This window comes from Lepidochelys olivacea, assembly GCF_965140295.1.
Source record: "Lepidochelys olivacea isolate rLepOli2 genome assembly, chromosome: 6".
In the NCBI taxonomy this organism is placed as follows: domain Eukaryota; kingdom Metazoa; phylum Chordata; order Testudines; family Cheloniidae; genus Lepidochelys; species Lepidochelys olivacea.
The window spans coordinates 12,327,314-12,399,402 of NC_140416.1; the positions used below are offsets into that span (position 1 = coordinate 12,327,314).

The 72,089-nt window shown below is 47.0% G+C and overlaps 1 protein-coding gene across 1 annotated transcript; it reads left to right on the plus strand.

Moving 5' to 3' along the window:
• Positions 1-13,656: 13,656 nt before the first annotated feature.
• Positions 13,657-52,494, plus strand: LOC311521627 (acyl-CoA 6-desaturase-like). Its single transcript, XM_084630011.1, has 12 exons — positions 13,657-13,878; positions 26,108-26,218; positions 27,752-27,949; positions 28,371-28,472; positions 31,541-31,666; positions 37,603-37,663; positions 38,177-38,253; positions 38,447-38,544; positions 41,726-41,822; positions 44,216-44,295; positions 45,772-45,897; positions 47,294-52,494. Exons 1-12 carry the CDS (start codon positions 13,672-13,674, stop codon positions 47,343-47,345), a joined length of 1,335 nt encoding a protein of 444 aa, XP_084486137.1. The 5' UTR covers positions 13,657-13,671; the 3' UTR covers positions 47,346-52,494.
• The last annotated feature ends 19,595 nt before the right edge of the window (positions 52,495-72,089 follow it).

Below are 72,089 nucleotides of genomic sequence, written 5' to 3' on the forward strand. Positions count from 1 at the left end.
AATCGCCAGCCTGGGGAAGCCGGTCCGGTCCGGCACGGCGTACCAGCTCTTGCCGGTATGCCGGACCGGACCGGCTTACTTTCACCTCTGGTTCTCTCAATCTTTCTCCCCACTCACATCCCTGGCCTTGGCCCCCACACACTCATTCCCCAGCTCCTTATTCCCCCCACAACCCTCTGCCTGTTCCCCACTCCAGCTGCCAAGCCCAATGGCCACGGAATCATCCGGCCCCAACCTTCTGCCCCATCCTCAGCTAACAGGGCATCACCCAGAACATGCTGCCACCTGTTTGAGCAGCTGGAGGGCGGGGACGTCTCACGCCTTCACACGCTCATACCAGCTACTCACATACTGTGTGGGATTTCACCTTGGTGTAACGGACTGTGAGGAATGTGATTTAACAAAGCCAGTAACCATGGATACACTCATAGGCTATGTGCATGGTTTCTCCCCTAGTCCAGTTTTTCTGGAGCTGTGCAGTTTATTTCACAGCACTGTAGGAAACACCAGTTGGTCCAATTATAGCTCATGCCACGCACCTGGTGACCCCTAGCCATGCTGCTTGGGCACAGCACACTTTACATTCTCCAGGGCAGCAGGAGGAGCATTAGGAATATTGCACTCCAGGACATTAGGACTATGTTTGATGCACTTCCTTGACATTCCCTAGTTTAATTTACACCTGCTTACTTCCTCCTGTCAGTTGTGTTTTTGCCACACTCTTCTGACCCCTCGGCATGTGTAATACACCAATTTAGACTTCTCTAGACTCATTGAGCCATATTCACAGGTGATGTGTAAGGTTGCATAAGTGACACCTGCTTACTGATGAGTATGAGTGAATCTAAGAATCTGACATGCTGAATGAGGAATTATAGAAGGTGTAAGCTTGAACTCCATAGAATCAACTCTGAATCTTCCTCATGCTCATTTTCACATATCTGAAAAAGTTTTATCAAATTTCATAGGAATAACATCAATAGGATTTTATTGCCATTTAATAGGATTCTGCAGAAATTACCCTACAGATCTTAATAGAGAGTGAAATCCTTCCTGTTATTTTTTAAAACAATCCTAGCAAATGCTAAAGCAGGAATATAAAATTCCATAGAAGGGATAAAAAAAAAAACCTATAGGAAGGTGATAGTTTTCTATTAAATTTGACAGGACTTTTCCATCGGGATCTCTCTCTCTGTCACACACACACACACACACACACACACCTGCTTTGTCTATCCATCGCATAGCCTCTTCACCTGTCTCTTTCTCCTACTCTACCCTGCCTCTTTCACCTATCCCCCTCTTTCTTCCTTTTTTCTCTCTCCCTCCTTCCTGCTTATGTCTTCCCTCCTCCCCCATCTCTATGTCTTTCTCCTGCCCTCCATTACACAGGATCTTTTGTGTAATTAAAGCTACTCTGTGCCCAGCTCCCAAGCTTCAGCAACAATAGGAGCAGCCTTTCACCTAGTTAGCTGCTGAAACCGTTGTCAGAATAAATAGTTCATTTCCACCTCTCCACTGACCGCTTTATGCTGGTTGAACCAAACCAATTCATGTCCCAGCCTTGATGGTGGAGAGGGATGCAAATAGTTCCTGACAGTGCCAGAGGGCTGAGTTGTATAACGGTGATAATGCTGTTCCTTTGGCACCTTTCAGTCACTTCTGATTAAATTAAACAGCTAATACAGTGGTAAACACTGTAAACCATCCAGCATGACAAATGGACAGGTATGTGCACAGGTGCTCCAGCTACTATACCTGCAGGAAATGGCCAATGGCTTTCCAAACCCATCTGCTTTCTCATCAGTGTGTTTACTTGAAAGGGGATCTGCTCATGCAGAAGAGGCCTGAGGCTCAGAGTTTAAATATGTAACCAGTCCTGCTTGGGCTGTCAGCAGGTCTGAACTATGGACTTTCACCACTAGAAAGGTGATCCCCCCAGACCAAATCCACTAGCTGGAAGAAATAACACTCAAACTATTTAAGCAGATCACCCACTAGAGGGGGACAAAGTTGTGGGATTGGCCATCCCTTCCTGCTTAGCCTGTCCCTACAGAGAGAAAGAGAACTTGATCTGCATATCTTAGAACAGAGAGACTTCTGTGGCATTGTGGGAAGGTGGTGCAGAGCACAGCTCCCTCACTCCCATGCACCGTGGGAGAGAGGCACTGGATCTGGGTTCTCAATACTAACAGAAGCTGAGGAGGTGATCCAGCTCTAAATAGCCTTGAATGAGATATCTGACAGTGTCCATACAAGTCCTCCAAAACATCATCAGAGAAAAGGAAATACAAAAACTGAAATACTGCAAACCAGAAAGGTAGGAAGAGAGATCATGGATTCAGCTCTGTAAGCTACAGGAACACAGGGATTGCCATACTGGATCAGAACCAAGGTGCATCTAGTCTAATATCCTGTCTCCAACAATGGCCAGAACCAGATGCTGCAGAGAATAGTGTGAGAATGCAACAGTAGGCAGATGTGGGATAATCTGCCCTCCACATAGGTCTCTTCCTGATCTCAAATAGTTAGAGATTGTCTTAACCCTGAAGTACAAAGTTCATGCATTTTTATTGTCATTCATTATGATAACTTGGGATATTCTAGAGGCCCAACACTGCCCTGACCCCCCAGGCTTCTCAAATGCAACATGCTCAAAAATCCAACCTGAGCAAATTTTTTTGCAACAGGTAAGCTATTAAGATGCATCTGAATAAATTTACCAATGACAAGGAGGCTATACAAATGCATATATATTTCCCTTGTGTTTGAATCTCTATTTGCATAGAATTGATATGTAAGTTTTAGCTGGCAAAGCCAGAATATCTTGTTTATAGTTTATGCCTGGTTGTCTGCGATGAGATGGCTCCACCACCCCACCAAAGAGGCTTCCTCTGCAGATACTCAGCCATGCTCTTCAACCGGCCATCTTGGAGATGTATAGGACCTGTGAAGGGTTGGCTGATGTGCCAAGACTACTTTTGCCCCTGCTTTCCTGCCCTGGCAGCCTGGAACTTCAGTGCCCTGCCTGGTTTGAGCCAGACCCACTAGCCTGCTGCAAACCCAGACTCAGGTCTGAACTATGTCCCCCAACAGCTGTAGGCTTAATTGAAAGCAGCTTAAGACGTGTTCCTGTCTTTAACACTCAGTTGCCCAACTCCCAATGGGGTCCAAACCCCAAATAAATCCGTTTTACCCTGTATAAAGCTTATACAGGGTAAACTCATAAATTGTTCGCCCTCTATAACACTGATAGAGAGATATGCACAGCTGTTTGCACCCCCCCCCCAGGTATTAATACATCCTGTGGGTTAAATAATAAGTAAAAAGTGATTTTATTAAATACAGAAAGTAGGATTTAAGTGGTCCCAAGTAATAGCGGACAGAACAAAGTGAATTACCAAGCAAAATAAAATAAAACACGCAAGTCTAAGCCTAGTACAGTAAGAAAACTGAATACAGATAAAACCTCACCCTCAGAGATGTTCCAGTAAGCTTCCTTTTACAGACTAATCTCCTTCTAGTATGGGTCCAGCAATCACTCACACACCCTGTGGTCACTATCCTTTGTTCCAGTTTCTTTCAGGTATCCTTGGGGGTGGAGAGGCTACCTCTTGAGCCAGCTGAAGACAAAATGGAGGGGTCTCCCAGGGGGTTAAATAGACTTTCTCGTGTGGGTGGACAACCCTCCCTCCCGCTGTGTAGAATCCCAGCTACAAGATGGAGTTTTGGAATCACATGGGCAAGTCACATGTCCATGCATGACTCAGAACTTACAGGTAGCAGCCATGATTCACATGCTACCTTGAACATCCTCAAGTAGACTTCTTATGTGGATTGGAGCCTTCCAAGATTCATTGTCCATTAAGTGTTTCTTGATTGGGCACTTAACTTGCATATTCCTTTCTCAGGAAGCTGACCAAATGCCTTACTAAAACCTACTTAAAATCAAACAAGTATACAGCCAATATTCATAACTTCAAGTACAAAAATGATACATGCATACAATAGGAGGAATAGATTCAGTAGATCATAACCTTTACAGAGATATGTTACATGGCATATGTTGCTGTCATAAACATACTGCTAAGAGTAGCATAAAATCCCTCCTTTACCTGTAAAGGGTTAAGAAGCTCAGATAACCTGGTTGGCACCTGACCAAAAGGACCAATAAGGGGAGAAGATACTTTCAAATCTGTGGGGGAAGGTTTTTGTTTTGTGTTTCTTTGTGTTCTCTCGAGAGGCAGAGAGACACCAGGTCAGGGAAATCCATCTTCTCCAAACAATCCTGAAACGAGTCTCTGATATTACAAAACGTGTAAGTAAACAAGGCAAGGCGTGTTAGGTTATCTTTTGTTTTAGCTTGTGAATTTTCCCTGTGCTAAGAGGGAGGTTTATCCCTGTTTTTTGTAACTTTAAAGTTTTGCCTAGAGGGGAATCCTCTGTGTTTTGAATCTGATTACCCTGTAAAGTTACCTTCCATCCTGATTTTACAGAGGTATTTCTTTACTTTTCTTTCTTTATAATAAAGTTCTATTTTTTAAGTGTCCTAAAAACCCAAGCGTCTGGTCTGTGCTCACCTGGTTTACCTATTTGGTTGGTAGATTATTCTCAAGCCTCCCCAGCAAAGGGGGTGAAGGGACTTGGGGGGATATTTTGGGGAAACAGGAACTCCAAGTGGTCCTTTTCCTGAATCTTTGTCTAACTCACTTGGTGGTGGCAGCAGTACCCATCCAAGGACAAGGAAGCATTTGTGCCTTGGGGAAGTTTTTAACTTAAGCTGGTAGAAATAAGCTTAGGGGGTCTTTCATGCAGGTCCCCACATCTGTACCCCAGAGTTCAGAGTGGGGAGGGAACCCTGACAGTAGCATAAAACATATTCTAGTTATGTCATATATACATTCATAAGCATATTTCCATAAAGCCTTATGGGGTGCAACGTCACCGGACCTACTTCACCTCTTGATTATGGCCTAATATTCTAAACCCACTGAAGTCAGTGGGATCAGGACCTCATACTGCATAGTATCCAAGAATAACTCCATTAAAGTCAGTGGAGTGACACCAGCATCAGACTTGTGTTAAAGGAGGATGAGGCCTGTAGCTTTTCATAAAAACACTCCATAGATTAGAGACAACATGCTCAATCAGGGAGCTGTGCTTTCCTTAGAGAAATAAGACAATATAGCCAGGATCCATACACTAGCTCTACAGCAGCTGGTAATAGTGGTTGATAACATGCAAACTGATCACATGCATATGTATCCAGCAGGGAAAAGAAAACAGTGGGGCACACAGAGGTGGGCACAGGAAAGCAGCAGCCAAAGCCACAGAAAGGGTTTTTGTGCTGTGCAGAAAAACACCCAAGAATTGAAATTTGCCCCGCAAAAATGTTGTCACAATGGAAAATGCAATAAAGGGAACTCATTTTACCAAGGGACAGGGATCTGACATCCACAGAGCTATGCATGCTATTGACTAACAGGTTGCACAGATCCACACTGGTTATGTCATGCACAACCAGCCCCTTCTCTTCAGCCTTGCAGAATATAGCTGTTTTAGAAAACCCGTGGGTTTAGAAAACCCATTATACCCTGGATCAGGGCCTCATAGCAAACAGCTTCTCAGAATGGCAGACACAGTAGCAGTTAGCACCAGCCCACAGACACGGATTAACTAATAGTTTATTCATTACTGTTTCAGCCCCCAACAATATGCTAGGCACAGACATGCTATGTGCGTCTATCTCGTGGTTACGTGGCCCCCAACATCACTGGCAGACTGCCAGCAAGGATTAGGCCCTGTCAGAGACACAGAAAGCTTCATGCTATTCTGCTCAGCATCCTGCTGGACTAGCTTATCCTATCCCTAAAGCAGGAGGTCATCCAAAAAAGGCCTCTCTGTCTGCAAAAGCTGCGGCGATGTGGGAATATACACTGAGACTCTAATGCCCCCTATTGACGTTGATGATACAACAGATTTGATCCATCCATTCTGGACTCCAAAATGGGGAGTGCTTCTGACAACAGTACAGTACATAGTCGGCATGTCTCAGTTCTTAAAATGCCCCCACCACTGATGTGGTCTTTGCTTCCCGATTGTATCAACTGACATCCGTTGGTAGCCAGGCCCTCTCAGTGCTGCCACAAAAGGCCAGATCTTCAGCTGGCCTGAACTGGCAGCACATTGAATGGTGCCAATGGAGCTCCGCTGGTTTACAGATGCTGAGGATCTGGCCTGAATACTTCAGCAAAATGATGGACACCATGCATGTCGGTCCTTTCCGGAGGTTGTTACGGACTGCTCGGGAAAACATAAGACAGGTGTAGTTCACATCAGCCCACAGACATCATGCAAATTACATTAGAAGCAGCAAGTCAGATCCTCAGATGCACTGGAGTAGTGGGGAGGAACATAAGTAAGTTTTTACCACCTTTCTGCATTGTGCAATCCTGGAGGCAGCCAGGGGCCATTTCACTAGTCCAGGATCGCCACAGCACAATACACCCTACCCATGTCCCCTCCTTGGTTGGACCAGTTGGGTGGTGTGCAGTTGACTATGCTAGCTTTATTCCACCTGGAGAGTCCCCTTCACCCTTATGAACGCACACACCCACAGAACGCAAAAGCTGGAGAAGCACTGACATGAAATAAATGAAGGAGTTAATGTTTACTGAATGACACCAATATAGACCAGAGTAAAGGTTGTTTGGGTGCTGTAAATGTGCATTTCTTACCTTAACATATTTGGATTTCTTTTAAGTGTAACCTTAAGTCTGAATTCCCTGGATTTGTAACGTTTGGTTTGGGGATAATTACAACATCTCTCTAGTGTTTTTTATCCTTATGTTACTGATCTATATGCTCAAACTTAACTCCATCTTAATCGAGTTTTTGTCAGAGAATACCATTATACTTTTCTTTCACACTGAGCTAAATAGAACAGGCTGGTGTAAATCAGGAATGCCGCCAGAAAGTCATAGAATCATAGAATCATAGAATATCAGGGTTGGAAGGGACCTCAGGAGGTCATCTAGTCCAACCCCCTGCTCAAAGCAGGACCAATCCCCAACTAAATCATCCCAGCCAGGGCTTTGTCAAGCCTGACCTTAAAAACTTCTATGGAAGGAGATTCCACCACCTCCCTAAGTAACACATTACAGTGTTTCACCACCCTCCTAGTGAAAAAGTTTTTCCTAATATCCAACCTAAACCTCCCCCACTGCAACTTGAGACCATTACTCCTTGCTCTGTCATCCGCTACCACTGAGAACAGTCTAGATCTATCCTCTTTGGAACCTCCTTTCAGGTAGTTGAAAGCAGCTATCAAATCCCCCCTCATTCTTCTCTTTCGCAGACTAAACAATCCCAGTTCCCTCAGCCTCTCCTCTTAACTCATGTGTTCCAGTCCCCTAATCATTTTTGTTGCCCTCCACTGGACTCTTTCCAATTTTTCCACATCCTTCTTGTAGCGTGGGGCCCAAAACTGGACACAGTACTCCAGATGAGGCCTCACCAATGTCAAATAGAGGGGAATGATCACGTCCCTCGATCTGCTGGCAATGCCCCTACTTATACATCCCAAAATGCCATTGGCCTTCTTGGCAACAAGGGCACACTGTTGCCACCTTATCGTCCATTCATCCAGCCCATACTTCTTTAACTTGCTCCCAAGAATACTGTGGGAGACCGTGTCAAAAGCTTTACTAAAGTCAAGGAACAACACGTCCACTGCTTTCCCCTCATCCACAGAGCCAGTTATCTCGTCATAGAAGGCAATTAGATAAGTCAGGCATGACTTGCCCTTGGTGAATCCATGCTGACTGTTCCTGATCACTTTCCTCTCCTCTAAGTGCTTCAGAATTGATTCCTTGAGGACCTGCTCCATGATTTTTCCAGGGACTGAGGTGAGGCTGACTGGCCTGTAGTTCCCAGGATCCTCCTTCTTCCCTTTTTTAAAGATGGACACTACATTAGCCTTTTTCCAGTCGTCTGGGACCTCCCCCGATCGCCATGAGTTTTCAAAGATAACGGCCAATGGCTCTGCAATCACATCCGCCAACTCCTTTAGCGCTCTCAGATGCAGTGCATCTGGCCCCATGAACTTGTGCTCGTCCAGCTTTTCTAAATAGTCCCGAACCACTTCTTTCTCCACAGAGGACTGGTCACCTCCTCCCCATGCTGTGCTGCCCAGTGCAGTAGTCTGGGAGCTGACCTTGTTCGTGAAGACAGAGGTAAAAAAAGCATTGAATACATTAGCTTTTTCCACATCCTCTGTCACTAGGTTGCCTTCCTCATTCAGTAAGGGGCCCACACTTCCCTTGACCTTCTTCTTGTTGCTAACATACCTGAAGAAACCCTTCTTGTTACTCTTAACATCTCTTGGTAGCTGCAACTCCAAGTGTGATTTGGACTTCTTGATTTCCCTCCTGCATGCCCACGCAATACTCTTCCCTGGTCATTTGTCCAATCTTCCACTTCTTGTAAGCTTCCTTTTTGTGTTGAAGATCAGCAAGGATTTCACTGTGAAGCCAAGCTGGTCACCTGCCAGATTTACTATTCTTTCTACACATCAGGATGGTTTGTCCCTGTAACCTCAATAAGGATTCTTGAAAATACAGCCAGCTCTCCTGGACTGCTTCCCCCCTCACGTTATTCTCACAGGGGATCCTGCCCATCAGTTCCCTGAGGGAGTCAAAGTCTGCTTTTCTGAAGTCCAGGGTCCGTATTGTGCTGCTCTCCTTTCTTCCCTGTGTCAGGATCCTGAACTTGACCATCTCATGGTCACTGCCTCCCAGGTTTCCATCCACTTTTGCTTCCCCTACTAATTCTTCCTGGTTTGTGAGCAGCAGGTCAAGAAGAGCTCTCCCCTAGTTAGTTCCTCCAGCACTTGCACCAGGAAATTGTCCCCTATACTTTCCAAAAACTTCCTGGATTGTCTGTGCACAGCAGATGTCAGGGTGATAGAAGTCTCCCATGAGAACCAGGGCCTGCGATCTAGTAACTTCCGTGAGTTGCCGGAAGAAAGTCTCGTCCACCTCATCCCCCTGGTCCAGTGGTCTATAGCAGACTCCCACCACGACATCACCCTTGTTGCTCACGCTTCTAAACTTAATCCAGAGACACTCAGGTTTTTCTGCAGTTTCATACCGGAGCTCTGAGCAGTCATACTGCTCCCTTACATACAATGCAACTCCCCATCCTTTTCTACCCTGCCTGTCCTTCCTGAACAGTTTATATCCATCCATGACAGTACTCCAGTCATGTGAGTTATCCCACCAAGTCTCTGTTATTCCAATCATATCATAATTCCTTGACTGTGCCAGGACTTCCAGTTCTCCCTGCTTCTTTCCCAGGCTTCTTGCATTTGTGTATAAATCAGTGGAGTTACACCAAGATGAATCAGCTGGATGTGTTTAAAATCAATGCAGCATTGTAGTGGCTGCTTCAGGGGGATATTGAATTAATTCAGGATAAGCCACATGCCATTGCTTTCCAAAACATGAAATTCCTTATCACAAAAAACAGAGTCCATTGTTTGCCTTTTTGATCCAAGTGGTGTCCAACCTTCCTCCCATTGAAGTTACATGGAATTTTGCCATCAACTCCAGTGAGAGCAGGATTGGGCTCATGTTGGGAGCCAAAGGCATATTTGGGCCTGATAGAAGCCTGCTGTGAATTTTAAAAGTCTGTTCTGATAACATTTAACAGTGTAAGCATAAGTAGAACCACACATGTGTAAGAAACTGCAGAGTAATCATGTTTGTGAAAGAAAAGAAAAGAAAAGAAAAGAAAAGAAAAGAAAAGAAAAGAAAAGAAAAGAAAAGAAAAGAGATCAGTTTGAACCAACACTGAACCTACACTGACTGGGGGAGAGTTATCGTGGAAATGAGAGACTAGTACATACATGTAGAAAAGATAACAAAAAGTTACAGATAAGTTTGTGTGACAAAGGGAAGTTGAAGCTGTATTGTCCAGTGCTGGAGGTGATTGTGGTGAGATGGTCCTGATGAGCGTCCCACTTGTAAGAACTGATCACCACTTGCTGAGTGTTTTGCCTTAATAAAGATTTGTTAGCTCCATCTTCTTAGTAAGTGAATCTCAGTCCAACAGCTCATAGAAAGCAGATGCATCTGACAATGGACCTGCTGCAGTTTTCCTCCAGGAATGTTGACTGCTGTTGGACACATCAAAATTATCCATGCCAAGCAAGGAATATTATGCCCAGACAGAAAAGGAACTAAAGCCAATTGCATTTGGCTGCAGGCACTTTTATCAGTATTGTTATGCTACACTTGAATGAGACTATAAACCGCTTGATTCAATTATTGAGAAACCATTCTTCGCATCACCACTTAGATGACAGCACTTGATTCTCCACTTGCAGAAATACAAGATCCACATTCTTTAGTGCCCAGGAAGAGATATCCTAGAGCATGATGCTCAGTCAAGAATTGCATTGGCTGGTAGCAGGTGTAGAGAATGGCATGCGAGTACATGTCATTCTGAAATATACCTATAAGCAGACGGAAAATGACCAGTATTAAAGAGGCAGCTGAACAAAGTGGCACAAGTAAGTCTGAGTGGATTGTTACACACTAAAAGCATAGCAGAGTATTGGAACCACGCTCATTCTTGGATGGCATCAGGGCTGATGTTAGGGGGTAGAGATCATATAGGCAGCTACCTACGGCACTGAATTTTCATGGGTTGTCACTCCTACACAGCAATGCAGCGCAGCAGGGCTAGCAACCACCATGGCCACACAGCTCCTGCCTAGTCACCACTCCTGCCAGGACAGTTTTCAAAGGGGGGTGGGTCTGCTCCTTTAAGTGTGTCTACCCAACACCAGCAGAAGTGGAAGGGAGCTGTTTTGCCAGTGTAACTTTGGCCTAACTGTTCCCCCAGCCCCTAAGCTTGGGAAGAGCCTTGGTGGCAGCTGGGAGTCTGTCCAGGACTGTAAGCAACCCCACTGATGTAGCTTTGGCCTGGCCACTACCCACCAGGTTAGACAACTTTTGGGAGAAGGGTCTGCTTTTTTAAGGGCATCCCTCCCTCCACCAGGAACTGGGTCCAGACTAATGGGGCTCTGTCCCATCTGCAGCCTTTCACCACCCAGGACAGCTTTCCAGGGCAAGAGGGGCTGCCTAAAGTGTGAAAAAGTCTAGCACTGGCCCTGGGAGGCACAATCCATCAAGTTATTCCACATGTACTCGGGACAGATATGCCACAACAAACATACACTAGGCAAAGCAGCATGGGAAATACAACAAAGAGCACAAGGTATAGGTCTCGCCAGCCTTGCCTGTGCCAGGAAACTGATCAGCTTTTCTCAGAGTATCCTGTTTATCCCCAAAGGGGAAGATTGGGCGTATTGGCAGAGCTGTGCAGAGGACGCATGGGTGGGATAGCAAGAGGTGTTACAGGACAGAATTGATGTTCATTGGCACAGCTGTGGGGGTACGGGGCCCAGGACTGGAATAAGCCCGGGGGCTGCAGGACAGGATCGAGCTATGCTGGCAGAGCAGTGCAGGCACCCGGGGATGGCATATGAAGGGGCTGCACTGGCAGCCGGTAGTGAGATACTTTGAAATAGTTATTTGGGGGGCAGAAACAGAATAGGAGATGATTCAGAGATTCCAAGGACAGAAGGGATAATTATGATCATCTAGTCAAGTGGTCTCCAAAGTTTTTGGATCACGCACCCCCACGGTGCAGCCGAAGAAAGGAGAGGGGAAGACTTACCGCAGGCGTGCCGCCAAAGAAAGAAGACGGGAAGACCTGCCGCCAGCGTGCCGCCGAAGAAAGAAGGAGGAAAGACCTGCCCCAGGCATGTCACCGGAGGGGAAGACCTGCTGCAGGCGTGCAAAGCTGCTGCCAAAGGAAAAAAATGGCAGGGTGCTGTCCGGAGGTGCTCCTCCTGCCGTGCACCCCCTGGGATCCTCTGGTGCACCCCCGGGGGGTGCGCACCCCACTTTGGAGACCACTGATCTAGTCTGACCGACCGCCTATGTAACACATACTATAGAACTTCCCCCAAAGTAATTTTTTTGAACTAGAGCATATCTTTCAAAAAAATCCAGTCTTGATTTTAAAATTGTCAATGACAGAGAATCTACCACAACCCTGGTAAATTGTTCCAATGGTTAATTACCCTCACTGTTAAAAATTTACACCTTATTTCCAGTCTCAGTGTGTCAAGCTTCAACTTTCAGTCACTGGATTTTGTTACACCTTTGTCTGCTAAACTGAAGAGGCTATTACCAAATATTAGTTCCCCCTGTAGGTACTTATAGACTGTAAACAAGCCAGTCCTTGACCTCCTCTTTGTGAAGCCAAATACCTTGAGATCCTTGGGTCATGCCGCTGCAGTTCAGGATTGAGATGTAGAGCAGCACTATGGGGGAATGGAATAGCTGAGGTGTAACAGGTGCACTTGGTGCTGTGTGAGAGGGGCCCAGGTTTAAAATAACTTGAATGTTGCAGATCACCCTTAAGGTGAATTGACAAATCTGGGGTAAGAGGGGATTTATGAGAGTGCCATGATAGGCCTGTTGCAGGTGAAGCATGAGGGGTATTGGCAGAGACATGCAGGTCAGGAAAAGAAGGGGATGCCACAGGTCAGGATTGGATTGCCCTGGAGAGTTGTCATAAATGTCCTCCCACACCTGAAGGAAGGCAGTGTAACTGCTGAGCCATTCTTTTTGCCTTTGAGCTGCAAAGCCCTGGCAACTAAGAATGGGGATCATTTGATCATGAAGTGCCCTGGGGGCTAAAGAAGAAGGGAATTCTCCTACCCACTAATGAAATTGACCCAAAAGCACTGCCCCAAGCAGAGAACTGTCCTGCAGAGCGATGAACCTCCTCAGCAGTGGGAGAAACTGCAGTGCCTGCTAGCGATCCTGGCCATAATTCAGCGTGATCAAAGCGACCGAATTATGCTAATTTCAGTCACAGTCCAAAAGTCTCCTTCCACTAATTACAGTCCCAGTGAGATGACCGCCCTGAACCAGCTTTCTAAAATCCAAGCCGAAATGCAAATACAAACAAACAAAAATTAGAGGCTCATTAGAAATTACACCTCCCCCCCCCATCCCTTTGCTAAGTACCCCCTTCTTGCTGCCTCTCTGGAGGGAGCGGGCCCCAATCCCAGTGGGATACAGTGTCGAGGCTTCTTCGGGTTTAGGTTGGAATTCAGCCAGCTTTCCCCTTCGCAAGATCAACCCCAGCCAATGGCAGGCCCCGGCTCCGCTGGGGGGCGAGCTGGGATTGGTGCAGGAGCTCTGCTGATCACTGTGGAAACCCCCCGCCCTGCCCAAGTGATGAATGGAGGGGGGTGCGGCTGGGAAGAGGGGGGCAGCGGGCTGAGGTTCCCGCAGAAGGGGGTTATTATCGGAGAGGGGGAAGCCTATCCCCGCAGGGAAGAGCAGCCTAGGGGGCACTTCAGAGCAGGCAGCGGGGCGGGGTGACTGCAAAGGGGCTGGCAGCGGAGAGGGAAGGGAAGACAAAGAGGAGCCAGGGCGAACATGAGAGGCGGGCAGGGGGGCGAACAGGGGATCAGCTGAATTCACCCAAGGGGGGAAAGGCTCTTTCCTTCCGGCCACCCTCCGGGAGGCGCAGGCAGGCCGCGGGGCAGCGGGCGGTTGGGGCCGGGGGGAGCGAGGGGCGCCCATGGGGAAAGGCGGGGAGAAAGGCGAGGGGGCAGGGGAGCGCCAGGCGCCCAGCCGGCTCTACAGCTGGGAGGAGGTCCAGCGGCACAACCTGCGGACGGACAAGTGGCTGGTGATCGAGCGGAAGGTTTACAACATCACCACGTGGGCAGCCAGGCACCCGGGCGGCCCCCGGGTGATCAGCCACTACGCCGGCGAAGATGCCACGGTAAGGCTCGGCCGCCCCCGGCGGGCTCGGGCAGCTGCCCGCGGCTCCGCGAGTCAGCCGGGCTGGCCGCGGGGGAGCGCCGCTCCAGTCGGCCGGGCGCCCCAGCCGAGGAGCGGGTTGGTGGGTGGGGAGTCGCTAGGCGTCCCGCCCTCCCCCCGGTGTTTGCCTTTGGTCTGGTGCGGCCGCGGCCCTTCGAGTCCGGGATCAAGCGATGCCCAGTTCTCTCCCTGCCTGGCAGGTTGGGGCGCCCCCCCAGCCCGCCCCCAAGACAGGGGCAAGCGGGGTGGGGGGTGGGGGGCAGCGCAGGCTCCGAAGCGGCTCTCGCAGGACAGGGGTGGGGGGTCTGAGGGGGCAGCGCAGGGAGCCGCTTCGCTCTCTCTCCCGCAGGAGGCAGGTCTCTAGGGGGCTCTGCCACCGCTTGGTAAGGAAAGAGCCGGATCCGTTTCTCCCAGGCGGCGGCAGCGGCTGCACTGAGCTCTGCCTCCCGTTTCCACGGCTTCCAGCCCAAAGCGAGCGGAGCGGAGCGGAGCAGCGGCAGGATCGGCCCGTGGCGCGCTCGCTGGCGGCCGGTTCCCAAAGCCCCTGCCCCAGGCGCGCAGCCACCGAGCCTGTGCTCCGGAGTCAGCGCCTCCGCCCGCCGCTCGCTGCCTCGTAGCTCTCCACGCTGGGTGTGCCCCCTAGACCGGCGTCAGGGGGCCGGAGAGAACGAGCCGCGGGACTGGGCTGCCGTCAGCGGACGGGAGAGGTGGGTCTGACATCGGTGCACGGCAGCTGGCTTCCCCCAGGTGTGCGTTTGCTGCGGGTCACTGGCTGGGAGGTTATTTCCTCCTTAAAGTACAATGGTTTCCTTGGCTGCCTCTGTACCCTTGCAGCAAAGCCTCTGAATGAATGGGCTTTGCAAATGGGCCGCATTCGCCTTTCAGTTGCATTAGCACAAACCCACTGCAACCAGGAGGGTTTGCAGCAGCAATACAAATGAGAGACCGCTTTGGCTCGGGTGTCTCCAGTTTGTCACTCAAAGGGCATTTGGTCTTGCTCTGGGGTTCAGCTTGTCTTTGCCAGGATTGTCCCACGGGTTTGTGGTTCTATCGCTGTTGTGTAGCTTCCCCAACTACATCCCACTCCACAGTCCTCAGTGCAACACTGTGGAGTAGGAGGCAGAAGGATCTCAAGGTAGGTCCAGTTTCAAGCACCCTCCGCAAAACCCTGTCAGGGAAAGGGACTCTGCCTGCATCAGGCTCACAACTTTTCTATGTACCTACAATCATCAGCCACAAAATGCCCCTCCCATACAGCTGTAAAAGGATATCAGGACTAAACTGACATAGTTAACTGAGGGCTTCAGGAAATTATGACCTGAGTGCTCAGGGGAAGGCAGTAGTGACAAAAACACAACTCTGCAAGGTAATTCACATTCTTGAGTCTTATAAGGTCCCCAGCCTTAAGGATGCTCACACCATCAGCGCCTGAGGATCCATCCCAGACTGCCCAATAGCAACACACCATCAGCGCCTGACGATCCATCCCAGGCTGCCCCATGGCAACATACACCGACAGTGCCTACACTGTTACACCTAAGGACCCACACCAGCGTGTTCAGTTGTCATGACCCAACTCCCAAGGAAGGGCATTGACACCAGGAGCTCCTGTTCGTGTCACTCACACCACCCACTAAGGCAGCTCATATCATTGCTACCACACTGGCCCTTTCTCCTGGGCCACCTATGGACACCCACGCTGATGGTGTAAGATCGCATGTGTTCATTCATCACAGGATGTCCCTAAAACTGCTGACATTGACGGTTCCCATGACAACCCATTCATTCAGCATGGGCCTACCTCTAAAGATGTTTGTACCAAGAGTGCCCATGCCAGCCTGGTTATGTCACGGGCTGCCCGTGCTCAGAGTTTGTCCTACACCGGCCACACCTCACTACGTTCTCACAGTTGGTGCCTGTGGCATTCTGTTTATGCCTCATCTCATGGACAGTCATACTGTCTTAGACCTTGAGAAGACAGACTAGATTTGCACTGTGTTCCATGGTGCCTTTTAAACTGTTGAGAATCCCAAGGGCTTCACAAAGCAAGAGCCTGGATACTATAATGCTGTGATTGGGATTGCAAATAGGGCACCCATTTTGGTGCACAGCTACAACTCACACATCTCTGGAGGTCAAAAACTGTTTTACTGGGAGAAGCCAGGACAACCTCTGCCACTGACATGTTAGCAACACCAAGGAATTTTCAACTCATCTGGACAATGTCCAACTGGGGACAGGCAGAAGAGATCTGAATGTAACATATCCAATTATTTCATAGTACATCTCCCATTCCATCCCCCGCTATAGCACTGAAGGTTAGCCCAAATCCCTATGTGGGACTTGAACCCATGACCTGCCGGCCTAGGAGAAATTGCAGATACAATACAAGAGGTGTATCTGCTGACACAAGAACTTGCTGTCATTGTTGCTCTCTTTTTTCTGGTGGTGAGAGATGAACTCAGTATTAAATATTCAGGAGCTGGTGTTCTCTAGACTGCTATGGGAGTATGTTGAAACATTCCCCTCTCTGCATAAGTCCATGACATACTTAATGAATCTCAGTCATGTTCACATGGAGGGAATCTATGACCTCGCCGCCCCTGGGATCTCCCTTGAGAATGGGAGTAAGGTGTGAGAGCACACAGGCTTTGCTGAGGTAAGGGAGAAAGTGATTCCCAAACTTTAACAACCCGCAAACCCCTTTCACTAAAATGTCAAGTCTCATAAAGCACCTTCTAAAAATGAATATTTCCAGGGATTTTCACCCTTACCTCAGCATAAATTATAAAAGCAGTGATCTTGAAAATATAAAATGTGTTTTTATGGCATGCTTATTACACACTATTTATTAATTATTATTTATCATTACAGCTTTTTTATTACATTATGAAATGGCAACACTCTTCCAAGATCTCACTTTTGTAGCTTGTATCAGTTTTGATTCAGCCTGTTATAAGACAAGGCTCCTCTCAGAGGTGCCAGTAGAAAAAAGAGGTGCGGGGGCAAAGCTTGTGTGCACCCTGGGGTCTGGGGCGCACCGCTGGAAAATTGGGGGGGGGCAGAAAAGGCCTCTGGAAAAAAAAGGGGAGGGACCTGCGGGGGGGGGGTGTCGTGCTGACACAGGGGCAGTACATGACCCTCACCCCCCACCCCCACCCCCCGTACAGGCGCCTCTGATTCATGTGGTGTTACTGGAGGGCAGCTCAAAGAAGCATCTTCTGCCTGCTACTCAGATGTCCCCTCCAGGAGTTACCCTACCAATATCCCCTCCACTTTCTTTGAATGTGTTCCCCAAATACATGACATGCATTTCATAATTCTTCCAGGGAGAGAGTCTGCCCTGGATCCTTCCTTCAATCCATTTATTTTTAGGGGCCTTAATAGTCTCACTTCTCTATAGGAAAAGACAGAAACCTGCACACACAAAAAATGCCAGGGTTGCCTGTGAGTCCCCTGTTGCTCTCACACCTTACTCCCATTCTCAAGGGAGATCCCAAGGGCGGTGAGGTCATAGATTCCCTGCATGTGAGCATGACTGAGATTCATTAAGTATGTCACGGACTTATGCAGAGAGGGGAATGTTTCAACATACTCCCACAGCAAAAAAATATCCACCTCCCTTTCTATTTTGTATAAGGAGTCGTGACGTTTAAATCTCCTCAGTGTGATAGATATGCCTGCTTTGATCTGATTAGCTCTCGGAAGTCCCCAAGGCTCCGGGCTGCTGGCCCCGTGCTGCCCGGGGTCCCTATGGACAGCTCTGTCCGCCATTAGGGAATTTTTTCCCGAGAATCCCCTGTAACATTTCGTGAACCCCAGTTTGGGAACCACTGCCCTAGAAGATTCATTTTTTCCATGAACTAAATGATGCTAATCAGATATTCTCTATAATTTCCTTTGTGATTCAAGCGCTCCTTCTTTTTTCTCAGAACCTTTGCTCTGAGTGCCTGATTCTCCATGACCTGGCAGCAAGAGTCCTTGGATATTCACCCCCAAACATTAATTCTGGTTACCACCATCCTCTCTTACTTTCCTTTTGGATCATGTTCTGGAGGTGACGTCAGTCCCACAAAGGGAGTGAGGAGGAAAGAGTCTAGTGACCTGGATTAACTTTTTGAGGGAATACCCAGGGAGGCTTGTTGTCAGATCAGAGGAAGGATGGGCCAGTGGTTAGGGCACTAGCCCAGGGCTTGGAAGAGCTGGTTTTAAGTCCCTGTTCTGCCACAGACTTCCTGTGTGACCTTGGGCAGGTCACTTGGCTCCCTGTATCGCAATCTCCCATCTATAAAATAGGAATAATAGCACTTTCCTACTTCACAGGGATGTTGTGAGCATAAATACAGTAGAGATTGTGAGGTGCTCAGATACTACAGCAATGGAGGCTATATACGTATATAGGGTATATAGATAGAACTAGTGACTCAGGACAAAGATGCTTGGGTCAGAGGACCAAACAGAAAGAGTTCCAAACTGTACCCAATGGAAGCTTATGCTGAAGGCCTTGTTGATGCTGGGGATTTATCCCATTTTCAGCCATTGATGTAGCTGTATCAGTGCTAACCCTTAGGGTATGTCTACACTACGGAATAAGGTCGAATTTATAGAAGTCGGTTTTTTAGAAATCGGTTTTACATATTCAAGTGTGTGTGTCCCCACAGAAAATGCTCTAAGTGCATTAAGTGCATTAACTCGGCGGAGTGCTTCCACAGTACCGAGGCTAGAGTCGACTTCCGGAGCGTTGCACTGTGGGTAGCTATCCCACAGTTCCCGCAGTCTCCGCTGCCCATTGGAATTCTGGGTTGAGATCCCAATGCCTGATGGGGCTAAAACATTGTCGCGGGTGGTTCTGGGTACATGTTGTCAGGCCCCCGTTCCCTCCCTCCCTCCGTGAAAGCAAGGGCAGACAATTGTTTCGTGCCTTTTTTCCTGAGTTACCTGTGCAGACGCCATACCACGGCAAGCATGGAGCCCGCTCAGCTCACTGTCACCGTATGTCTCCTGGGTGCTGGCAGACACGGTACAGCATTGCTACACAGTAGCAGCAACCCCTTGCCTTGTGGCAGCAGACGGTGCAGTACGACTGGTAGCCGTCATTGTCATGTCCGAGGTGCTCCTGGCCACGTCGGCCACGAGCGCCTGGGCAGACATGGGCGCAGGGACTAAATTTGGAGTGACTTGACCAGGTCATTCTCTTTAGTCCTGCAGTCAGTCCTATTGAACCGTCTTATGGTGAGCAGGCAGGCGATACGGACTGCTAGCAGTCCTATTGCACCATCTTCTGCCGAGCAGCCATGAGATGTGGATGGCATGCAGTCCTTCTGCACTGTCTGCTGCCAGCCAAAGATGTAAAAGATAGATGGAGTGGATCAAAACAAGAAATAGACCAGATTTGTTTTGTACTCATTTGCCTCCTCCCCCGTCTAGGGGACTCATTCCTCTAGGTCACACTGCAGTCACTCACAGGGAAGGTGCAGCGAGGTAAATCTAGCCATGTATCAATCAGAGGCCAGACTAACCTCCTTGTTCCAATAAGAACAATAACTTAGGTGCACCATTTCTTATTGGAACCCTCCATGAAGTCCTGCCTGAAATACTCCTTGATGTAAAGCCACCCCCTTTGTTGATTTTAGCTCCCTGAAGCCAACCCTGTAAGCCATGTCGTCAGTCGCCCCTCCCTCCATCAGAGCAATGGCAGACAATCGTTCCGCGCCTTTTTCTGTGCGGACGCCATACCAAGGCAAGCATGGAGGCCGCTCAGCTCACTTTGGCAATTAGGAGCACATTAAACACCACACGCATTATCCAGCAGTATATGCAGCACCAAAACCTGGCAAAGCAATACCGGGCGAGGAGGCGACGTCAGCGCGGTCACGTGAGTGATCAGGACATGGACACAGATTTCTCTGAAAGCATGGGCCCTGCCAATGCATGCATCATGGTGCTAATGGGGCAGGTTCATGCTGTGGAACGCCGATTCTGGGCTCGGGAAACAAGCACAGACTGGTGGGACCGCATAGTGTTGCAGGTCTGGGACGATTCCCAGTGGCTGCGAAACTTTCGCATGCGTAAGGGCACTTTCATGGAACTTTGTGACTTGCTTTCCCCTGCCCTGAAGCGCATGAATACCAAGATGAGAGCAGCCCTCACAGTTGAGAAGCGAGTGGCGATAGCCCTGTGGAAGCTTGCAACGCCAGACAGCTACCGGTCAGTTGGGAATCAATTTGGAGTGGGCAAATCTACTGTGGGGGCTGCTGTGATGCAAGTAGCCCACGCAATCAAAGATCTGCTGATATCAAGGGTAGTGACCCTGGGAAATGTGCAGGTCATAGTGGATGGCTTTGCTGCAGTGGGATTCCCTAACTGTGGTGGGGCCGTAGACGGAACCCATATCCCTATCTTGGCACCGGAGCACCAAGCCGCCGAGTACATAAACCGCAAGGGGTACTTTTCAATAGTGCTGCAAGCTCTGGTGGATCACAAGGGACGTTTCACCAACATCAACGTGGGATGGCCGGAAAAGGTACATGACACTCGCATCTTCAGGAACTCTGGTCTGTTTCAAAAGCTGCAGGAAGGGACTTTATTCCCAGACCAGAAAATAACTGTTGGGGATGTTGAAATGCCTATATGTATCCTTGGGGACCCAGCCTACCCTTAATGCCATGGCTCATGAAGCCGTACACAGGCAGCCTGGACAGTAGTCAGGAGCTGTTCAACTACAGGCTGAGCAAGTGCAGAATGGTGGTAGAATGTGCATTTGGACGTTTAAAGGCTCGCTGGCGCAGTTTACTGACTCGCTTAGACCTCAGCGAAACCAATATTCCCACTGTTATTACTGCTTGCTGTGTGCTCCACAATATCTGTGAGAGTAAGGGGGAGACGTTTATGGTGGGGTGGGAGGTTGAGGCAAGTCTCCTGGCTGCTGGTTACGCGCAGCCAGACACCAGGGCGGTTAGAAGAGCACAGGAGGGCGCAGTACGCAACAGAGAAGCTTTGAAAACCAGTTTCATGACTGGCCAGGCTACGGTGTGAAAGTTCTGTTTGTTTCTCCTTGATGAAACCCCCCGCCCCTTGGTTCACTCTACTTCCCTATAAGCTAACCACCCTCCCCTCCTCCCTTCGATCACCGCTTGCAGAGGCAATAAAGTCATTGTTGCTTCACACTCATGCATTCTTTATTCATTCATCACACAAATAGGGGGATGACTACCAAGGTAGCCCAGGAGGGGTGGTGGAGGAGGGAAGGAAAATGCCACACAGCACTTTAAAAGTTTACAACTTTAAAATTTATTGAATGCCAGCCTTTTTTTTTTTTTTGGGGCAATCCTCTGTGGCGGAGTGGCTGGTTGGCCGGTGGCCCCCCCACCGCGTTCTTGGGCGTCTGGGTGTGGAGGCTATGGAACTTGGGGAGGAGGGCGGTTGGTTACACAGGGGCTGTAGTGGCAGTCTGTGCTCCAGCTGCCTTTGCTGCAGCTCAACCATACACTGGAGCAAACTGGTTTGGTCCTCCAGCAGCCTCAGCATTGAATCCTGCCTCCTCTCATCACGCTGCCGCCACATTTGAGCTTCAGCCCTGTCTTCAGCCCGCCACTTACTCTCTTCAGCCCGCCACCTCTCCTCCCAGTCATTTTGTGCTTTCCTGCACTCTGATATTATTTGCCTCCACGCATTCGTCTGTGCTCTGTCAGTGCGGGAGGACAGCATGAGCTCGGAGAACATTTCATCTCGAGTGTGTTTTTTTTCTTTCTAATCTTCACTAGCCTCTGGGAAGGAGAAGATCCTGTGATCATTGAAACACATGCAGCTGGTGTGTTTGAGAAAAAAAAAGGGACAGCGGTATTTAAAAAGACACATTTTATAAAACAGTGGCTACACTCTTTCAGGATAAACCTTGCTGTTAACATTACATACATAGCACATGTGCTTTCGTTACAAGGTCACATTTTGCCTCCCCCCACCACGTGGCTACCCCCTCAACCCTCCCCCCTCCCCGTGGCTAACAGCGGGGAACATTTCTGTTTAGCCACAGGCAAACAGCCCAGCAGGAACGGGCTCCTCTGAGTGTCCCCTGAAGAAAAGCACCCTATTTCAACCAGGTGACCATGAATTATATCTCACTCTCCTGAGGATAACACAGAGATATAAAGAACGGATGTTGTTTGAATGCCAGCAAACATACACTGCAATGCTTTGTTGTACAATGATTCCCGAGTACGTGTTACTGGCCTGGAGTGGTAAAGTGTCCTACCATGAAGGAAGCAATAAGGCTGCCCTCCCCAGAAACCTTTTGCAAAGGCTTTGGGAGTACATCCAGGAGAGCCGCGAATGCCAGAGCAAAGTAATCCTTTCACATGCTTGCTTTTAAACCATGTATAGTATTTTAAAAGGTACACTCACCGGAGGTCCCTTCTCTGCCTGCTGGGTCCAGGAAGCAGCCTTGGGTGGGTTCAGGGGATACTGGCTCCAGGTCCAGGGTGAGAAACAGTTCCTGGCTGTCGGGAAAACCGGTTTCTCCGCTTGCTTGCTGTGAGCTATCTACAACCTCATCATCATCATCTTCTTCGTCCCCAAAACCTGCTTCCGTGTTGCCTCCATCTCCATTGAAGGAGTCAAACAACACGGCTGGGGTAGTGGTGGCTGAACCCCCTAAAATGGCATGCAGCTCATCATAGAAGCGGCATGTTTGGGGCTCTGACCCGGAGCAGCCGTTCGCCTCTCTGGTTTTCTGGTAGGCTTGCCTCAGCTCCTTAAGTTTCACGCGGCACTGCTTCGGGTCCCTGTTATGGCCTCTGTCCTTCATGCCCTGGGAGATTTTGACAAAGGTTTTGGCATTTCGAAAACTGGAACGGAGTTCTGATAGCACGGTTTCCTCTCCCCACACAGCAATCAGATCCCGTACCTCCCGTTCGGTCCATGCTGGAGCTCTTTTGCGATTCTGGGACTCCATCATGGTCACCTGTGCTGATGAGCTCTGCATGGTCACCTGCAGCTTGCCACGCTGGCCAAACAGGAAATGAGATTCAAAAGTTCACGGTTCTTTTCCTGTCTACCAGGCCAGTGCATCTGAGTTGAGAGTGCTGTCCAGAGCGGTCACAATGGAGCACTCTGGGATAGCTCCCGGAGGCCAATACTGTCTAATTGTGTCCACAGTACCCCAAATTCGAGCCGGCAAGGCCGATTTAAGTGCTAATCCACTTGTCAGGGGTGGAGTAAGGAAATCGATTTTAAGAGCCCTTTAAGTCGAAATAAAGGGCTTCATCGTGTGGACGGGTGCAGGTTTACATCGATTTAACGCTGCTAAATTAGACCTAAAGTCCTAGTGTAGACCAGGGCTTAGTGTCCACAAGGCAAGCTAGCCTCTAGCGCCACCTCCATAGCCATCATTGTCTTTTCTTTCTAGTCCCTTGCCTTAAAGCAGAAAGGATGAAAATCCCCTGAACTCTCTCCTACAGACTCCCAAGTTTTCTGTACTCTGTTTGCTAGGCCCTTCTCAATAGATGGGACTTAACACTCCTGGGTTCTATTCCAGGCTCGGAGACGTTGGCCAGTACCTTGTGTCCTTTGAAAATCTTAGCCTTATTTCCTTGGGTGACACAGTGACCACATTAGCCAGGCTTATTGTGTGAATAGTGAAAATCCACATGCTGGCAATGGGCTAGATCACTCGCTAATGGACAGTGTCTGGGGCAAAAGAAAACAAAGCCTGAGTCCCCTTGTGATCTCTCAAGCAAAGAGAAACATCATAAATAAGAAAAGGAGTACTTGTGGCACCTTAGAGACTAACCAATTTATTTGAGCATAAGCTTTCGTGAGCTACAGCTCACTTCATCGGATGCATAATGCAGTAAGATCTTCTGCAAGATTGTAGCTCTGGCAGTTTTGCAGCTCTTGAAATCCACTCAGTTGAACAGCAGATTTGTTAGCAGTAAGGATTCAGTGGGACTCTTCTCAATGGAGCACACTGAATCCTTACTGCTAACAAATCTGCTGTTCAACTGAGTGGATTTCAAGAGCTGCAAAACTGCCAGAGTTACAATCTTGCAGAAGATCTTACTGCATTATGCATCCGATGAAGTGAGCTGTAGTTCACAAAAGCTTATGCTCAAATAAATTGGTTAGTCTCTAAGGTGCCACAAGTACTCCTTTTCTTTTTGCAAATAGAGACTAACACGGCTGTTACTCTGAAACCTATCATAAATAAGGAATTTGGCAATTTAAACAAGTAAGCAGGTTTCTGGTGACAGTAGATCTTGTGACAGTAGATTTCAGTACCATGTGGACCTGTTGAAATTCACTGGATGGAAGTTCTGTGAAGATTCTGGATTGAATTCCAGAATTTTGCAGTAACAGAAATGACTCAGCTGGAAGGAGGGATCCTTGCCTTTGAGAAACTCCCCACTCCACTGCCAATTTGGTCCAGATTCTGGCCAGATCCTGTGGAGGGACGGGTGTGTAAAACTAAAGTGCCGGTCAGAATCCCATCAGAAATATAGTCCCTTTTCCCTGCCAGCACCTGTGGGAGCTAGATACCTAAAACTGAGCAGGAAAGGGTTGGATGGAGGAAAAGTCAAGGTTTTGCCATCAATGGAACTGGCAAAGCACGGAGAGGAGCATTTGTTACACACATGCAATGTGCACTGATGGGGGAGCCCCATGCAGAATTCTGGCTGACTCAGCAACTTGGCCTCTGCATCCCATCCAGGGTCTCAGGGTTGCAGAGCCAGAACCTTGCACATTGTAAGGAGTGAACTATCCAACACCTTGAAAACTCTGAAGAAAACCTCTCTGAGAAATGGATTTATTGTCTCCCCTCCACTGTGTGGGAGCTGGCATGTTCTGGGTGCATCAGTGGGGATCAATTTTATGAATTTGCTGAGGTTCCAGTCAGATTTTAAAGCTGAAATCTAACCATCGGATTTGCCAATTGGATAAATATTATAGCCAGTATCTGAACAGAATTTAATTTGGATAACTCCTTTTTACTGAGTCCAGGGAGTGTTTGCTTACTAATTTTAACACAAGGTTTTTATGAGGTCAACTTTTACCTTGCACAGTATTTCTCAGAGCAGGCTGCATAGGGCTTGTCTACACAGAGAATTAGTGTGTGGCAAGCCAGAGTGTAAATCTATAGCATGCTAGCTTGCCACGCACTAACTGGCTAGGTGGACCTGCTACGGTGCATTAAAAGTTCCATAGTGTGCTTTGGCATACTGCTGTTTCAGTACTATGGATGTTTTAGGGTATGTCTACACTGGGAGCGAGTCTCCCAGGCCAGATCCACACACTTGTGTTAGCAGGACTTAAACTAGTGCATTAAAAATTGCTGTGTAGACAGTGCTTTGATATTACAACTTGGGCTGGTGCTCAGGCTTGGGCATTCAAGCTTTCAAGCCTGGAGTTGCATTTTCACTGAATATTTTAGAGCTATACACAGGTCAGGGGCAGATACCATTCAATAGTCTTTTTCCTTCTGGTGTCCTTTTGTTCTGGTGTTTGTATAGTGCCCAGTGCAATGGGGTCCCACTTTATTATTTTTATATTGTTGGTAATGCAAATAAAAATAATAATAATAGAGTGCAAACACTTAGAAAGAAAACCCCAAAAGTCTTTAATCATTCCTCTAAATGTAGTGGACATCATCCATACATTCTTTGATTATATTTAATATCTTTCTTTTCATATACTTCAGGGCTTACTAGAGACATTATATTGAAAGAATGAGACTGATCATCTGCATATTGAGAGATGTTTTTCTGATACATAAGGCAGACAAATTCACAGCTTCTAATTGGGGTGAAAGATATATTGGACTTCTTTTTGCCTAGGTGCCTAACTCCCATTGAATTCAATGGGAATTAGGCACCTAGGAGCTTCTGAAAATCTCACTAGGCACCTATCTGCATCTTTAGGCACCTAAATACCTTTAAAAATCTGGCCCTTTGTCTTCAAACTGCATATTCATTCATCTACTTCTTGCAGCATCTTCTAGAACCAGGAGCCCTACACTGAAAGAGTTGCGTATTGTGGGTACTGACAGTGAACTGACACCAGAACTGGGGAAACTGCTGGGGTAATGTGAGGGAAACCCTGGGGAGAAGACATTGCTGGGGACAAACAGGAAGGAGCCAGTGTGCAGTGAGCAATCGCTTTTATTGAATCCCATCTGTCTGCCTGTGTTTCCACTCCAGGATGCTTTCCGGGCCTTTCACCTCAACCCCAGCTTTGTGCAGAAGTTTCTCAAGCCATTACTGATTGGAGAGCTTGCCCCAGGTGAACCTAGCCAGGACCGAGGCAAAAATGTGAGTATCTGCAAACCCCTCTCTGTGGGCTCTGTTTCTGGAGAAGAGTCTACAATCTGGTCATTCCACAATTTATCTACAAAGCTGCCCTCCAGGTTCCTGTGTGCAAAGCCACTACATATAATTCACAAGCCTTCTTCACAATAGACAGCTCTAGCAAGTACAGGAAACGGCAGGGAAAGACACCCACAGTCAGACAGCTCTGTGTGGCCATGTGTATATCCCACTATTGACTGGTGCAGGGATAGGCAATACTTAGGTCAACTTCTCCTGACCTGCAGCACCCCCTGCTATTCCCCTCCTGCAGGTTTTCAGCAGCTCTGCCTGTGCAGTTCACGCCTGATCTGTGACAACTAAAGAAGAGCCCAGTTCAAACTCACCAATTTGAACACTTGCAAACTTTGGATAAATATGGATCAAGATCTGGATCCAGTCTTCGTGGCTGGAGTTCATCTCTAGTCAACAACCCTGTTGCTCAAATTCTCATGACCTGGGTCTGCCCATCATTCTGTAATGCATGTCAATTTGTGCTACAGACAAAAGGCCATGAGGCCACCAGAATGAGACTGCTTGTCATCCAAAGCAGATTTGAACCCTCTTCCATCCTCTGCTCCATACCATTGACCATGCAGCCCGAGCAAACGCTGCTCTGAACTTCATATGGGCTTATCCTGATTAGCTCTCAGCAATGGAGAAGTCTGTGAAAGTGGCCACGTTTATGGAGTGAGTGGCAATAACCCCAGTGGGTGAGATGAAACAAACTGCTCTCTCTGAGCACTGTGCTTATGAAGCTGTAACACAGCAGGGCCCTTTATCCACCCCATGTCAATGTGTCCAGCTCTATGCAAGTCCCAAATGTTCCATTCATTCATTATTCAGACCCTGTGCACTACACAACTGACTCCTAAAGTGAAACCCTTTCTCCTCCGTATTGTTCTTTAGCCGACTGAGTTCATGACATGCCTGTTTCATGCACAATAGCAGTGACTACATTAACCTGCATTACCTCTTGACCTGCTTTCATGAGTGACTGCACGCTAACTGAACACATCCCAAAGAGAATGGAGCTGTCTTGGCACTCTAGTCTCTCATCAGCAGAGGTTCAGGGTTATGCATAAGTGAAGAGACTGAATTCTCTCTTCCCGAAGGAGAGGGGAGATGTTCCTTCATAGCCTATATGGAATGAATTACGGAAAACTGAGACTGAATAAATGGAGAGGTGTTGGACCAGCTGGTGTAAATCACCATAGCTTTATTGACTCCAGTGGGTCTCGGGTGACTTACACCAGCTGAAGATCTGGATTTTAATTGTAATTCAGAAGGTGGGGTAAGATCCATCAGGGTAAGGACTCGGATCAGGTTCCTGAGTGGGGCAGTGTAGAAATTCTGAAGACTGCATGAGTACAGAGACTAATTCTTCTCCCATTCTGGGGAAAACAGGCAGGGGTTAGTAGTGTGGAAGCCCAAGCTTGAATGGACACATTCACACATGTAAAGAAGGTGCACCTTAAATCCTGCATTTCCATTTTGCAGCCCCAGCTGGTGGATGATTTCCGGGCCCTGAGAAAGACAGCAGAGGATATGAACTTGTTCAAAGCAGATCCCTTATTTTTCTCCCTTTACCTGGGTCACATCATCATGATGGAAGCTTTGGCTTGGTTACTAGTTTCATACTACGGCACCGGCTGGATCACAACCTTTATCCTTTCCTGCATCCTTGCAACCTCCCAGGTGAGAAATAGCACAGAGTAACGGGGGTGCTTGTGCTTCCATGACAGGTGACCATGACAGTGTTGTTCCGAGTACCTCATTATCACAACACGCCGGGACTATCACAACACTCACTTTGGAAGAACATTCATGAACCTCATGCACCCCCCAGACCCCCTCACTGCCTTGCTCTTGCTCCTAGTGAGTCTACTCACTGCCTCACACTCAGATGCATTGAGCTCACTGCCTGTCTCTTGTCCCCCTCCCGTAGATCCAATACCAATGAAATTAATACAAAACTCTCCCCCTTCCATGCTTTTTCTGTGCATAGGACTGTGCACATTTCATACAGACACACAATACTTGCCTTCTACTCTGTGTGTCCTTTTCTTACCTTTGATTTCAAGCAGCCCTGTCACCCCTGGTCCTTTTTCCTCTACAGGCCCAGGCTGGGTGGCTACAGCATGACTTTGGACACCTCTCTGTCTTTAAGAAGTCTATATGGAACCATATTGTCCACAAGTTTGTCATCGGGCACCTGAAGGTAAAGGTCGTGTGCTGGATGCCAGCACACACTGTGCAGAAGGAAAATGATTGCAGCGAAGGAGACTGGGGATCCACTCCATCCCATTTCACAGACTGTAGGTGTAAAAACCATACACCCCAGCCCTCCAGTCGGATCTCACCCTTTCGAGGGAGCAGCAGCCTGGAGGAAGAATTAGTGACAGATTCCAGGTGGAGTTCTTGTGAGGCTCAGATAGGGGAGCCAGATCCTCAGCTGGTGTAAATCATCATAGCTCCAGTAACACAAATGGAACTATGCTGATTTATGCCAGCTGGGGATCTGGCCCATAAGAATGTTAAAATGAAGCATTATACAATCTCCTTTACTCCCCTTCCCGCCCCCCCTTTCCCTACCTAAAGCCTGAGTAACATGTTTATTGATTAAAACTCACGCATTCGGGACAATTTTAGAACTTCAGTCCAGGACAGGGTCCAACACAAGAGTCCTATACAACCCAGCTGGCGAAAGGATCCACCTACAGTGGGAAGTCTTGTAGGAAGGGATGGAATGGTAGGCGTTATTAGATGCACATTTAGTTTGGCCTTGGCCATTTTAACCACAGGCCTGGAATGACCCCACTAGCAATAAGAAGTATAAAAAGGCAGCAGTGAGACAACTGTGTCCAGACCTAAGGTGGGGCTTCATGTATTGAAAGCCACAGCAACAGGTCACCTCCTTGGCCACAGCTCTGTTCTCACCTTGTGACGGTGTCCCTCTACCCCTCTTTCTTGAGGCCCAGCTTGGGTGGTACTGACCTGGCACTTCCCAATTTGCAAGCAGAACAAATAATGCTCAATTGCTACCCAACCTGCTTTAATGCAAGGAGAGGAAATAGGGAGTCCTAGCAGAAGAAGCCCATTCTTCTTGGTGTATGCAAAGGGATTAAATATGGAGAGCCTCATTTGCATGAACAAGGTTAAGCATATTGCCAAATTTGGGATCTAGATGAATTTTCTTCTTCAGGGCATATTTGGCAGTATAGAAGAAATCAAGACAGGAGGCAGGCAAAATATCAGAGCAGAGAGATGATAGCTCAGAGAGAAAGAGAGATCAGCAGGGATCTGGGATGAAGAGACAGGATTTCCCTTCCTCTAGAGCACTGAATAGGGGATAATCTTTTAGGATTAGATTGGCATAGCCTACCTGATACATCTCCTTTCCTTCCGGGGGAGAGGAGGGGCATTCCTGGACCTTTGCCCGTCTCACGATTCTCTGTGTTCCTATTTTTTCATATTCTCTGTGTATAAATAAAGCCTGCTGCAGTTTCCACGGCATGCATCCGATGAAGTGAGCTGTAGCTCACGAAAGCTCATGCTCAAATAAATTGGTTAGTCTCTAAGGTGCCACAAGTACTCCTTTTCTTTTTGCGAATACAGACTAACACGGCTGTTACTCTGAAACTTTATAGATGATCACTTGCAGGTCCTGAACAGGGAACACCAAAAACCACAAAGCAATTTACTGCAGCAATCTAAAAACGAGGGCTCCCACGTTGGGGTTGGCTATTCCCTCACTGCCAACTTCCCAACAATGCCCCGTTATTCATAGCAACCAGAGCTCTCAGATTGCCCAGTCCTGGGACAACTGGTTTCCAACATGTGTAAGCAGGGGCAAGTAACCTCCGAATGCTCATTAACATGACTAAACTAAAGCCAGCTTTGTGAGATGGAGGCTCTCTGTCCACTCTGAATTCTTGGAAGCAGCCAGCTGCCCACAATGCTTATCACCAGTCACAAGGCAAGTGCTTTGCTGGCCTTCTGCCTGAGCATCCTTGGCAGTGGGATAGCTTGGCACTGTGTTTCACAAGTGCCAGAGGAAAATGCGGATATAGGACCCTTATGGGACACTGTCCAGTCCTTTTTTTTTTTAATACTCTCCATTAAAACCTTCTTAGACACTGGAAAATAATATTTCTTTCCTGGCCAGTTTTGTGGTTTTTCCATTGGGCAAAGAGGGATTCTTTTCACATTCTTTCTTGCACTGCATAAGCCAACATGGCTTTGCCTGCCTTATGTCATGCTTGACATCATCAATGAAATGGGTGATGGTACCGATGACAACAGAGCTCTGGGTAAAGGATGCTGTTTATCTTGGGCTTCCCCTGCTGGTGGGATGTCTGCCTGCCTGTCTTTGCAGCATATAAATATTAGGAGTTACATGTAAGCAAGGCTAACTTCTTTTTTCTCAACATGAGTGGCATTATTTTAATACAATATAATAATCCAGACAGATCCAGATCCTCAGCTGGTACCAATCAGCCTGTCAAAGCAGAGGATTTAGCCCCTTCACACTTACAACAATTTCAAAGGTAGCTAAGAGTTTGGACATAAACTATATGCCATGGGCGGTTTAGATTATACAAGTGAATGAATATCACAGCAGGGGGATCATCCAGTGGCGTAGCCAGGTGGAGAAAACAGGGGGAGTGGAGATAAGAAAATGGCGCCACCCGCTAGTATTCACCCGGCGGCGCTCCGGGTCTTCAGCGGCGGGTCAGGCGGCGCTCCAGGTCTTCAGCAGCACTTTGGCATTGGGTCCTTCACTCGTTCCGGTCTTCGGCGGCACTGAAGGACACCCCCTACCCCTGCCACTGCAATGCTGCCGAAAACCGGAGCGAGTGTGAAGGACCCGACGTTTAAGGGGGGAGGGATAGCTCAGTGGTTTGAGCATTGGCCTGCTAAACCCAGGGTTGTGAGTTCAATCCTTGAGGGGGCTATTTAGGGATCTGGGGCAAAAAAATTGGGGGATTGGTCCTGCTTTGAGCAGGGGGTTGGACTAGATGACTTCCTGAGGTACCTTCCAACCCTGATATTCTATGAAGTGCTGCTGAAGACCCGGAGCGCCGCCTGATCTGCTGCCGAAGACCCGGAGTGCTGCCGGGTGAGTAAAAATTAAAAAGGCACCAAAGAATTAAAAAGGCACCACTTCTGCTCGGTGGGGGAGCAGCCGCTGCCCCACTCCCCCCCGCAGCTACGCTACTGGGATCATCTCTCCATTAGCGGGAACCATGCCTCCCCATGGACTAAACATTTCCTTCCTCTTCCCAGGGTGCCTCAGCAAACTGGTGGAATCATCGTCACTTCCAGCATCATGCCAAGCCCAACATCTTCAAGAAGGACCCAGATGTGAACATGCTGCATATTCTTGTCCTGGGAGATTCTCAGCCCGTTGAGGTAAGACAAGGAAGTGGTGGTTGCTGGTGGGCTTTAGAGAACTTTTTCTGTGAGGACAGGGGTTGATCAGTGTCTCGAGGACCAGACCTTTGCTGTTAAGACTTTGTCTTTGAGGAAAAGTTGAAGGGACACACCCCAGTTCCCTGCATCTATATTTTCTGACAGGAGTTTGGGTCAAAATTTGAGAGGATATGAGGGCCAGAAAATTCAGTGGCCGATATAATTTCTCATGCTTGTTTCCAGCCCAAAGGTGATCATATGTTTAGGTGGCTTGAGAGGTAGGGAATGAGAGTAAAGAGAACTCAGAAATAGGGTCAATTTTAATCCCGTTGTTCTGAGATATCCAAGTGTGGAAAAAATGGTGCAGAATACTCCTTTGCTGACTTAACCCAAACTGGGCTTCTTTCTGATATTTCCAACTTCTCCTTGGTTTAGTACTTCTGTGAGGACAGGCACCTCTTGTGAGCAGTCAAAGCAAATTCATTTTAAAAGTTTATCTAATATTGAAAGAAATGCCTTACGATATTTGTGTACAAACAGGGATCCTCACTTCATTGGAGCCTTGGCAAATTCTCTTTAGAGCAGATTGCATGGTAACATCAGAATAATGGTTTCCTCTTGTGTCTTCTGCTTGGGGAAAAACATGAGGAAACTCTGTCGGGGGGGTGGGGGGGAAAAGACCTACACTAATGCAATTGTAGTGCTGATGTGTTAAACACCAAAGGCTTGGCTGTACTTCATGACCTTATAGGGGCATAGGGGAGAGGAATCCCCCATGTGTGCTCTTTATGGGCAGTCCAGGCTTTGGGTCTGGTCATGCAGGGGTAAAAGATACTGCATGCTTACTTACTTCCCCACTGGAGCAAGTAGGGGTGGGGCAGGGAATCAGTGAAGCTTTGGCTGCATTTCCCAATCCACCACCCAGCAGAGCTCAGCCAGCATAGCAGGGTGAATGGTAATTATACCCCTGAAGCAAGCGGGGAACGTGGAGGGAATTGCAGCTCCCTGAGATGTAATTCCTTCCTGGGGCAATTCAGCCATGGGTGGTGTCCTTGGGACACAACCTAGTTCTGCAAAAATCTGTAAATTCAAAAGACAGGGGGCCAGATACTTGACTATGTAAATCCATGAAGTCAATGGGGCTATATTGATTTACAACAGCTCAGGTTCAGAGCCATGGTTCCCAAGGCAACTATGAGCCAGCCATACTGCACACAGTAACTGTATCTATTAAGGTAATGCAATTAAATCCAATTCTCTGGGGCCACAATATTTACTGTCTGTATTGCAGAAAAACCCAAGGGAAGGGTATAATAAAGATCAATAGTGGTATATGACGTATCAGCATAAGGACATACAGTAAAAAAAAGCTTATAAAGCCAATGTGTGGATCTGAAACACCACAGCAAAGGCATTTGTAACAAACAGAATATAGGGAGACATAAAAGAAAATACTGGGGCACATTCATGCCACCACAACCCACTTCTATGCCACAAAGAAGCTAATTCCAGATACATGGTGGAGAGGCAGCCTAAAAGGTGAATTACATGCATGGGTACTGAGAGTGTTCTATGAAGACAGAAAGGTCTAACCATATGTCACTGAAATGAATCACCCCGAATGGACCATAACAAACCACTAACCAACCATTACGCTATGGTAACTAAATATCTGGAGTCAGATCTTCAACAGGTGTAAATTGGTGCCACTCCATTGACGTCAATGGAGTTTGCTGACTTACATCATTTGAAGAGCTGGCCCCTGATAGCTAGGTTTTGAGGATGATGATCCCATCACTTCACAAATAGCGAGCAGAATGGGGGTGCTTATAGCAATGAAGGAATTGGTTCTGTCTTCCAAGATGAGTGTCTGACGTATATCAGTGCTTGGATGTGCTTTCACTGTTGTATATTGAAACCTTACCCTGATGCAGCCTTGCAGAACTTGGACTGCACTTAATTCCCTTCTCATAAATCTGCAATTCCTGAAATCACCAATGCCCCGCCGGCCATGTGACTGTATTACAGGTGAAAGGTGTTAGCCTGTTTGAACTCGGATGAAGACATGGACCAGGTCCCTGGAAGATGCCCCTCAATCAGAGGGAAGGGAACAAAATGGAACAGAGGTCAATCAAGATGGAAATGAACAAGGGAGTGGGGAGAAATAGTGAGATAAACAAGTAAGAGGAAAACACAAGTATGGGAACACTGTCTGGAGAACCCCAGACAACTGCTGACAGGGACTGGGCTATTTCCAAGTCTGGAGTGGTGAGTGGAGACCACGAAGAACTAAAGGAACACCCCCTCAGATGAAGAAAGGGACAGAGGTCCCCAGTAATCAGTTGACTACAAAAGAAGAAAACAGGAATGAAGCGTGCAGATCAAAGGTTTAAAGCAAAGGAACCCCAGATGGGGACACTGAGCTGAGAACCCTAGACAACTGACAATGAGTATTGGATTGATAGCACAGGAAACTCTTCCCTACCCACAGAACAGTCAGCAGCAGTCCAAGCTTCCCAACACTGCCCCATCATTGTGTGAAGAAGCATTTCCTCACACAACGCACAGTCAACCTGTGGAACTCATTGCCGGGGAAGTTGTGAAGGCCAAAACTATAATTGGGTTCAAAAAAGAATTAGATAAGTTCATGGAGTATAGTTCATAGAATCATAGAATATCAGGGTTGGAAGGGACTTCAGGACGTCATCTAGTCCAACCCCCTGCTCAAAGCAGGACCAATCCCCAACTAAATCATCCCGGCCAGGGCTTTGTCAAGCCTGACCTTAAAAACCTCTAAGGAAGGAGATTCCACCACCTCCCTAGGTAACGCATTCCAGTGCTTCACCACCCTCCTCGTGAAAACGTTTTTCCTAATATCCGACCTAAACCTCCCCCACTGCAACTTGAGACCATTACTCCTCGTTCTGTCATCTGCTACCATTGAGAACAGTCTAGAGCCATCCTCTTTGGAACCCCCTTTCAGGCAGTTGAAAGCAGCTATCAAATCCCCCCTCATTCTTCTCTTCTGCAGACTGAATAATCCCAGTTCCTTCAGCCTCTGCTCATAAATCACGTGCTCCAGCCCCCTAATCATTTTTGTTGCCCTCCGCTGGACGTTTTCCAATTTGTCCACATCCTTCTTGTAGTGTGGGGCCCAAAACTGGACACAGTTCTCCAGATGAGGCCTCACCAATGCCAAATAGAGGGGAATGATCATGTCCCTCGATCTGCTGGCAATGCGCCTACTTATACAACCCAAAATGCTGTTAACCTTCTTGGCAACAAAGGCACCCTCTTGACTCCTATCCAGCTTCTCGTCCATTGTAACCCCTAGGTCCTTTTCTGCAGAACTGCTGCCTAGCCACTTTGTCCTTAGTCTATAGCAGTGCATAGAATTCTTCTGTTCTAAGTGCATCTGCACTTGTCTTTGTTGATCCTCTAATTTGTCTAGGTCCCTCTGTATCCTATCCCTACCCTCCAGCATATCTACGACTCCTCCCAGTGTAGGTCCATCAATGGCTATTAGTCAAGGTGGTCAGGGACACAGTCCCATGCTGTGGATATCCCTAAGCCTCTAACTGCCAGATGCTGGGAGTGGATGACGGGATGGATCACTCAGTGATTTCCCTAAGTTCTGTTCTGTTCATTCCCTCTGAAGAGTATAGCATCGGCCACTGTTGGAAGGCAGGATACTGGGCTAGATGGACTATTGGTCTGACCCAATATGGCCATTCTTATGGCTTAACCCAGATGGGGGGATCACTCAGAGGGGAGAGGGCTTTTTAGGGCCAGTCAATCTTTGGCCTCTCTGCTGCCACTGCCACCTACCATCACTACCAATTGGTGACAGTATTTTGTGATGGGGACACCTGTCCTCTGGAAACTGGATGGAAACCCTAGATTTAGTTCACATACTGGAGACTACCAAACAGCCACTGATCTGATTCCTCCCTCTCTTGTGCATGCCCACTGTTTTTATGGCTATTATTGTCATTGATCTGGACTGCCATAACTGTACTGATGTCACTGAGGAACTTTCTCCACTGATTGCTGCAGGCCTGCAGTGTGATACAGTAAAAAACTGCAGTAAAAGCCGTATCAGCCAGGACTGCACACAGTATTAAAAGCTGTTACTTCTGCACAGTTTGTCTGAGTGATAGATGCTGTGGGGAGACCAATTATGAATTTCCTGATGTCGGTATACTTAAATCTCAAATGTAACATTGCAGAGGTGCAGTTTTAATGGCTTGAATTGTACCTTAGGGTACATTGATACACAAAAAAGAAAAATCCTGCAACAGCAAGTCTCAGAGCTTCGGTTAACTATTCAGCCTTGTGGGGCTAAAAATAGTAGGGCAGATGTTCAGGCTCAGGCTAGAGCCGTGGGCTCGGGCTGGAGCCCAGGCTCCGAGACCTGGGTCTTGGCTTCAGCCCAAGTCCAAACATCTACGCTGCTATATTTAGCCCCACAGCACAGGCTGCTCAAGTCCAAGTGAGTTGACTGAGCTCTGGGACTCTCTGCCACTGGATCTTTTTGCTGTGTAGACATATGATAAAGTACTTTAGTTGCAATTACAGCACCCTGGCCTCTCATTGATGTGAGAGCAGTGCCTAGAGGCAGAGACTGAAATCAGCCCTGCATTGTTCTAAGCCCTGTCCCGACCCTGAGGTGTATACAACCCAAATAGATAAGACAGACAAAGGGGAGGAGGAGAAAGGAAGAATTATCATCCCTGTTTTTCACATGAGGAACTGAAGCACAAGGAAATTAAATGACTGGATCGAGGTCACTCAGGAAAGCTGTGTAGAACTGAGAATTAGCCTGAGATCTCCTGAGTCCCACTCTAGTGCCTTACTCATTAGACCTTCCTTTCTCTTGCCTGAAGGATGGTTATGAGACTCGTGCATGTTTATTACAGCTGGTTGATATTTTTTCCTCAAAATATTTTATTTGGTGAAATGTGGCTTTTGACTAAAAATGTCACAGTACCTTTTCAGTGTGGCCACAATTTTCCATCTCTTTCATGAAAACTGGAAGCCAAAACCCAGCCATTTTTAGACAACTTGCATTTCAATGAGACTCAGGCTCCTAAGTGCCTATGTCACTTTTGAAAACAAAACTTAGGCTCCTAAGTCAGTTAGGCATTGCAACACTGAGGCCTAAAGGGGAAAGTCGATCTAAGCTACACAATTTGAGTTACGTGAATAGCGTAACTCAAATTGACGTAGCTTAGATCTACTTACTGCGGGGTCCACACTACGCTGTATAAACGGGAGACGCTCTCCCATCGACTCCCCTTCCTCTTCTCGATCTGGTGGCGTACTGGAGTCGACATCCAAGCGATTGGCGGTCATCGCCGCAGCATCGATCCCGTCTGTAGTGTAGACAAGCCCTGAGTGGAGCAACACCTTTAAAACTCTGGGCCTCAGTATATCTCCCTCAGTTCCCCCTTTGTAACAGGAGGATAATAGCATTTCCTACCTCATGGTACATGAAAGACTGAGAGGTGCTCAGGTACTTCGGTAACAGGGGCTAAATAAGTACTCAAGTTGAATGATTTTAAATGGGAACGTGCCTCTAGTGTAGACAGGGAAGTCATGATTAAACATATTAGCAGGGCAAGATCAACCCTGACAACAATCAGTTAACACATCTTAAAACATGACATATTCTCCTACTCTAGACATAGCCTTGGAGAAGGAAGTACTGTATGCTAAGACAGCTTTCTAAGGGCTTGCTCCCTGCTCCCTGTAAATGGTAAAACCCTCATTGCCTTCAGTAGGGTAGGATTAGGCCATAAATCCCCAGTTCTGACTAAAGAGAATTAACCAAATATAAAGAGGTGTCATTGAGAGTCTCCTCCTGTGGAGAGTTTTCTCATATCCATGGGTGTAACGAGCTGAGACAGTTCTCTGTCATTTATCTCCCCCTCCAGTATGGCAAGAAGAAGCTGAAATACCTACCTTACAACCACCAGCATGAGTACTTCTTCCTAGGTGAGTATGCCTGGGCCCCCTATGCTTCCCTATATGGTGAGATCAAGGGGATGCATCTTTACCTTGTGGCTCCCTTTTGCCTCAGCAGAGCGATTCTTCCTAACTAACCCCTCCCTATCCAGGACCCGCTATCCCTTTCACATCTTAACTGCAATAGAAGCCTGCACCTCAGTTCCTCCATAACATCATCATTGAGATCCATGGATCCTTACCACCACCAAAGAGGCTAAATAAAGTGAGACAAGTGACTAAATCTAGGCGGCATCCCCCAGTAGATAAACATGTCAGCAGAAGTCCTGGGCTTGCTCATTGTTAGTCTAGAATCTTCCATACCAGAAGGTGAGCAGGAGATGGAGGAAATACCTCCTCCCTTTGCTGAAAGACAGTAGCAGAGCTCTGGTTTCCCCATCACAAGCTCTTGCCTCAACTCGTATTTTCAGGTCCCCAGCATGTCTGTTCACCTCATGCTACACATCTGTCTCCCTCATCTGCTCTCTTTTGTTTGCCTTTCAGTTTTCCCACCTCTCCTCATCCCCGTGTACTTCCAAATGCAAATCATCATGACCATGATCAGACGCAGGTTCTGGGCGGTAAGTGAAAGCTTGTCTCTGCTCTGAGTGTCAAACTGTGTCTCACGTGGATGGTGAAGAGAACCTTATCTGGGGAGGGAGAGACGAGGCTTCTGTCCACTCTGTAAAGAGACCTGGCTTAAGGAGGGGTGTTGTTGGGGGTGAGGGGAGGGTAAGTTGCTTGTAATGCATAATCTCTTCTTTCTTTCCCTAGGACCTGGCCTGGGCCTTCAGTTATTACATGCGCTATTTCATCATGTACATCCCTTTCTATGGAGTTCTGGGATCCCTGTTTCTCCTCACCTTTGTCAGGTAGGAGACACTGCTCTCCCCTATCTCCAGACATGGGCCCCACCCATCCCACGTGATGAGCGATGTCAAGCTAACTCATCTATGCCATGACGTCCTCCCTTATTAATCAACATTCTCTCCACTCATTTACCCCAATCTGTGCTACATCCTACTGCCTTGACTAGCTTCTCTTGCCTCAATCTCCTCCAGAAGATTTGATTCTGGTGTTTAGTCTCTTTCATCATCAGGAAATCCTTAGTGGTGGTGATGGCATGTGGAGATGGGAAGCACCATTCCCTCCTTCCTTCCTCACTCATTCCCACCCATGTAAAGCTCCCACACTGGGTCTAAGTCACCTGAGGAATTTTGGATGTGGTTCCTTTCAGAGCCCCTCCCGAGTCAGCTGGAAAGTAACTCAGGAAAGAGGCAGGGAGCTCCCTCCCCTAGGAACTGAATGTGCTGCCTTCACATGATACCCAGCTCCTGCCAGCTCAGGGAGCGAGAAGTCAAATGCTGTCCCCCATTTGGATCCCCTGTATGTAGCATGCTTTGCTGGATGGCCCCTGACTCAAGCACTCACTTTTACACCCCAGTACAGAGACAGTACTATGAGTGACTGGACTGATGTTCCGACCATAGGATTGTATTGACATCTCCACCCTGGAAGCAGTGACTGTGATGGCTAGCTCATGCCCAAAGGCTGGCCTGAATTTAGATCCATTGTTAGGGTCCTTAGAAAAATAATGTTTTAAAAGAATTTTTGCAAATCTGTGTAAAAATCTTTAAACTGTAGGATCGGAATTCCACCTCCCATGTTATTTTAATGGCTCTGATCATGAGTTAGGAAAAATTCCCATTGATATCAGTGGGCTTTGGTTCAGGCCCTTAGAGAAGCATGAACTTCAAAAGATTTCATGAAGTCATGATAATCATCCATATGTTTAAAGGTTTAGCCAGCCTCTTTTGTGTCAAATCCAGTTGAAAATCTCACAGTGACAGACATTGTAGTTAGATTTCCAGTACTACTTTGTTTCCGTTGGATCACAAATGCAACAAGACCAGCTTTCCTCCCAGTAATGTGGTTAATGAAGCATCACAAAGCTTCCTTAAAATTGCTTATTTAAATTTAAGACAATAAGGAAAGAGTCCAAGGAGTTTTATAGAGCAAACCAGCATTCTAATCCGTTATGAAATCTCTCCCTAGCTGCTCTCTCATTGGTCAGGGAAGCCAGAATTCTTATACTGAGTTACCACTTCTATTCAGGCTGCAGATGCAAGCTCAGATAAAAGCATTTACTTTTGATGTGAGGCCAGGCACTTCTAGCCAGTAGGAGGAAGACAGCAAATTCAGATTGTTCTGATTAAGCTATTTGGCCCATATTACCCTTCAGTTGCTGGATTAAAACACCATGCGAAACAAATATGGTGTATAAAAACCCATCCAGGCCAACATCACAACCTTAGAAAAATTCTTGGATCTTTCTTCACATGCACCACGCGCGGGGGGGGGGGGGGGGGGACATAGCTCCACGCGCTGCCCCTCCCTGTAGGCACCACCCCCACAGCTCCCATTGGCGCCAGTTCCCTGTTCCCGGCCAATGGGAGCTGCGGGGGCGGTGCTTGCAGGCAGAAGCAGCGTGTGGAAACCCCTGCCCACCCCCACCTCCAAGGGCTGCAGGCCAGGAGTGTGTTGGCTGCTTCCAGGAGCAACGCAGGGCCAGGGCAGGCAAGGAGCGTGCCTTAGCTCTGCTGTGCTGCCGGACTTTTAGCAACTGGAGATCACGATCGACTGGCAGAGGCTCCAGGATCAACCAGTCAATTGCAGTCTACTGGTTTAGGATTTAGGACGGAAGAATCCCATGCACCGCTACAGGCTGAGGACTGACTGGCTAAGCAGCAGTTCTGCAGAAAAGGACTTGGGGATTACAGTGGATGAGAAGCTGGATATGAGTCAGCAGTGTGCCCTTGTTGCCAAGAAGGCTAATGGCATACTGGGCTGTATTAGTAGGGGCATTGCCAGCAGATCGAGGGAAGTGATTATTCCCCTCTATTCGGCACTGGTGAGGCCACATCTGGAGTATTTCATCCAGTTTTGGGTCCCCCACTACAGAAAGGATGTGGACAAATTGGAGAGAGTCCAGTGGAGGGCAACGAAAATGATCAGGGGGCTGGGGCACATGACTTACGAGGAGAGGCTGAGGGAACTGGGCTTGTTTAGTCTGCAGAAGAGAAGAGTGAGGGGGCATTTGATAGCAGCCTTCAACTACCTGAAGGGGGATTCCAAAGAGGATGGAGCTAGGCTGTTTTTACTGGTGGCAGATGACAGAACAAGGAGCAATGGTCTCAAGTTGCAATGGAGAAGGTCTAGGCTGGATATTAGGAAACACTATCTGACTAGGGTGGTGTTGAAGCACTGGAATGGGTTACCTAGGGAAGTGTTGGAATCTACATCCTTAGATGTTTTTAAGGCCTGGCTTGATAAAGCCTTGGCTGGAATGATTTAGTTGGGATTGGTCCTGCTTTGAGCAGAGGGGTGGACTAGATGATCTGAGGCTCTTCCAACCCTAATCTTCTATGATTCTATGGTTGGTGACCACTGGTCTATTCCATTCTTGATCTCTTTGCTAAGACTGACAACCAGAAACCTAGCAATGATTGGGGGAGGAGGGTGTTGTGAGGAGAACACGTGTCCACCAGGAAATTGAACAGATCAAAAAGGTTCATTCTGAGTGAGTGTTTCCAGGTCAGTTTTTATTTTATCCATACTGGTATCCCCGTATGTATCACAAACTAAGGGGTGAATCAAAGCTTGTAAAGGCAGGGTAGTGCAAAAGAGCAATCCCCCAGTGAGAATGCGAGATCAAGGGAGATAGCCACTAAGGGAAATACAGTTAGGTATCCTAATAATCATGTTAACGCCTAGACCTAAAATGGAGCCCCAACAGAGCAAGAAAAACCTACTGCAGAACTGATTCCTTCCATTGTCCAGAATCAGAAAGCTGCCTGCTCCCTCATCTTGGGAAATACTCCCCTAGTATCCTATGCCTCCTCTGTGTACAACATGGCTGCTGCCTGTACACCCCCTCTCCCCACTCCCTTTGTTATCACTGTTGGCCTTACCTGCACTACCCTATATGAGGATGGCAAGCTGCACAGATTATAGCCTGATCTGCGCTGTGAATGTTTATGCTTCCTTTTGAAGGTTTCTGGAGAGTCACTGGTTTGTGTGGGTCACACAGATGAACCATATTCCAATGGAAATTGACTGTGAGAAGCACAGAGACTGGCTCAGCTCTCAGGTAATGGCTGGGATATTAATGTCCCATAATAGGTTAGAAATTCACTTGCCCTTCAGAGAACAGCTGGATTATCATTGACTACCTGTCCCCAACATTTAGTTTGAGCCCAGTTTAGCAGTTTTACAACATAATAGCCTGGGGTATCTGTCTAGGACCCTTTCCCCCCTTTCCCCATTCCCCCCCCTCCCCCCCAACTCTCTCCTATAGGGAGTAAGGCTGACTATGAGGAGATGGAATTCCAAATCTGTGTGCTGAATCTGTCCCCTGAATTGATACATTTTGAGGAGCTAATTAAAGCATTCCTCATTCAGGTCTGGGGAAGTGCAAGGCTCAAGGGGCTTCACAACAATCATCCTTCATAAAGTGCGTTGACACACAGGTGTGCAAATCAGAAGTAACTCCATGTAAGTCAATGGGCCAGATCCTCAGGTGTAAGTCAATTTAGTTTCTTTGACTTCAGTGGAGATATACAAGACCAGCTGAGGACCTGGCCCAATGTCTTTCTAACTTTTACTGTTCAGGAATAACGAATTCTGAACACATCATGTGAAAACCAATCATAGCAGCTGCAATGGCTCAAAATGCCTTCCACAGACTCACCAAACATATACACCCATATATATATACATACCATGCCTCCTACCTGCAGTGTTCTAAAACTAATTCAGCTCTTACGTGGCCTGCGTCTGCTCTCCATTACACTGGTGTAAATCAGAAAGACTTCCAATAACATCAGTAGGAAGTAACTGAGTTGAGTGCAGAATGCATCTCCTACATCAGGTTACAATATCTACTGTGGCCCGCAAGGGATAGCTTTCAAAGTCTGGCAGTCACCATCTCTCTACTGGGTCCTGATCCAGTAAACACTTAAGCATTTGCTTAACTTTAAGCATGTAAATAATCCCACTGTAGTCCACTACTCATGTGTATGAAGTGAAGCACATGCTTACCTGTTTTGTTGGATGGGGGATTTGGAGAAAGAGCAAATCTGACACTGATGTGGTTTTAAGCTGAGTTCTTTGGAAACACCTATTGCTCATGCAGTCGTCATGCAGAATTCACTGCCACAGCTTAGCAAGGAAAAGAATGTAAGAGGATTTTAAGAAAGACTGTGTAATTGTATGCTCATGAATAACAATGGTAGCTATGCCAGCTAAGCAAATGTTCCCAGCTTGTTCAAACCTCATGCTTCAGGGTTCAGCTGATGATCTGTGTGCAGCTGGGAAGGGAACCTTCCACCCCCCACCTCCCACAAAGTCGTAGTATTACACAGCTGGCTAGATGTACAATGGCCTCTTGTTTTGCCTGGCTCGGAAGCATTGGGTATAGGCTCTGCTGAAGGCAGGATACCGACTAGATGAACCTGAGGCAGTATGACAACCCCTATGCTGCCTCACACGTGCAGTTCACTTTCCGAAACTTGAGAGAATCCCTGATCAAGCCTCTCTGGTGACAAAGACCTGGGTCTGATGCCTTGCAGCCTTCTCTCCTTCCTAGGCTAGTGGAGCCATGCAAGAGGATGTGGTTATTCCCAGGGGAGTTGGTCACTCTTCTTTTAGTGCTCCCAGCCCTCTCTGTCAATCTGCCTCTGGCTCAGAAGGGATGAACGTCTCAGGAGCAACTTGCGATTGGAGATAGGGAGGGACTATTATGATAACTAAAAGATAGGGATCTAAACAAGTGGGAACACCCTGACATCAGCCCTGTTATCATGAGGGATCACAGGACAACCTGCAATGTGGTTTTCTGCACACCTTGGACCTAAGAGCCATTTCCAAGATAGGCTGAGACTATGAACACCCTAGTAGTTTAACTGGCCTGGCACCATTAGCCTCTTTGCCAGTTACTGAGGTGGTCTTCCTGGTCTCTAGTCCCAGGGCGCATCAGGGGAACATACAGTAGGTCAGCAGTGACCAGATGGGATTGGTCTAGAGCAGTGGTTCCCAAACTTGTTCCACCGCTTGTGCAGGGAAAGCCCCTGGTGGGCCGGGCCAGTTTGTTTACATGCTGCGTCCACAGGTTCGGCCGATCCCGGGTCCCAGTGGCCACGGTTCACTGCTCCAGGCCAATGGGAGCTGCTGGAATCGGCCAAACCTGCGGACGCAGCAGGTAAACAAACCGGCCTGGGCCACCAGGGGCTTTCCCTGCACAAGCGGTGAAACAAGTTTGGGAACCACTGGTCTAGAGAAGTATAGGGAATACAGCCAGTGCAGGAGAAGCTGCATGAGAGAATATTTCATCCAACAGCTTGGTAGTTCAGTAAAGGTGCACACGACTGCTTGGTCTGAAGTACCCCCTCTGCCTTCTGTAATATGCAGGAAGAAGAGCCCTATACCAATTGCTTTGAGGCCAAGGCTTCATTAAAATTCACTGTTGGCATCTTGTCTTTGCAGTTGGCAGCTACCTGTAATATCGAGCAGTCCTTTTTCAATGACTGGTTCACAGGGCACCTGAACTTCCAAATCGAGCACCAGTGAGTATGGGCCCAGGGGGGATGGGAAGGAATCTTATGGACACAACCAGGTCACTACCTGGCCAATCAGGGCAGGACTTAGGAAGGGGTGCAAGCATTATGGGGCGGCAGTGAGCAGAGAAGGAAACGAGACCTCAGGAACATCATGCATGAAATCAGAAGAAACAACTGCAGTCATCGTCTCATTTCACCACTAAACACAAATAACTTTCACCTGTTGCCACCAGCAAATTCCCCTTTCACCCTCACAATCTTAATTTAGAGTCTGATTCAGGACTCATTGATTAAAATGGCCATTAAATCAGGTCATTGGGCTCATTTGGTTTGGAGTGTTTCTACTCACTTCAGTAATTCCCTCTGCCTCTTCCCAGCCTCTGATTTATGTAGCTTTAGTGCAACTGCATAGGACTATCTGCAGTTCTAGGTACCCTAGTTCAGCAAAGATGTCAAAAGATAAGATCAATTATGCAAAATGCTGTCTATGACAATACAAAAACTAGAGGAGAGGTCATATGGAGTAAGACTGAAGAACCCGGAAGTTGACTTAGGGAATGAAAGAGAACTCAACAGAGCAGCAGAGGATAACAAGTTTCAGAGTAACAGCCGTGTTAGTCTGTATCCTCTAAAAGAAAAGGAGTACTTGTGGCACCTTAGAGACTAACCAATTTATTTGAGCATAAGCTTTCGTGAGCTACAGCTCACTTCATCGGATAGTGCATCCGATGAAGTGAGCTGTAGCTCACGAAAGCTTATGCTCAAATAAATTGGTTAGTCTCTAAGGTGCCACAAGTACTCCTTTTCTTTTAGAGGATAACAAGACCACAGATTCTTTATCTGTTTGTCTGGTCTATGAGCTTCCAGACAATTTAGCTTGTCAACAGACGATTAGTTGTTGTCCAAAGGGAATGCAACTCAAGTTGCAGTGGGGGAGGTCTAGGTTGGATATTAGGAAACACTATTTCACTAGGAGGGAGGTGAAGCACTGGAATGGGTTCCCCAGGGAGATGGTGGAATCGCCATCCCTAGAGGTTTTTAAGGCCTGGCTTGACAAAGCGTTGGCTGGGATGATTTAGTTGGTGTTGGTCCTGCTTTGAGCAGGGGGTTGGACTAGATGACCTCCTGAGGTCCCTTCCAACCCTGATATTCTATGATTCTATGACAGCAATCTCAGTAGATCAACTGAGGGTTCCTCACTCCTCATTTTTCTAACAGTCCCTGTTTTCTAACCTGATCTTTCATTCTTTCTAAGTACGTTTTTGTTCTGGGGCAAGACAGCAGGAATGGGAATCAATACATTCAATTTTCAAGAGCATTTCTTTAAAGCCTGGATTTCTCTCTCTTGCTCTTTTCTGTCTGCCTGTTTTGCTTGGAGAGAAGGAGGCAGTAATTAGCCCTAAGAGGAAGCAGAAAGAAGTGTCTGTTTCCAGGGGTCTGTCGCTAGGTTTTTCTCAGGCTCTCTCTACTTCTTTATTCAAGCCTGTTTCCCATGATGCCACGACACAATTACTGCAAGATTGCCCCACTGGTGAAGTCATTGTGCACCAAGTACGGAGTCCACTATGAAGAGAAATCTCTCGGCAAGGCATTCATAGACATCGTCGGGTAAGGGGCCTCAGTACTACTCATGGGAGGATGCAGCCTGTATTGCCAGTGCCCGCCTTCCAGTAACCTCTTGTCCGTTTTAATAGAAAAAAAACCCTCTGCTTCATAGGTACCTGTGCCGAGAGCAGTGGCATCAGCCCTGTAAACTGTTTTGTTTGCTGTAGGAGTGATAATCTTTTTGCACCAATCTAAAAAGCGTCTGGATTTTTACTGTAGCAATGATATCGCTCCATTGACTTCAGTGGAGCAACAACAATTTCTGAGCCGGATCCCCAGTTGACATAATGTCATAGAGAAGAAAAGGACAAAGCTGTCTCAGAAACAGCAGGTTCCAACTCTCTAACCCACAGACTCCTTCCACCCTGGCCCTCAAACAAGGAGAAATCAGGAGTGACTTGCTCGATGATTACCAAGTCACCACTGAACTCCCCCAAGAGGTGTTCACCCCTTTCTAGCACCTTTCATACCATGCTATTCAGGTGGCTGGCCCTTTAAAGCAAGGAGCTACAGGCCTAAAGTAGCCATTTTGCACCTGACTATTGCAGACAGCAACTTCCTATTGCTCAGCTGACATTCCCGAAGAAGTGGCATCCTCAGGATAGGGGAAATAGGTGGACTTTAAGTCACTTTAAGACAAAAGGCCCCGATCTTGAGCCACACTGAGTCGTGTTTGTGCCCCTCCAGCAGTAGAGAGGGCACTTAAAAGCACACATATGCTCAGGATTTATGTGCTGAAGAAGCAGTGGTGGATTACTCCACCACTGCAGAATCCTCAGCTGGTGAAGAGTTAGCGTAACTGGTTCTGTACCACCTACTCCAAAGGGGGCCTGTTGGGGGTCGGAGGAGATGTGGAAACAACAGGCTTCAGTAACAACCCCTAAGGAACCAATCTAAGCTGGCACAAGTTAGTGCAATCCTTAAAAGGATGGAAAAGTGACAACAAACCACCTTTGCTCTTCCCACCCCTTGCCCTCAGATGCATCAAGTACTGCTCTGCTGCACAGGGGGATTCTGCCAGATGTTTCTCAGGACAGTGGCCATGGGGCTATAACATACAAATTCTCTGAAACGATGAAACATGGGTGTTGCCTGAATTGTAACTAGAAGGAGTTCCTGCTGCAGAACATACTGACCTACTTTCAGTGTAATGCCCATGAAGTCTGTGGAGTTAATCTGATGGACACTACCTGAGATTGTGCCCATTGTGTTTTAAGTCAAGTTGTGTATGGAATGAGATAGGCAGCTCATCTCGCTTTATAGACCCAACATTCAGGAAGGAATATTGACCTCCTGAGGAATGATGGTTGGATTCAGAAGTGGGCAACTCCTTGCAGAATCTCTGTTCAGGCAGGCCTGTGAGTCCTGCTTCACTAATGCCTCTCTTCTCTTTCCATAGGTCCCTAAAGAAATCTGGAGATCTCTGGTTGGATGCCTACCTCCATAAATGAAACTGGATCATAGTGGGGAGGTGCGAGTGATGGGGGAGGGACCGTGTGGTTTTGTTTTTTTTCTGTCAGATTTCAGCCTATATCTGTGTGCACAGTTTGAGGGGAGTTTCCTGATTTGTGAAATGCTACTGGGGTGGGTGGGAGGTTCAAGAGACCTTTTTAAACCAGAGAGATTTTAAAAGTGTTTGGCCCAGTCTTCAGAAGATGAGTTAAAAGATCCATTTCATACCACCAGGCTGGAAATTGACCAAGCTGAGTGGGGTTTTCTGTTTTGGAGGTGGAGGGTGAGAGAGCGGGGTGGATAAACAGAAGAGCAATTTCTTCCCTCCCCTCCCTCTTCCTGAGCCATTCACTGCAGCCCTAGCCTCAACCCCCACACACAGGCACTAGATTCATAAACATGATCAGGCCAGCGTCAGAGAGCTTCTGCATCTGTTCCAATATTTACAATCCCAGAAACCCCCATCAGCTTGCACCCTTTTCCCCCTTCTGATGCCGGTGCAGAGGAGCAACAGCGCAGGATTGGATTGTGTTTAAAAACAAAAAACCCAAAAGCCTGTTTGATCACCCATGGAATGGCAAAGTCTCTTGGCTGTGCTGTCTGCTGCATCCTCCCTGGAGAATTGGGAGGCGCAGCTGTGAGCAGCAGGTGCTGCATTATTAGTCTGCCTGCCTCGCTCAGAGCCCTGCTGTGGCTTTGTCTCTCTCTCAGCCTCTTTCTCTCTCTGAGCATAGCGCTGCTTTCGTAAAGGCCATGGCACCGGTCCTACGCTGAACTCCCGCATTAGCTTCACTGGGACTCTACACAGGCGCAGGTATCCAACTGCATGGGCCTCTGTGCTGGATCAGACTGGGGGTGTTTTTACTGCTCACCCCTGTTCTCAGGGGTCTGCGACTCAGCTCTGGGCTGAAACAGCGAGAGGGATTTAACAATCACTTCATCAGGTTTGCTTTCCATGTGGCCCATTAACACTGCTAAGATGTCTGCTAACTAATGATAATATTGATATGTATAACAAATTGATCTGCCCATTGCAGATGCTTTATTGTGCTCCTCTATAGTTCACAGACTGCCTTGGGGGGTTGCAGCTACTTAACACAAATACAGCAGAGAACCAAGCTACTCTGGTTTCACATTTGGTGTGAAACTTTCCATAGAGCACTGAGAAATGTCTTAAATTGTCTAGACCTATTTTCTGTCTGATACACAGTTACCCAAGAACTATTAATGGCTCTAATGGAGGGTAGTTTGCAAAGTTCAGTTGGTTCCATGGCACAGGGCCCAATCCAAAGCCAATTGGTAGCAATAGAAAGTCTTCCATTGGCAGCAGTTGGCTTTACATTAGGCCCGGAGACTTTAATTTAATACAGTTGAAAGCAAGATAGATGTGACATTCCAGTAACGTTAAGGGCCAGGGTTTCTAAAAAAGGCCTCTAAACTTCTGCCCATCTCTCATTGCTTGTTCAAAACCCACATTTCCTTGTGCAAAATAGGTATTTAGTCATGCAGTTACCTAACAGCGAGTTTGTAAGCACATCATTAGGTCCCAATCACACAACTGCATCCCCCCAGGCAGATCCTATCACCCAGATGGTGCCCTACTAAAATCAACAGGGCTCTGCCTGCCTGGAGGCAACTGCAGGACTGGGGCTTGACACTTGAGAAAGTTTAACCCACTTTAGAAAATGCCTCCCTGAAGATCAGATTTTACTGCACTAAAGCCAGAAAATTCATAGCGGAGATTGTAATTTAACCAATTCACTGATGCCTGAAGTTTGTAGGGGACTCTAAATATTTGGGTGATTTTACACACCCTGTTGATTGCAATACTTAAATATCACCACAGGTGGTTAGAATGAAGTTTTATTGTCCTGGTGTGTTTCAGTTTCAACCAGACCTTGAACACCTTTTATATTGCAGTCCCTAGGGTTCCAATATCTAATAGCATAATTAATAGTATCCTTCTGTATTTTGTAGTCTTTTTGAACAAGGTAGTAATGAGTTAGCATGGGATTGTGGAAAACACCATTGAAACTGCCTTAATCTCAGTCTCCTTCTGATTCAATGAATGTATCTCACATTCTCTGCTCCAGCAGGGATGAGCACAAACTTACTGCAGCACCTGCTTTGCAGTCTTCCAAATAGGCAGCTCACTTTTCGAGAAGGTTCAGGTTGTTTGCTCCTCCAGTTCTTGTTTCCAAAACAAACTCTGAGTTTGGCTGCTGCTTCCTCTGGGGTCTGGCCCCTTTCTCTTTGCTGTCTGTCTTGTTGGAATGTTGTCCATTTGCATGGTAAACGTCCAGAGGAACCTCAGGAGAGGGGTGGCCCAACAGACCCATCCCAAACCAGTAGCCTTATTCCAGTCATGTGCTTTTGTAGTTGTCATTGATCATCTTACAGGAGGGACTTGTGTTTTATTAAAAGAATAATGCAATTCCGGTAGGGCACCCTGCATTGCCAATGCTTGGGAGACGGCAGCTATCACTACTGACAGCTACAGAACCTCAGAACATTCTAGAAGAGCAATGGAGCAGGGCACCATGCAGAAGGAAGGGCCAGTCCTGAAGCAGAACAATTGTTTCGTTTGTCCTGAGCAACCACAAACAAAATCATAAAGGGAACAAGTAGGGACAGGCAAGAGCCTGATATTGGCTCTTCCCCCTCACCCAGGCGAGCTGGGTGCTTTAGATCAAACTATAGAAACATTCTTATTCATGGAAAACTCTGAGTCACTAAGACCTGCAAAATAAAAACAATGCCATTTTATAATTGGGAGAAATTTGAGTGGCATACTGTTATGTCTACTGGAAGATGAAAGTCCTCTCTCTACAGAGGATCAAGTCACTGACACCACCATAACTTGCAGTTGTGTTTATCTTACTTTATGTAGTAATGTAACCCGTGCCTGCTGAGTCTGGTGCTCTGTCCCCCTCTAGTGGCAGCTAGAGCACCTAGAGATTAATGAGTCTGCTACAGCATTGGCTAAGAGGCATGTGGCTTTTAGCTCATGCAATACAGGTTCATGCATTTAACGCCATAGGTCCCAGGTTCAATGCTGACAACTGGGGTCTGTCAGTGTTACCCTAACATGCAAACCAAATTCTCTCATGAAAACTGTATGTGTTGGGAACAATGTCAGCTGTCTCTGTATTTTGCCTCTGGGGCCAGTCCCACTTAGTCAACTTCCCAAATGAGCAGTGCTCTTCTCAAAACTTCCCTCTTCACTGGAACTGAGGCCTCTCTTCTCTCCCTCCCTCCAACTCCAGAGAGTCTTTTATTCAGACAAAGGTGTGTCCAGATGCAGCAATTCGATAGAGTGACAAGGTGTCCGTGCATACGTTGAAGTAAGTCAGACTGAGCCCTGGTGTAAAGGGATGAATCAGGCTCACTGTATTCAGAGAGATGAAAAAACGTTCATGATGAAATTTGAAATTCTAGTCAGCTAGCCTGAAAGGTGCAGAGCAGTTTGCAACCCAGGGCAGCAGAGAGAGATCCTGGCTTTATTGAAGGCTTTGGAATGAAAGCCAAGAACCACTGAAGTGGCCTTGCATGGCTTTGGTCCCAAACAAGCCTAAATTCAGCAATTTTAGCTGAATTCGACTTTGTGTATGTAGGTTTGAACTTGACACTCAAAGTGAAATTCAGGGGTGCAAACGTGGAAACTTAAAACCTAGTTTGCCCAAATCCCCAGAGAACAGCAATCAACGAGTTCCCCTCCCAGAGCGAGCAGGGAAAAATCTATAACGTTTTTTCTCTTTTGATTATTTATTGCTTTTGAATGAGATACAAGCACACAACAAACGCTCGGACATGCAGGGAGCCTGTTGGGGCTTTCAAGAAACAAGCCTGAGCCACACCACGGGTGACTTGGCTTTTGGCAGCACGCAGGCCATTTCCAGAGGCTGTGGGTTGGAGATAAGCAGCTTGTTTCAGACAGGACAATTGAACGGGTAGACATGGGGGGACAATCTTTGCGTCCCTCCAGTTAGCAAGTGGGGTGGGGGTGGAATGTTGAGGTTAGAAGGTTCCTTGGCAGTTGGGATTGGCAGTTGGAAGGGGAAGGAGTGACCTGCTGAAAGGGGGCAGGAGCCCTGGGCGGGGAGATGGGGAGTATGGGTGGGTAGGGGCATGTCATAGGGAGCTGGGGGACGTGTGAGGGGAACAGGGTCAGAGATGTGAGCATGAGGAAGAAAAATCAGCAGGGGAAAGAGAGGATGAGGAGAGAAAGGAACAAGGCTGAGATCAACTGTCCCACATTTCTCTCTCATGGCATTGTTACCTGACCAGATAATGGCTTCAAGGCTGGATTGTGGCTAGCCCTGCATGGGTGCATGAGGAGGGAGGACACCAGCTCAACGAGCGCTCCCTTTCACAAGGAAGGAGAAGGCTCACTCTCAATCCTTGATCTCCCTGAGTAAAGACTGGACGCGTGTAATGTAAGCAGTAATACTAGACAACCCAAAGAGTTGGGTTTTGGACCCATCCTACTCCCACCTAGTTAGCAGAACAGGGCCAGTGCGGGGGAAGGGAAAGAAAACACACACTGCACCCTTTAAAGGGGTGTTCCAGTTCTCTCTGAACTCTGTGATTCCCTAGCACTCTGGGAGACATGCTGGGTGAGCCAGCTAGGAAATCTCTGAAAAGCTGTGGGCTAGATCCTCAGGGGGTGTAAATCTGTGTCACTCCATTGCCGTCAATAGATCTGTTCCAGTTTGCACCCGCTGGGGATCTGGCCCTCCAAGTAAATCCTGACAATAATAGTCAGTTGTGGTGAGGGGTAAAAAAGGGTCAGGGGACCTACTGCTGAGGATTCGTGTACCATGCATTAGGGGACTCAGCCTCATAACACCATCCACACACATCAATAGAAGTCTATGTCAAAATGCCTCCTTTCTGTAACAAGCTGCTATACATCAGTCATGGCCTCTTCCAACAGATACTTTTCTAAAAGCCACCCTACCAGAGCCCTGAAATTTAGAGTGTGTCTAGAGGTAGTTAAAAAAAAAAAAAAAAAAAGCAGCAATTCAAAAATCTTCATAGAAAAGCTCCTGACTGTATCCTTCTTCAGTAAATATTTCAGTAAATCAAAGGAACTATTTTTTCTAGTGTATCTACTTCTCAATAAATTCATAACTGTTGACTATAAAACCGTTTAACGTGATTTATTCACTCACATTCAACATCATTGCTGTCCATAGCGAAACCTGTTGATGTATATGCTTCTTGGGCAGCTGCAGATGTACAAACACACTGAAGACATGCAACAAGGAGGAGCTATCTAACCTAATTAGGGCATTTTTAGGACACCCATCGCTATATTTTCTGAACACCAGGGCAGCACACCATTCCTTATGTCTGGAGTTGGGTCAAGGATGTGGGTTTAAATCCAGTACTTGCTGGGTTTGGGGTGGGATTTAAGGTTCGTTTACCCAGGGGGTAATGCACACTATGGGGTGTGATTTCTAAAGCACTGTGTTGCATGTTAATTGATCTGTATATACCCTGCTGGTGCACATTAAAGTTTCCCCAGTGTGCTTTTACATAATGCTCTTTCAGCATAACTTGTATAGACTTGTATGATTTAAGGCTGAATCTGGTATATGGTTCAGGATCCGTTTTGTTAGTGCTGTTCTTGTTGACTGCTTCCAATTCCAAAACACAGCTGAAGAAGCTTTTTCCCATTTTGAATTCCCACACCAGACCCCCAAGCCATAAGAACAGCTGAGGTCCAGACCCGCCTGGGCCTCAGAGGGATTAGGATTTAAAGTTCCAGTTGTGGCCTGTCTGCTTATTACAAATGACCACTTTCTAACTAGCCATATTTAGCAGACATGACTTTTGTGAATGTCTCTGAGAAACCCTCTGTGTTTTATGATTGCCCCAACCTCTCACTTTGTGGGGATGGGTTCGTGTGGCAACTATTTAAGCCATTGAAAATAGACATCTCAGCATGCGTTTGTATTGGAGGGTGTAAACCTTGAAGAGCAGGAGAGTTCCTTCATCTGTGAATGAACTTGGAGCCACAAAATATTCTTATGCTCCTAATACAGAAGAAACTATGACAGTCCCTGTCGACAGCCACTCCAGCCCTGCAACAGTCTCTTCTTCCTGTGATTCGGCCCTCCAGGTGAGCCACATTGTACTGCCACCATTTTGAGTCCAATGTTCTTATACAATGTCTTTGGACCTGACTCTGGCCCCCACAATTCTCACACCCTTCTCTCAGGGATCTCAGTCATCCTTTCTCAGGGGCTTCATGCTGCATTACCAGTGGCTGGTAGGGGAACCCAGCCCTCCCACTGCACTGGGTTCCAGGGCAGACCATCAAGGTTCACTGCCAAACTCCTTGCTGCCACCTTCCTGGACTTCTTCCTACCAACAGATCTCTCCTACAGCCCCTCTAAGTTCACCCTTCTTTCAGGGCCAGGACTCAAAGGTCTCTTCCCTGAACTCCCCCAATAAACCTCAAACCAAAAGTATAAACTTAAACCAATGTCTTCCCTCCTCAGGCTTGACCTTTCATACCCCTTTTCCTCTTGCTCTGTTCCTCCACTGAACATGTCGCAAGGCTCTCTTCCTGGAAGCCCAGACCCTGCTCTTTTATCACCACCAGATCCTGTTCCATCCCAAGTGGCTGCTCTGGCCTCCTGCTAGATTTTGCTACAAAAGAGAGGATCCCAGGGTCAACTCTCCCCCTAGGAAAACAGTTCTGTCCGTGTCAAAAGCTTGATCCTGCACCACTGAAGTCAATGGGACTTTTGCCACCCACTTCAATAAGAGCAGGATCACACCTGTAGACAGCAGCATGATGTGGTGATTCAGAGTTCTCACCATGGAACCTCAGGAAGTCTTCCTGCAGTCTTGTTTTGGAATGCAGCTCCACTATGTTTGGGCTTCTTTTGGGTTGGGGGAGGTGGTCCCTGCATGTAAACTTCCTGAAGGCGGCCCAATCTGAGGCACTTGCTTGAATAGTTTCTAGGCTGGCTGTGGACAAAGAGGTGATGTCACAGAAGCAACCTTTTGCTCAAATCTCTGCTTTCATCACAAAGCAAACTGGAGATTGTGTGCAGCTCCCACAGGACACAATCCTGGGAGGTGCTTCCCTCCCTTGAAATTAATGGGAAGTGAAGATTCTCAACCGGGATCGGGACCATAAGGACAATGATGAACAGGTCAGGTAGGAAGGAGGTTATTGAAGAGAAAGCTCCTGTTTGCACACATCATTTACTGTACATTTTCTCTTTGCACAAATCCACCAGAGACATGATTGGTTGGTAGATTGCAACAAACCTTGGTGCCAAATCTGTCCACATATCTATTCAAGGGACACCATCATAGGACCTAACCACATCAGCCACACCATTAGGGGCTCGTTCACCTGCACAACTACCAATGTGATATATGCCATCATGTGCCAGCAACGCCCCTCTGCCATGTACATTGGCCAAACAGGACAGTCTCTATGCAAAAGAATAAATGGACACAAATCTGACATCAGGAATCATAACATTCAAAAATCAGTAGGAGAACACTTCAACCTCTCTGGTCACTCAATAACAGACCTCAAAGTGGCAATTCTTCAACAAAAAGACTTCAAAAACAGACTCCAAAGTGAAACTGCAGAACTGGAATTAATTTGCAAACTGAACACCATCAGATTAGGCCTGAATAAAGACTGGGAGTGGTTGGGTCATTACAAAACCTAAACTTAATTTCCCCCTACTGTTACTCACATGTTTCTGTCAACTGTCTGTAATGGGCCACTCTCATTACCACTTCAAAAGTTATTTTTCCTCCCTTGGTATCCTGCTGTTAAGTGAATTGTCTCATTAGACTGACTTAATACTTGGTAGGCAACTCCCATCCTTGCGTGTATTTATACCTGCTCCTGTATTTTCCATTCCATGCATCTGATGAAGTGGACTCTAGACTATGAAAGCTTATGCCCAAATAAATTTGTTAGTCTCTAAGGTGCCACAAGGACTCCTCATTGTTTTTATCATGAGTATGGTTATCATGTTACCAATGTTGACAGCAAGGAATGCCTCAGAGAATTTCTGCATGGTAAATTCACTGTTATTCCCCATCTTGCTGCATTCTGCAGGGTGAGAAATCTACTGGTATTGAGTGAAACTGCACTGCTAATTTATATTGTTTTGTTTTTAAATATATGGGCAGCTCCACAGGGGCTATAAATTCGGTTTAGTCCTTTGAAGTTAATAGAGAAACTGATTTACACCAGCTGAGAATTTGGCTCATAAAATACTTTATGTATAATTAAATATATCATTTTGATTAGAGGAAAAAGGGAGGAATGTTCTTATAAATTTCTCAAAGATTTATAAGAAGAGAAAAATGGCCTTGTTCACAACTCCACAAATCACAAAGGGTATAAATAATAAACAATGTCAAAACTGTTCATTTATCTTGTTTATCCCTATCACGTTTGACAAAAAAAAGTCATTCAGTTATTGTAACATATAAAATCTAATATAAAAAGAAGATAACTAAAATAATCAACTGTACACAAATAGATAATCACTATGGTCAGTTACGTACAAGCAAGAGAGAGGGGGTGTATTTTTGAAAATTAAGTACTTTGGTTAACAAAAATGCATCTGTGCTAATTTGATTGCCCAAGTTCTCAGAAAAAAAATGAAAGACTTTCCTCTGGACTCTTGCACTTGAATTCATCTCTATGCCAAGCACAAGCATGAGAAATTTCAATCCTGAACTGTTTTCCAAAGCTATAACTACTGGAAATGGGAACTGAGAACGCAAGCCCCATGTCAAGCATAGCTGTAAGGAAAATAGCAATTGAATAAGTGCATTCTGGCAAAAATAGACACAAATAAGCAAATGGGCCAGCAAAGAAAATGCAGAAAGACTAACATATCTGGGATTCCATTCCATATCATACATGCCAGATCTGATGTTTTAAAACAAAATGGGTTTGTTTTTCAAATTATTTTGGTGTTGAACCAATGGCTCTGGGTCTGGAACTCTGATTTTTCATTGAACAAGTACCGCATAGGCATCAATAATGGAAGATCCAACCACAACACTAACATGCTTCAACCTTTAACCCATTCAGTCCTTGTGTTGTAGCAACCAGGCAAGGTACTAACAAACTTCAACAGGACTTTATTTTTAAAGTGGAAACCTCTTTACCAAGCTGATGCTGCACCCTCAGGAACTCTCACTCTGCCTCCTCAACTTTCCCCCATCCTTCCTGTTTCCTGTCCTTTCAGATTCCCAACAGCCAGTGCTCCCAATTCTAATAATTACAAGCAGCATCTAAACACCACACCTTGGTCTTTTTGAATCACCATGAAGGGTATCAATTGTGAGGGTGGTTACTTGTCCATTAGGAGTCTGATCCAAAGCCCAGTGAAGTCAGTCAGGACTTTCCAAAGGGCTTTGGATTAGCCCAAAGGGCCTGGGCTAAAATTTCTTTTAACTAGATCACCTAACAGCCATCACATGTGGATGTCTACCAGTCTGTGCTAAATTCAGATTGGTGACCTAAATAGGAAGCAGAAACATCATATTCCAGATCCCTTGAGTAGATCTGAGAAAAAACAACCACAGCAAAAATGTAGGTAAAGAATCCAGCCTCTTTTTTTGCTTGAGAAGTGCTTGTGAACCAATTAGAATTTCCTCAGATGTATTTGTTCAGATTTTGCTGATTAATTTCAGGGAGGTTTTTCACCTATTACTACAAATAAATTTGCTATAGAGTATCCATTATTCAAGATTAATCATTGCAACTGTGTTGGTTATATGTGATTAACCACATAAATCATGTCGTATTGTGCCTGAGATAGGAACATAGCTCTTAGTGTTTGTCCATACTTGGGATTATCCCTAACTCAGACAGCGTGGCCAGTAACCATGGTACACAAAGAAAGCTGCTCAGCACCACTAAAGACTACTTCATTTCAAGCACTGGTATCACCACCGATATATATCATGGCTTTCTTTGTTTATGCTTGGGTTTTGCTCTGATGCAGCTATGCCAATTGCTGGCCACCAATGGCTTAATTCAGCAGTTCTCAAACTGTGGGTCGGGACCCCAAAGTGGGTTGTGACCCCGTTTTAATGGGGTCACCGGGGCTGGCATTCAACTTACTAGGGCCCAGGGCCAAAGTCCAAGTCTCACTGCCTGGGGCCGAAGACCATGGGCTTCAATCTTGGGCAGCAGACCTGAGGCTTCAGCTTCAGCCCTGGGCAGCAGAGTTCAGGTTACAGGCTCCCCACCCCGGGGCTGAAGCCCAAGTTGCCCCCCCCCCCACCTCAGGTGGTGGGCTTGAGCTTTGGCTCCCCTGGCTGCGGCAGCAGGGCTTGGGCGGGCTCAGGCTTCAGTCCCCGCTGCTGGGGGTCATGTAGCAATTTTTGTTGTCAGAAGTGCAATGATGTTTGAAAACCGCTGGCTTAATCTGAAGTACAAAAAAGGCCTTAAATATTCAGGATGTCATGGGGGCTTTCAGTCTATCAGGGAGACAGATCATTTGGCAGCAGGGAGCAGATAAGCTTGATTGGGGGATGTTGACCCTTTTTCTTCCGGGCCACACAAGCCTTGCCAGAGGCATCCTTCCCAGAACAGTGTAGGTCACTGTGAGATTTATTGGCTGGACGCAGAGTTAACACTTAATCTTCTCTAATCGCTTACACTTAGAGTAATTGCATGTGAGCGGAGTCCTAGTTTCAAAGGATGCAACTGTGACGGGTTGGACCCCTTGGGAAGCCATCTGATGTGCTGAAATACCACTATGTCTACCTGTTCTGCCAACATGGGCCCCCTTTAACCTGTCTTCCTGAGCCAGGCTCTTAAAACCTCCTCTAACACACACACACAGGCAGGGCCACACCCAGCTGCCGATCAACTCTGGAAACATTCATCTTGAGGGACTTGCTCCAGCACTAAGATGTCCACCTCCCTTGGAGTACAGACCCAAAGATATATTATGAAATTTGCCCTCTCCCTCAATATGGACAGAGGTGTGCACACTTCTTGCCCCTCCAGTTAGAAATTACAGAAACCAGGTTTAATAATAAACAAAACAAGTTTTATTAACTATAAAAGACAGATTTTAAGTAATAAAAGGGGTAACAAACGTAACAAAACAGATTACGAATCAAATGAAATCAAACATGCAAACTAAGCTAGTTTCATTAAAGAAATTGGTTACAAATGGTAGTTCTCACCGTAGATATTGTTGCAGACAGTTTGCAAAGTTTCTGTGGTTCAGAGTTCCAGTTATATTCCTTTTCAGACTAGACCCCTGTCTCAGTCTGGACTCCCCCCTTGCCTTCACTTTTTCTCCTGTGGCAGACAGGCCCTGGAGACAAGGAGTCCTGTTTGCCTTCTTCCCCACCCTTAAATAGGATTTACATAAGGCGGGAATCCTTTGTTTCCCAAACTTGATCCCCCTTCCCTTACAGTGGAAAGTTACAAGAAGTTCCAGGTAATGTTTTAGTATCAGGTGAGAAGATCACCTGACTCTGGAGGATCACAGCGTCCATGAGTCAGTGGCAGTTTGGAGCATCCACAGGAAGGCCAAGCTTTTCACAGTCTATTGTCCTCGCTGATGGGCCATCCGCCTTGTCTGGCTTTTCCATTGTTGTACCTGAAGTGTTAGCAGTGGGCGTCACCCAAAGTAGCATAGCTGAAATAAAGATACATAGTCAATATTCCAAACTTCAGATACAGAAATGGTACGGGCATACAAATTGGATAACCGCATTCAGTAAATCATAACCTTTCCATCTTGCATAAAGTATATCTCAGTTATGTCATTCATATCATATGCATATTTTCATAAGGAATATGGAACCAGATCACTGCGCTCTTGTCAGGAGTCCACGATTCCTGTTCCCCTTTCGTGACCATCCCACATAAAGCAGCAATCATCCCATATAAAGCATACCGAGTGCATTTCATTTACTAGCCTGTAATTTTCTGTCATTATCAAAGTAATTACACCTATGTGCATGGTTCTAGTTGCAAAGGGTGTCATCTAATCTTTGGGCCTAACCCAAAGCCCAGTGAAATTAGTGAGAATCTTTTCATTGATTTCAATGGGTATTGGAACACGCCCTTTATCTGGACTTAGGGTGATCAGACGTCCCGATTTTATCGGGACAGTCCCGATTTTAGGGGACTTGTCCCGCGTCCCGACCTTACATCGGTCGGGATGCCCTTTGTCCTGATATCAGGACCATCCAGACCACAGCCGCGGTGCCGCTGCTCACCGCTTCCTGGGGCAGCTCCCGGTGCACCGCCCCCTCCCCTGACCCGCGACCCTAGGAGCCAGAGGGACCTGCCTGCCGGATGCTTCCAGGGATGGGAGCCACCCCAGGTAAGCACCGCTGGGACTCCCCACCTCACCCCCTGGCAGGTCCCTCTGGCTCTTAGGGTGTGGGGGGGCGCTCTGCATGCTGCCAGCGCCTGCAAGCCCTGCTCCGCGGCTCCAGCAGCCCCCATTGGTGCTTTTCCCAGCCAATGGGAGCCACGGAGTTCAAGCTTGTGGCGGGTGCAGCACGTGGAAAGTCTGGAGACCCCCCTCGCTGCTCTGACCCTAGAAGCCAGAGACCTCCCAACAGGGCTGGTGAGTACAGCCAGGGAAGGGGGCAGAATGTGATGGTGAGTGTCTGGGAGGTGTGTGGGGGCGGGGGGGTGCTGGGCTGTGAGGGTGTGGAGGGTGCTGGGCAGTGGGGGAGGTTTGTGTGTTTTGGGGTGCTAGACAGTGGGGGCCTGTTGGGGGGTGCTGGGAAGTGGGGAAGAACTGTGTGTGTCAGGCACTGGGAAGTGGGGGTCTGTGTGGGGCATTGTGTAGTTATGGTGGTGGGGCTGTGGGGAAGGGCACTGGGAGGGAGGGGAAATCTGTGTGTATGGGGGGAAACTAGGGAGTGGGGAGATTCTGTGTGGGGTGCTGGGGAGCTGTGGTGGGGCTGTGGGCAGGGGGGCACTGGGCGGGGTGTGTGTGTGCACAGCACTGTGCATTTGTGGTGGAAGGGTTGTAGGGGGGCTCTGGGCATAGTGGATCCAGGGGGCGCTGGGCAGGGGAGCTGTGTGGCGCAGCATGGGCCCACCCCCAACAGGAAGGGGCACGCTGGTAGCACAGGGCCAGGCGGACCAGTGTGCCTCTGGCTGCGGTCAGGGCTGTGCACCTGTGTCTGTCTCTTTCCCCCATGCTCACCCAATGTGTCCTGATATTTCACTCTTGCGATCTGGTCACCCTATCTGGACTCAGATCTTTTAGTTGCCTTTCCATCAGGACTCAGGCTAGAGGCTTCAGGAATCCTGTCACCCTGCTGTACCAAACAGCGTCCCCACACCAAATATATTTATCTCCAGTGGAAGAACTCATGCATGACTTCACTATCTGTGAATAATCAAGGACGTAAGCTTATAATCAGCAAGTATTTGCTCATCCATTTGTAATCACAAATGAACATGAACTGGACTGAAGTCAATTTATTTTTAAACTTGAGCAAATTCTTGGGTTGGTTTGTTTTTTTTTAAACTGAATTCACCTAATTCTTCCCAGTCCAGTTCTGTTGTAGACACATTAAGGAGGGCAGCCCCCCAACCTGAAGGAAATACTCACCAGCATCGACATACCACACAATAAAAACACTAACCCAGGAATCAAACCCTGCAACAAATCCTGGTGCCAACTCTGTCCACTTATCTATTCAAGGGACACCATCATAGGACCTAACCACATCAGCCACACCATCAGGAGCTTGTTCACCTGCACATCTACCAATGTGATATATGCCAACATGTGCCAGCAAAGCCCCTCTGCCGTGTACATTGGCCAAACAGGACAGCCTCTAACATTCAAAAACCAGTTGGAGAACACTTCAATCTCCCTGGTCACTCAGTAACAGACTTAAAAGTGGCAATTCTGCAACAAAAAAACTTCAAAAACAGACTAACAAGAAACTGCAGAACTGGACACCATCAAATTAGGCCTGAATAAAGACTGGGGGTGGATGCGTCATTACAAAAACCAATTTCCCCATACTAATTTTCCCCTACTGTTACTCACACCTTCTTGTCAACTGTTTGAAATGGGCCACCCTCATTACCACTACAAAAGTGATTTTTCCTCCCTTAGTATTCTACTGTTAATTGAATTATCTCATTAGCACCCCCCACTTGGTAAGGCAATTCCCATCTTTTCATGTACTGTGTATTTTCCACTCCATGCATCTGATGAAGTGGGTTTTAGCCTACGAAAGCTTATGCCCAAATAAATTTGTTAGTCTCTAAGGTGCCACAAGGACTCCTCATTGCTGCATGAATTACTGGGTGCGCATCTATAGCTTCGGTTATATTAGAGGCCAGGCTGGATGATTATAACATTCCTTTTTGGCCTTAAAATCTATGAACCTGAGAATACACCTGTGTCACCCAGTCCACCAAATTAAACCAAACCATTTTTTGAGTAGTCCGCACATAAAAAAGCAAATGAACAATTTTCTGGCTGGCAGAAACTGCTATTTATTGATGCTGGGCCACTCAAAAGTATCTGGATGTTTTTACTTCAAAACTTGCCAAAAACGTTCATTTGGGCTCAAGCAAAGCATGAGAAGTTTTAACATAAAGGACCATTTCAGAGACAGTTATTAGCAATTGGAAACTGGTGTTTAAGATGGAATTGTGTAGTACTAAGAGAAACACTAGACTCTGTTTGGCAGTGTATCTGTTCTAACAATTTTACCATAAGAATTAACGTCAAAAAGTTAGTAAAGTTGTGTATGTTTAGACATGCTCCTCTTTAGGGGGAGAGTTTATATTGGTTTAGCCATCTGTAGTCATAGCTAGATGTGAGAGTTTCAGAGAGGTACAAATCCCATTTTTCAGAAATGGTAACTGGGGCATCAAAGCATGACTCCAGATGCATGTTCAGACATAACCAAAGATACATGAATTTTCAATTGGTCATAAAAGGATACTGAAATTGATTGAGGCAGACATATAGGGAAAGACAGTTCAAAAATGTAACTCTAAAGTTAACATCTAAAAACATGACCTGATTTTAAAAAGTGCGAGCACCCATTGATCTCAGTGCCTGGGCTTCTCTCTCTTGATCTCTGCTGAACCAATTTATTTGACATCTGATGACAGTCTCCCTGAACTTGGAAGGTGAAAGTGCAAATTCTGTAGGCACCAAGGCAACCCAGGGGAGAACATCCACGTGGGAAAAAAAAAAACCTGAGAATTATCCTATGATTCTTCCCTGATTCATTCTTTGATGTGGTCTCTCATCGAGGTTTGCAACACTGGGACCACATCCTTGGGGAGCTCTGAAAAAGTTCATGTGTCTGGTGAAGCTACAAGACAGGCAGAAGTATACTGTGTATCAGCAGGAGTATTCTCCTCAATGACCACCTCCTTTCCCCTCCTGCTTGACTCATTCAGAAATGTCACAGTCAGAGCTGTGCAAAATTCAGCATTCAAGTCTTAACCCTTTGCAGAGTAGTGAACACCAGGTCTACGTTCATATTCCCAGATGAAGGTCCACATGTTCCCACATCTTTGGAGGTTTATCAGAACAGGTTGGACAAACACCTGGCAGGAACAGTCCATTCTTGGTCCTGCCTCAGATGACCTCTCAAGGTCCCTCCCAGCCCTACTTCTCAATGATTCTATGGAGCTGAATGTTTGCTATGAGGTTAGACCAGCACCCCCAAACAAAGCTAGTCTGACACAAGTAGCTGCTTTGTAGACATCCTTGCACTCCAATCCCTTGCTCTCATTCATGTCTCTCAGTCCTGCTGAAACTTATAGGCAACCCTCAATTTTCCAACACAAATAAATCTCTAATTCAGTGTGAATGGGGGAAAAACTCTTCTGTATATATTATGATGGGACTGTGATACAGCAATTCAGTGTTGTTATGTTGCAGTAGAGCCACACTGTTTAGTTTGTGGTGCATTCTCCCCACCAGCCCCCATAAGGCCTAAAGAGGGTAGAACTATGGTCTTGTAGTTAAGGCACTGGTCTGGGGGCTTAGGAGATGTGGATTCAATTCCTGGCTGTGTTACAGCCTCCCCCAGTGACCTTGGGCAAGTCACTTAATCTATGTGTGCCTCTATTCCCAATCTTCTGCTTCTATGCTGTATCCTCTCTACCCATTTTATCTTGTTTATTTAGACTGTAAGCTCTTTGTGGGAGATCCTGACTCAGTCTACGTGTAGGGTGCCTAACACATTGAGGCCCCAGGTTCAGTTGGCACCCCTATGCACTAACGAAATAGAAATAAAGAATAACAAGCCCAGACTCTTTCCTGTTGTTCTTTGCTTGCCAGGGAGAAAGACATGGTGTCAGAACAATGTTTTGAAATTTTGAATTTGGCTGACATTTCTGTTTGCACGGTGGTGTATTCACAAAGCAAAAGCAGGGAACGTTGCACAGTTCTCCTGATGACATCTGTGAGTGAATCACATAGGGAGAAGGAGGATGTTTATTAAGGAGAAAGCTCCTCGGGGTGGTTTTGTCCACAGGTGTCTTGGTAACCAGCTATAATAGGAAGTGAATAGACAAAAGCATCGGGACATTTTGTAATTCGTTTGTTCAAACTGGGTATGCAAAATATGTCGCTGTGACTATGTGAGGCCAATTCCATTTTCAATCAGTTACACGTAGGTGGGCAAAATCTACTGCACATCCAACAGAGGGTAAAGATAAATTGGGGGTGGGGGATTGGGGTGGTGCCATCTCTCAGTTTACACCAATGTCAATCTGGAGTAACTCCAGTGCTGTCAGTGAAATGACTCCAGATTTATGCTGGTGTAAATGAAAGCAAAATCTGGCCCTATGGGTGTAATGTTCACTCCAAAATGTCATCAGTGGACTTAGGGTCCAAATTCCTTAAAAACACATAAGGGCACAAACCTGTGTGTGTAAAATGAGCCTGTGTAAACAGGAAGCCTGGTGCCAAGTGTTTTCACACTGACACCCCCAACTGCACACTTACCTGGCACACTTACCTGGCACTTGTAGGCGTGTTAACAGTATTGCCAACACCAAAAGCTCAGAAATCATGTGTCAGACACCAAGAAAATCACAAGACTGGCCCAAAAATCATGAGATTTTGTTTTAAATTATACTGTGTTTCATTGTCTATCTTCTGAGCGCCCTGCCCACCCTCTGTGTGTGTGTGTGTAACAAATCAGTGTTGTCAGCTCCCCCAAATGTATAGAGTGAGGTGACTTTGGCCCCCACTGCAGGAGTACTCACTGACTGTGTGAGAGTGCAGAGCTTCCAGCTTCTGCCATCTTCCCAATCCATTCATGTATTCTGTATCCCTCCCAGCCCCACATCTGCCCCTTCCTCAGCCAAGCAATTAATTATCCACCCCCCCAGCCCCCACATCAATTCTCTTCCTCCAATCATCACATCTGCCTGTCCCCTTGCCCCCACATCAATTCTGACCTCACATCAGTTTTGCCCCCCACCACCCAGCCTAACCTCTGCTCGTCCTGCAGCCTCAAGATCTGGAGTAGGGGGTGCAGCTGCAGCAGGGACCCCCTCTTGCCCCTCCCAGCCCTGGTGTTGCAGGGATGGAGAGGGAAGGGGGAGGACCAGGGAACAGAGCAGACTTACCCATTATTCACGGGAGGGGAGTTGCCCTGAGCTGCTGGGTTCTTTCAGCTACCTTCTCCTCCCTCTCCTCCTACAGGCCATCTCACAGCTAGTGAGAACCCCTCCTCTGCTCCCTTTCCCCTACCAAAACCTAATCTTGGCTCCTTATGGGAGGGGAGACAGCTCAGCCTGCCTCAGGCAGCAGCCCGGATTGGCTGCTCCTTCCAAGGAGGTGGGGAAGTGAGTAAGGCAGCCAGTCAAAGAGATCTTACTCCAGGCATATCTGTAGTTTTTGAGAAGGATGGAGCTCCTCAAGTCAGGGTAAGACTGGCTTAAGCGTCAACTAACATCAAGTTACTCCTGAGGAAATTATGACCGTCGGCAATTCAGGATTGTCTAGGTACTTCCCAAGTTTTCATAGAATTGACTACCCAGGAGGATTATAAAAGTCTGTAATGGGCAGGTGTTGCACTGGGCAAGATCAATCCCCTTGGCTAACCAAGCCAGCGATCAAGACATGAGGAATACATTGACCAAAAGATCAGGAAGCTGAGGGGCAAATCAAGGGGTTTAAGAATCAAGTACCATATTCTGCCCTCAAGATACATGCATGTCAGTCCCACTAATTTCAATGGAACTGTGTATATAGGTAAGATCTGACCCTCAGGTTACTAATTGTCCCCTCAGTTAGTGTTCATGGAAGTAAAGGACTGCTTAGGCAAAGTACAGGTAAGGCTTCTCACATAGCTCTGCCAGTGCACCTCAGACCTGTCTAGCAGCACTCCTGACATTTGCCTTTAGCAGGGTTGCTGTGAAAGACTGGAGTTACTTATCACCTGATTCAACTCTCAAGGAAATCAACATCAGCTGTCACTGTCACTGAATTGTCAGTGACTGCTCTGGGAATTGGATCAACCTTAATTCTTATCACTTCGCCAGGTGGCTTTCTGCACTAATAAATTGCTTGGCCTGGTGACCGGGAAGGTCACTAGAGGTACTGGAGGGTTTTCTCAGATTTTGCAGTGGGATGAGAACAGATTTGGCTAAAGAGTGACTGACATTTCCACTGGAAAGGATTCTCAACTGACTCCCTAACATGATTAGATAGTGAGATTAACACGTTGAGCCAAGGGAGCTGAGGACAGATGGAGTCTGCCTCTGAATCACATTACCATCTGTCTCTCCTGCTAGAAGAATGCTTACAGTCAAGAAGTGACAGGTTTCAGAGTAGCAGCCGTGTTAGTCTGTATTTGCAAAAAGAAAAGGAGTACTAGTGGCACCTTAGAGACTCAAATAAATTGGTTAGTCTCTAAGGTGCCACTAGTACTCCTTTTCTTTTTTAGTCAAGAAGTGGAGATTCAAACAAGAAATATTGGCAGCCATTAGGCACATACCCAGAAACTCTCAGAAGTTTTGCATGAAGAACTGAGTGTTCTCTGGAGCCTGTAGATACCTTCATGAGCTCTCCAGAGATCAGGTACGTCTCCATAGATGACCTCTCTGCCTTCCCTTTCAGCCTTTCCTTTAGCAGTTCCTCCACTTTACTCTATCGGTCTGTTAGAGTCCCTCAGGGAACTGTTCTTGTCCCCCTCCTCTTCACCCTCTACACATATCACGGGGTGACCTCACTCAATCACTTACCAGGCCCGGTCTGCTTTGCCAGTGTGGCCTGCTTCAATATCCTCTTGATTTCCTTTTCCCACTCATCTCTGTGTCTTTTTCCACGCTGTAACCATGTATGAAATCACTGGGACTACTTGCAGAACAAGGTACTACTCAGCACGAGTAGAGATGGCAGAATGCAACACTCATTATAGTCAGTGGGCATTTTTCCGTATACTTCATCAGGCATTAGATCAGGCCCTTGGTCATGAGATGGCAAGTGAATGTATCCAGTGCTACACCACTCAGCTGCCACCTTCACTTCTCTAGGTGATCTAGGGCTACTCTCTTTTGAGTGTACCCTTTCCACTCCTGGATATCTGTGATTGAGAGCTAATCTTCCCAAGATTTCCCCTTTGCACTCCCTCAGTTCCAGACTAGCTGCAATTGAGGCCAAATTGCTGAGGCCACAGTTCCAGTGCAAAATTAGCCTTAAATTGGGGACAATCTCCATGGCTGTGTCTATACTGGAATTTGTTTACTCACTACTACCAGTAGGGGAAGCACTAGTGTAGACCCAATTTGAGGCATCTAGTGTGTGTCATCTAAGCCTGATCAGAGCAGGTCTCCATGGCACAGTGCTTAAAATGCCAGAAGCCAATGGCACGTTGTCTACACAAGGGCTTCCACCATAACTATCATGACTGGAGAGAAATCAGAGGTAGCAACAGTGGCCCGGGATTTTAGCAAACATTTCCTAGTGCAGATGAGTCCTCTGTCCTGCTGTCAAGTGCCAGGCTGTTTGTGACTGATAGATAATTACCCTCTAACTACTAGCTTGTAAACTTTTCAGAGCAAGGTCCAAGTCCTCCTGTGTGTTTATAGAATGCCCATCAAAATGAGGTCCCAATCTTGACTGGGCTGTACTGCAACACAAATAGTAGCCCAATGCTAAATCTGTAACTATGGGCTGATCTTCCTTGCCCTCCCTTTCTGATCCCAGATCCCCTTTTTCCCCAAACAGACCCGTAACCATGTGGCGCCACTGACTGCTGAGATCCGAAGGTTATCTTGATATCTATGCTACAAACTGTTGCCGTGACCTACCAAGGACGTTATGTGACTTCAGTGGGGTGATTGTCCATTTACTTATGTTACAGCTCACTTTAACCCCCAGATAATTCAGACAACTATGATGCGATACAGGACAAAGTTTGGCTGCCTTGACAGCTGGGGTGAAGTCTCTGTTTAAACTTGTTATCAGCCTGGTTGATAGCCCAATAGCCCTCTTTTAAACAAGTAAACACTGAAACACTTGTCCAACAGATGACAGCTGCGCGAGTGATGGTGCCACTGAGATTGCTCCTATGCAGGAAATCCTATGCACCATGTGGGAGCAGAACTGACAATAATTCCCTGCAGCCCCCAACACTCTGGGGGGGAGCCAAGATGGGAAGAGGACGCATAGGCAGTAGCCAGTTACCCTGGGGGCAGGGGGAGGCATAACGATCTAACACAGACTAGCCTACTTGTCTGCTCTAATCAATATTGGACCAACACAGAACCAGCCCCCAGATGAGGGAACCCTTTCTCACTCCCTTGTGCTCCCTCCTACCCTCCCCCCAAAACCCCAGTTTCCAATGCAGACAACCTAGCCCATGACTTCTAACCTGACAGTGACTTTTTAAGGAACAGAGCCAGGTCCTGGTGGGTAGTGTCGGGTGCCAGGCTATCTGCTTTGCCTGATGCTATAATGATACATTGCTCCATGTTCTGCAGGGATTGCCGCTGTTTCTGCATTTCAGCCAGATTGAGGGTCATCTCCTCACATTCCAGGGGTTTATACATCGCAGTTATGTTGGAAACTTTGTGAAGTACCTGCCTCTTAAACACTCAGCATTACCTGTACTCTTGCTCTGCCCCTCTCACCCTCTCTTTATCTGTGGCTGAAACTGAAACTTGCATCTGTTGATTCTCAGTAACACAAATCTCTCCTCTGCGTCTCTAAATCTGCCTGTTTTAGAGTCTGTCCAAATCTTTGGTGATGGGGGCGGGGGAGAATGGACAGGAAGGACAGTCCTGGGGGAATTACTGTCACTGGCCAGCTAGCATCTTTAGTCTTGTAATCTCACTTTCTCTCTTCCTGTCACTCAAAACTGATGTTAAATTTCACACACACGTGCACATGCGGGTCCACCACAGAAACTAACAGACGTAAATGAACCCCGTTCAAGCACTTGAATGTAGTGCAGCCTCAGCAACCTGGTAATTTGAGAGTGTGCAATTCCATCATTTGAGACCGTGAAATTCGGTCCTTATGTGAACATCCCCTGCTAATCCAATCCTGAGTTCCCTCCCAGCTCTGCCAGTGCACGTCAGTCTTAACCTGAAGTCCCCCTACTCCCCAGCTATATAGGTCCACTAGACTGGGGGTCAGGAAACTTGGGTGCTAGTCCCAGCTGTACCACTGCCTTGTTCTGTGACCTTGGGCAAGTCACTGCACGGTGCCTCAGTTTCCCCTTCTGTAAAAATCGGCTAACGATATGGACTTCCTTTGTAAAGCACTTTGAGATCTAGGGTTGAAATGAACTCAGTATTACTATAATATAGTTCCATTTCTGGGCTTCCCACACAACTCTGTTAATAATTCAGTCCTGACCGACAGCCTTCCTGCTGTTTCTGGTCTGGGCTCCCCACACGGCTGTGCCAACGCATCTCAGTTCTGAGCTGCATCCCTCACCATTCTCACATGTGAGCCTCAACACCACCTATTTATTCCAGTCCTGGAGCTCTTTAGACAGATACCTCCCTATGAATTGTGTAACAGATTGCTAATATGAACCAAAAGCTTTCCAGGCTAGGATAAGCCAACCCCACAACAAAACTCATTTTACTTGTGTCCAAAAACACATTTGAATCCTAATGCTATTTTAAGGAAACTTACCTGGATCTCTGTTACCTAAGTCTTTCAAAGCTGGCAACCTTGCAAGTGTGAGCTCAGCGCTTTAAGCAATATGTGTGGGGGAGGAGAGGAGAGGATTGCTTCAGAGCATTGGCACCTGCTGAGAGAAGGAAGAAGATGGCCACCTTGGGGCAAAATGCTTCGCCATAATGTTGGTGACCAAAGTTAGTTCCCTGCTCTCCAGGTTCCTTTCAATGTGCAATGGAGCAAGTGTTTCAAAACAAGCCAAGAGATTCAATTTCAAAGTAAATATAAATAAATAAAATACACAAATGCAACAGAAAATTGAAAATGTAAATGAAGAGAGTCAGGCAAGCCAGAAGTTAATGTCCTTATGGCACCATTAATTCCACCACTTTGAAGATGCAGAATAAATATTATAACGAGTAATTCAACCAGCTACAAATGTGGCCAAGTTATACAGGATTTAGTGGTATTTCTGTGGTGCGCATTAATTATTAGTACTTGTATTTATGTGTAACACAACAGTGCCTAGAGGCCCCAGTCAGAGATCAGGGTCCCGTTGTGCTAGATATTGTACACATGTCTAATAAGATTGCCCCAGCCCCAAAGACTTTACAATACGATGAGATACAACAGGTGGTGGTAAGAAACAAGAGCACGGGGATGCCCAGATGACAGTGAAATGATCATATTTGATATAATGTACAGTAGTCACAGTCTCAGAGCATCTCACCCCACTGGCGTGAGGTTGGGAAGTATTACTGTCTCCATTTTGCCGATAAGGAAACCAAAGCACAGAAAGGTAAGGGACTCGCCCAAGGTCATAAAAGAAAGTGCGTAGTAGGCTGGAAGTAAAATGCAGATTAACTGATTCCTAGTCCCCTCTGCCTCAACTGCAGGACCACTCATTTTTCACTCAAGATCACTCACCTTGCAGACAGTGCTGCTAGGTGGAGTTATTACTTGCATTACAGACTTCTTCGGAAAACACAGGGGCTGGCGGTTGGGTAGATGATGCGCACTCTTGGTTCTGACTCAGCATGAAGCCGTGGGCATAGAGGCACTTATGTGGTTGTGCATATATCTGTATTAACACTCTTTATGACAGCAGACACCATAAGGCTGCTCAAGGTCACGCAGCAGTAAATTAGCAGCTGAGCTGGGATCGGAACTGCTGTTCTCCCTAGTGTCACCTCTCACACTAAAACACCAGTAGCTCACTAGGAGAAAACCTGGGTGCATAGCCACTCCTCACCCCTCAGCCATGGGTCAGTCTTTCCCCCAGCGTGGGGTGATACAAATGGCTACCAGGGCCAAAGAGTTCAGGAAGAAAGAATTGCCCTGGGAAGAAGAGGTTAAAGTCACATGCGGGCGCTTTTCTGCTTAAAAGGCTCCCGGGGACGGAGGGGGTAGCCTAAAACCTGATTTGTGAAGCAATATCCCCAAACTTAATACAAAATCTTGATAAGAATGTTCTTTATGGCAGGAAAAGAGGATTGGTGAGTGAGGGAAAGGGGAAAACAAAGGAGTCAGTTCTCTTGATTTTGCCTGCTGGCTTTAGAACAAGGTAAACACATCTATGGAGTAGAGATATTTGAACTCACATCCTTGAGGGGCTCATTAGACTTTATAAAGTCCAGCAAGGAGGGCCCCCCGTTTTCATACAACCCATCTGCGAATGGGTAGTTGAATGTGAACAGGGAAGAAATGCTCATAGCCCAGAGCACAGCAAGATATGTCTGCACTGCAGTTGGGAGGTCCAAGCTTGCCCGACCCCCTGGGCCCGAGCTCAGGTGGCTAGCCCAAGCCACCACCTGAGCAGCAGTGTCCACACTGCTATTTTTAGCATGTTAGCTCAAGCTGAGCTAGTGAGAGCCTACCTACCTGGGCTGGGAATCACCACCCTCTTTCCTCCCCTCCCCCCACACCAACAGCAGTGTAGACATACTCACACAGACTCCATTCAAAAGTCACCCCACATTCTGTGCTGCCCTCAGGTACGTGGGTGAAACTCCCATTCATGTCAACTAGGTAAATCAGAGCAGACTTGGGTTCTCTCTATCTATAGGGTACCCTACCATTTAAAGCTATGGAGGGAATGCGAGCTCCAGGGGTTGGGAAGAGGATACAAAGAGTGTCCTTTTCTTTTTGCAAATACAGACTAACACGGCTGCTACTCTGAAACTAGCTAGGATGACAGTTCAAATCCAATCCAAGCCTCATGACTGAAGTTGGTACCGTCTGAGGGCCGTTTAGTGGCCTAAGCAGAGCAAGATGGTGGGATTCCGTCCATTTCCTAGTGGGGCCAGTGTCCACATCACAACTGGTATTAAGTGGCTCCTTCATGTCAGGGCTGAGGTACGTTGGCAGAGCACTGGAGGGGCTAAACTTGTCAGTATCTGTGCTGTGCCAGTTCTGTGGATGAAGAGAGGATTTCTGCTTCCTGGACCGTAAGGTGGGCTGGCCTATATTACAACAAACCACCCAGGGTATAAATTGGTGGCTCCTTCATGGAGCCGCGAGCCCAGGTGCGTTGCTGGCATGGTTCACTGCTACACCCGATACCTGCCCTTTCTGCACTGAGAGGAAGTGTAAAGGGATTCCCCTTTCAGC

Bases quoted from the DNA above. Each gene is read 5' to 3' on its own strand.
- LOC311521627 (XM_084630011.1), top strand. From the start codon at position 13,672: ATGGGGAAAGGCGGGGAGAAAGGCGAGGGGGCAGGGGAGCGCCAGGCG. The intron at 37,664-38,176 runs GTGAGTATGCCT...TTTGCCTTTCAG, and splicing joins GCATGAGTACTTCTTCCTAG to TTTTCCCACCTCTCCTCATC. The intron at 45,898-47,293 runs GTAAGGGGCCTC...CTCTTTCCATAG, and splicing joins GCATTCATAGACATCGTCGG to GTCCCTAAAGAAATCTGGAG.